This window comes from Myotis yumanensis, unplaced genomic scaffold, assembly GCF_028538775.1.
Source record: "Myotis yumanensis isolate MYYU_CA2020_CCGP unplaced genomic scaffold, mMyoYum1.0.hap1 SCAF_10, whole genome shotgun sequence".
Taxonomy (NCBI): Eukaryota; Metazoa; Chordata; class Mammalia; order Chiroptera; family Vespertilionidae; genus Myotis; species Myotis yumanensis.
Genome location: NW_027223761.1, coordinates 46,189,848 through 46,250,795, shown reverse-complemented (window position 1 = coordinate 46,250,795; position 60,948 = coordinate 46,189,848). Strand labels below are relative to the sequence as shown.

At 51.4% G+C, this 60,948-nt stretch overlaps 1 protein-coding gene and 1 pseudogene across 2 annotated transcripts; both read left to right on the top strand.

Moving 5' to 3' along the window:
• Positions 1-339: 339 nt before the first annotated feature.
• LRRC32 (leucine rich repeat containing 32) lies at positions 340-12,319 on the top strand. 2 transcript variants are annotated; one of them, XM_070425663.1, is made up of 3 exons: positions 340-485; positions 5,027-5,117; positions 9,972-12,319. In XM_070425663.1, exons 2-3 carry the CDS (start codon positions 5,031-5,033, stop codon positions 11,862-11,864), a joined length of 1,980 nt encoding a protein of 659 aa, XP_070281764.1. In that variant the 5' UTR covers positions 340-485; positions 5,027-5,030; the 3' UTR covers positions 11,865-12,319. The 2 variants fall into 2 exon arrangements, with proteins under 2 accessions (XP_070281764.1, XP_070281766.1); XM_070425665.1 differs by lacking the exon at positions 340-485 and adding an exon at positions 871-921.
• Positions 12,320-31,658: 19,339 nt separating this feature from the next.
• On the top strand, positions 31,659-32,917 carry LOC139018442 (RNA transcription, translation and transport factor protein pseudogene; annotated as a pseudogene).
• Positions 32,918-60,948: the final 28,031 nt, after the last annotated feature.

The window sequence follows — 60,948 nt, the reverse complement described above, 5'->3', positions numbered from 1 at the left end:
GCCGCGGGAACTCGGGACCAGGCAGGATTTCCTCTGCGGACCTGCGGCTCCTAGGGCCGCCCGCCCCTCCAGACCCCACGGGGCCACGAACTGCACGTGCGGCGGCCCAGGGCTGGCCTCGCGGGCACGGGGCTTCCTCGGCGACCCCGCTCCCTCCGGCCCTTCCATCCCGCCCCCTACAACCCGCCGCTTCCCAGCCGGGGGTTTCAGCAGCATCAAGAAGATGCTTCCCTCCCTCTTGGGAACACAGGCCGGCGCTAGGACCGCGCGGCTGGCCCGAAAGGAGGCGTGGTGGGGCGGGAGAGGTATTTAAATTGGAGCCCGAGCCGCCCCCTCGCGGGTTCGGCTCCCGCGGGGCAGTGGATCTGCCGGGCGCCTCCTCGGGCCGCGACCCCGGGGTCTGGCGCGGGGTGGGACCGGGGAGCTGGTTTGCGCAAAATGTGCCGGGGCTGCGCGGGAAAGGAGCGGCGGCCGCGCTGAGCCAGGTAGGAGCCTCCGCGCGAGCGGGGCGGGCCCGCCCCCTGGGGACCCGGCTGCCCCGCGCCCCTCGGGAGCGGAGGACCTGGAGCGGGGCGGGGTCCTCCGCCCGCCGCCGTCCTCCACCCACACGTGGAGCCAGGGCTGACCCGCCCGGAGGTCTCCCAGGCGGCTAACTCAACAGATCTTTCCCGAAGAGGGGTGAGACCTGTTCCCATTTGACAGATGGGAAAACCAGGGCAGAGAGGCCAGCTCTTGGCGGGAACATACAGTTAGTCGAGGGCAGACTAGGATTTGAATCCAGATCTCCTGCCATCCTCTGCTCTGCGCTGGGCGTGAGGCTCCCCATCCCACCGCACCAGACAGCCTGCCTCCCTGCGGTGAGGGGGAAGGCGGACGCTCACCTCTCTCCAGGGGTCTCTGAAGCAGCCTTCTTCGTGGGTGGTAAGATGTGAGGGACCCCTACCCCCACCCTGAGCCGCCTGAGATTCTGTCATCACAGCCACATTCCTTTGGGTTAAGGTCTAATTCCTCCGCGGGATGCACATGTCTGCCCCTAGTGATTCACTGCTGGCTAGGGGCTTCCATAGCAGCTCTCTCAGGACCCCACTCTGCCAGGGATCCCTGATGGGCAGAGAAGGGGAGTAGCCGGGTCCAGCACTGTGAGCCTGTCCACTGGTGGATGTTGGGGGGAAGCTGTCATTCGAGGGGGTTAGAGAGGGAGATCTTGGCCTGGTGCCGGGGAGCATGAGCTTTGGAAGCAGGCAGACTGGATTCGTATCCTGACTCTATTAACTGACTGTGTGACTTTGGGTCAGTCACCTCCCTGAGTCTAGTTTTCCTCATAGGCCAATTGAGGACAGTTATAAAGGGGCCAGGCAGTTCAGCACCTGCTGGGAAGCACAGCATTCGGGTCATGTAGACCTGGGCTAAATCCCAAAATACTTACGAGCTGGGTAACTATTGGGTAAATCATTTCATCTTTTTGAGCCTCAGTTTTCTCATCTGTAAAATGGAAATTATAGTAACTACTTTACTGGTTTGTTGTGAGAATTAAGTGAGATAATATAGGTCAGGTACTTAGAAGAATGTCGAACATCCTTAAATGGTAAGGATGGGCTTATTTATGATAGTAGGCATTGTCCCACCTCATCCCACCCCCTCCACCCTCTCTCTTTCTACACACACACACACACACACACACACACACACATTGTTTAACATTTCCCCTCCATGGTAGATGGAGTCAGAATCCTAAGATAGCTCTTGCCTCCTCTTGCCTAGGCCTCTAGTCTGCAAGCTTGAGGTCTCCATTCTCAGCATATCTCGCCTAGGCCGTTTAGTTCTGCCGGTCATTGTCCCAGCTAAAAAGACAGTCTGTCCAGGACATTATCACAGGCATTATCAGCTTGCTCATCGCAATAGTTGGAGTAGCCAGTGGTAGAACAGGAACCAGGCTATTTGCCCTACTGGTGGGGCACTGAGGTACTGAAGGGTTAAGGGACTTGCCCCAGAACAGGCTGGGGAGCAGTAGTCTAGATGTCAGCCTGGGTCTAAGTGACCCCAGTCTTCTTCCCTCTTGAGAGAGAGTTGCCCTCAAATTCTACACACTTTGTCTTGGGCACTGCTGATGGATGCCCACTGCTGAGGGGCCCCTTCTGTCAGATGCCAGGCCCGAGTTCCATTGGTGCAGGGACCGTCCCTGCTGAATGCTCTGATGCCCACCTTGGGGGCAGGGTGAGATTTGGCAGGCAGAGGAGGGGAAAATGAGGGCCCCTTTGGGCAGCAATGCCTTCCAGTTCTGTACTGAGCCAGGCCCTTCCTTGTCCTCACCTCACACTTACCCCTCAGCCCATTTCAGTAGAGCTTCTACCCCTCGCTCCGCCATTTGTTCAATAGATCATTGGTGAGCACCACCTGATAGACTCCTGTCCCCATAGAATAAAAAATTAATGATCAGGAAATCATCAATGTGATGAAAACAATAAACCATGTGAGGGTGTGGGGAAGAGCATTCCAGGTGGAGGGAGCAGCAGGCAAAGGCCCTGAGGTAGGAATGCACGTGTGGTGTTTGAGGACTGGTGAGAAGAATGGCAAACACTAGAATCTGGTGAGGGAAGGGCAAATGGTAGATGGAGTCAGAGAGGAGAGGTATAAAGCCTGGATTATACTGGAGGTTTTTAGGCAGTGAGATTCATGATCTGATCTATGATTTAACGACACCTCTCTGGCAGCTATGTGTAGGCCAGACTGAAAGGGGTCAGGGTGGAAGTTAGGTGTTGCTGTGGTGGAGGCCCAGGGTCATGGTGGTGACTCTGTTTGTGGCAATGATGGAGGAGGGAGGTGGGCAGCTCTGGGGGTTTCTTCAGAGAGAACAGGCAGAGCCCACTGACAGGGAGAAGGAGTGTGGCAGGGAGGTGAAGGGAGAGTCAAGGAGAGCAACTGCTCTGGCCAGTGTCACCATGTCACTGAGACTCCTCCTGTCAATTCTCAGTGCCTTCCCTGGCCTGTCCAGTGAGCCCCTCTGCCCTAGGGGCACTTCCCTTAGGACCTCTGCCCTAGGGGCACTTCCCTTAGGAATATGTGGGAGGGAGTAATCATAGAGTGCTTGGTGCTGTGCTCACTGGAAGCTCAGGGGCTGTGGGAACCTGGAGGAAGAGCCAAGCACATAGCCCAGACTTGGGAAACCAGAGCAGGCTCCTTGGAGGAGGTGACATCTTAGCTGAGACCCAAAGGATGAGCACAGAGAGGGGAGGGAGTGAAGGTTTGGAGCAGTGAAAGGGGCTCTGAGACCTGAAGGCAATAGGAGGCTTCCAGAACCCAGAGTGGGAGAGGGGCAGTGAGAAATGAAGTTGGAGAGAAGATCTGGCCACAAGGCATACTCCCCAAGGGCCTCAAAGGCCCCCTGAGGGGTTTCCACTCAATTCTGCGTATACCAGCTTTCGGATGGGTGGTGGTGTTCTGCTTTTTAAACAGCAGAACAAAATTTCCTGTAAAAGCCTGACCCATAATGCAGGTGAGAAGAGCGAGCCTTTGTGGGGGCAGAGGCCCATGGCCTAGGGGAACCCAGGGAACAGGTTTTGAAAGACCACATTTGAACAATAAAGGAACTCAGGGCAGCCACCTTCATTTAAAATTCGTTGTAAGGACGCTAATTGGGTCTAATAGTAAAGACCCAGCCCACAAAGGCCCTGCAAAGGCCCTATAAAAGCGTCTTCTCCTAAAGCACCCACAGAGTCACAACTCAGCACCCATTTATTGAGCCCTTTTGGAGACCATATAGTGTAGAGGTTAAGAGCACAGACTAGGAGCCAGACTTGTTATCTGTGAGACCTTGAATGTGTTACTTAATCTCTCTGGGCCTCAGTTTTCCTGTCTGTAAAATGGGAATGCTAATCATGGAGCCAAGTCATTGAATTATTGTGAGGATTAAATGAGTTAATACGTGTGAAGTGTGGAGAAGCGTGCCTGGTACATAATAAGGGCTCCCTAAGTAGAACATACGTCATTTGATCTTTAAGAAAACTTGGTGAAGTCAGCATTAACCCCAGAAAAGGAAACTGAGACTCAGAGAGGTGAAATGATTTGCACCCGGTCACACAGCAGGTTAGTGGGGGAATCAGAGGGAACAGTTGGATATGGGTGACTCTGAGTCCAGTGCTCTTGGAGGGTCCCTCCTTCTTAATGCTCTGTATGTATTATGGTCACTTCTGTGCGTTTATTTGTGTTCCCAGTTTCCAGCACAGAGGTAGATGTGAGGAGGCATTCAATAAAAGTGTGAATGAATGAATGAAATTGATAGATTGAGCTGTGTATTCCTAGCCCCTGACCCAGGTCTTCAGTGAGTGAGCTCCGAGTAGCACTGAGATTCCACCCTGCTGAGGGCACCCTGGCTGCTCATAAAGGGAAGGGCAGGTCCAACAGGCCCGTGTGTCCCCTGCCCTGGCACGGGTGGTGGCTTCAGTGAAAGTAAAGGGCCTGGCAGCCTGCTCCTGGGGAAGTTCACAGCCACAATGCCGGGCCAGGGCAAGCCTCCGGTGGGGCTTCCTGTCAGGGCTCCAGGCCCAGCCATCAAACAATGGCAGGGGCTCAAAAATCAGAAAATCAAAAGAAAAAGGGCAAAATAAAGGCGTGTGTGTGTGTGTGTGTAATTCCGTTTGGGGTCTGAGGAGCTACGAAGGGGTGAGCTGCTTGTGGCTTGGGTAGAAAGGGAGTCAGAGGCCCAGCTGCCCACCTCACCTCACCCCAGCCCTGAGGTTGGCCCAGGGCAGCCCTTAGGGTCCCTCTGCCTCCTGCTCACCTCCTCCAGACTGTCCTCCACCAGTTGGAGACTTTTGAAACCCAAATCTGACCATGTTGCTCAGTGTTTAAAAACTCTTTCTGGGGGCATGGCCTAGCTCCTTGGCGTAGCACTGGAGGCCCTCTGTGAGGGGCTACACCTTCATTTCAGATACGGCTGTGGTCTGAGGGCAGGGTGGGAGGGTGTGGGCTGGCCGTGGGAAGGAGCCTGAGATTTTACAATGTCCCCTTTCCTCCCTGCCCTACGCAGAGCCATGAGCCACCAGATCCTGCTGCTCCTGGCCGTGCTGACCCTGGGCCTGGCTACCTCCCAACAGGGAGACAAGGTGTCCTGTAAGATGGTAAGAAGCCCTGCCCAGGCAGGGTAAGCTCCCCCACCCCCACCCCCACCCAGCCCTAGGGTGTTCTGTCCTCCCAGCCCCAGAAGCCAAAGGAGTCAGAAAAGGAAAAGGAATGCATTTAAACCTTGCATTTGATTAGCACCTGCTAGAATGTTTAAATACCTTATTTACTATTAATCCTGCCAGGTAAGTACCATCATTCCCATTTTACAGAATTGGAAGCTGAGGCTTGGAGACGTTAAGTGACTTGTCCAAGGTCATTCAACTGGGACCACTGGGGCCAATATTAGACTCTATTCCCTCTGCCCCCACAAGGTGATACAGAATTTGGGGTTAGTCAGCTGGGAAGGGCTCTTCTGTTTTGGGTCCCTGGGCTCCTTGACTTGGGCCCATCTGCCACAGCCCTGCTGGGAAGCCTCACTCATCACTGCCCAGGTCAAATGCTGCCTCCTTCAGGAAGCCTCTTCTGATTCCTCCCAGGCTGACCTGGTTCTGTTGCTCCCTTTGCTGGTCTTCCCCAGCCCCAAGCTTCCCTCCTTCTCAATATTGAGCACGTGGTATAGTTCGCAAGTGGGCCCAAGCCTGCCTCACCACCAGACCAAAGTTCCCGAGGGCAGGGACCAGGCTTGATTCACTCTGTTCCTTTGTCCTGCCCTTTGCCAGGAGACTAGCCCTGACGTATTGCCGCCCTGTGGGGTGCAGGGAGAAGAGACCGGCCAGGTCCACTTGTGAAGCTGGGCAGTCACTGAGCTCAAGGCAGAAGCTTGCCCTGGGGGAAGGGACAGGCCCTGTGGCAGCCCCACTTGGACCTGGGACTGGAAGCTTATGACACAGAATGGCCACCGGCTTCTGGAGGCTGCAGGTGCTGGCAGCCAGGCCCGGGGCCCTCCCCTGGCGTTGCAGTGTCCTGCTGTGGTCACCTTACTTCTTGCTCTTTAGAGCCCTTCTGAGTTCCCAGAACCCAGAATCATAGGCAGAGAGGCCTCAGATGTCACCAAACGCAGCCCCACATTCTTCCCCGGGGAGACAGCTCAGAGAAGGGAAGGGCCTGGGCCACCCAGCAGGAAGGGGAACTGGGTGAGCTTTAGATTGGGGAAAGATGAGGTAATAGGCAGGAAGGTGCCTTCTGGACTGCCATAGAAGGAGTCGTGATGATTTTTAAGATAATAAAAAAATTAAAAAAAAAATTTTCACATGCTGAGGGCTCGCAAGGCGCCTGCTGCGTGCTGAGGACTTTCTCTCCCTTTCTCCTGCCCAGATTCCTTTTTCAGCAGGAAACTGAGGCCGAGAGAAGAGCTGTGGCCACCAGGGTTATGCAGATCGGAAGTAATAGAGCGGTTTTCAAACCCAGCTCCCAGGGCTTATGCTGCCCACTGTGAGCGACTTACTGCCCTGCTTCCCTGCTCTGTGCAGGTGGCAAAATGGAGTTGGGTGGCAAGTCCTCTTCCCTCCTAAAAAACAAAACAAAAAACAAACAAAAAAAAACTTGGGCAGTGGCAGCCTGGCATCCCAGAGAGAGTGGGCAGAGTGTTGCTAAGGGCTGACTCCTCCAAGACCCTTCCCCAAGTAAGGCAGTGGTGCTGGGGGCTCGGAGCTCGGGCCCTGGGAGGTGCGCTGGAAGTGAGTGTTGCGAGCTGTGCTGGCCTTCAAGCTCCTTCCGACTGAACTGCAGAGCCGGGTGGTGGTGCAGCACTGCCTGCAGCCGCCTCCTCTGGGTCCCTGGCAGGGGTCCTGGGCACCCGGGCAGAAAGCAAGTCTTAGGCTCTGGGCTTGGCCAGCCTGTGTCCTGACTCAGCTCTCAGGGGCTGGTGGCCCAGGGAGCCTTTGAGAATTCAGGGGTGAAATGGGGTATGGGCTTGCCTGCAGGAGAACATGTGATGCATAGCACAGTGCCCCCCACAGGGTAAATGCTCAGGAAGTAGTAACTAGTATTATTTACTCTGCTGAAGGACTCAACCTGGGTACTCAACCAGCTGAGGGCGCAGTGGTCAAACTTGGCTGGCAGTAGGAAAAGGAACTCCTAATGGTACTTTTGAGCCTCTGACTATATGATTTGGGGAAGCCACCTCCCTCCTCCGAGCCTTAGCTTCCTTAGAGGGTACAATGAGGTAAATACGCCTTTGAAGATTGAATGAGGCAAGGGATCTATGCATTCAGCACAAGCCTGGCACACAGCTGGTGCTCCATGGTTAGCGGCAGTCACTGTGTTAATGTTCTTTTTGCTGTGGCTTCTTAAATAAGGATGGTCCAGGAGCTGAGGACAGGATGAGGGACCATGCCTGGTGGCCCCAGCTGGCCGAGAGGTTGGGAGGGAGAAAGGGGCAAGGAGCCAGGCAAGACTGGCCAGGTGGCCAGGATAGGTTTCTGGTTCACATGATGCCCAACCTCAGGGGCATCCCTGGGCCGCTGTGCAGGCTGGTTACTGTGCCGCATAGAGTAGGAAGAGGCACACAGGTGCCTGTTGGAGGGCAGTCCATTCCTCTCCCTCCTCACCTTGAGGATCTTGAGAGGAAGCTGACAGCTGGGGCCAGGCAGAGAGCCCCCTTACCCGCACCCCACCTCCAGGCCCTGCTGGCTTAGCTACTGACTCACCACGACCTCGTGCAGGTCACTGCCATCTTCAAGCTCAGTCTCCCCATCTGGAATTGGGTGGGCTGGACCCTTTTTGCTCTAACAGTCTTTGACTTTAGTCTGAATATATGGATCATCCTTTTACTTTCTTTTTAGAAAGGTGTTGACTCAATCCCTCAGACCTTTACCAAACCAGTGATGTCTAGGACTCTTTCATTCATTAAAAAGATTTAGTGAGCACCTTCTGTGGGCCAGGTCCAAGGCCTCCACATCAATCAAAACGGTCCGCTTGCTCTGAGCTCACTGTCTAGCAGGTCCCCACACAGACAGCCACAATTCAGGGGCCAAAGCTATGACAGGAAGCACAGAGGCTGTAAGAAAACCCAAAGGAGGCCCCAACCTGGCCAGGAATCAGGGAAGGCTTCCTGGCAGAGGAGATCCTGGACTTAGCATGCAGAGTTCCCCGTGCAGATTTTGTTGGGAAGGACATAACCAGCACAGGGAACAGTAAGGAGGAGACCCAGAGCTGGGGCTGGGAGGGTTAATGGTCAGTGGTCAGATATGGTCCCTGTGGGCTGGGCTGGAGTTGGTTGGGAGGAGAGGGGACAGCTCCTCAGGGGCCACAAACAGGCTTGAACCTGCTGAGAGCCCTGGAGTTTGCCCTGGAGGGGTTTCAACAGAAGGCAGCACTCTCTGAGTGGAATTTGAGAGCAATTGCCAGGCATCTGGTTGGTGGGTGGATCAGAAGGGTCAGTGGAGACAGAAGCTAGGGCAGGAGTGGGCCTGAGCTGGTAGAAGTCAGACCAGTTGAGAAAGGCCGGGGCTCCTGGTATGGTAGAAAAGACGAGAGGAAGGCTGCACTTACATGGAAAGAATTCTGGCCTCAGAAAGCACATGAGGTAGAAGGACAAAAGTGGGGCCTTGAGTTGTTAAAATATCTGGGTTGAAAACCCAGCTCTGTGCCTCAGCAGCTGGGTGATCTGAACCCTTCCTTACCTCTCTGGGCTTGCTTTTCTTAAATGGGGGCGATCATATTGACGGGCCGGCTATTGTGAAGACCCAGGGAGACCATGGGTCTGAAAATGCCAAAAAATCTAAAATGCTGAGTGGGTGAGAGGGAAGGATGAGTTACTTTCTGGATAAGAAACCAGAGTGGGCCTGTGACTCGATGGGGCACGCGCCACAAAATCAGAGTGTTGTCATCAGAGAGCGTGGGCTGGGACCCTGGACAACCTTCCCCCTGCCCCTTACGCTCACCCCATCTCCAGGACCAGATCAGGACCGGGCCTTGGGAAGCACAGCCACTGACAGGGGCGGGGTGGCTGGCAGCAGCAGAAAGGGCCCTCCTGGGGAGTGTTACTGAGGAAGCAGGCTCTGGGACCCAGGATGAGGGCTTGAATGAGATCTGAGGACAGGAAGCTAAAAACTGATGACAAGAGGGAAAACTGCATTTTTTTCCTTTTGGAAACAACTCCCCCAACGTGGGTTCATCTAGTCTTACACCAACTGGGTCAACGTAACTACCCGGGCCCATAGAAGGAAGCCAGGGTGTGGAACCAGGAGGCCTGGGTCCCAGCTTGGCTCTGTTCCTCGTGGCCCCAGGCCACTCTAGATCAGTGGTTCTCAACCTTGGCTGCACATTAGAATCACCTGGGAATCTTTTTAAAATCCTGATTTCTGGGCCTCATCCTCCGGAAATTCTGTTTCTTTGTTATGGGGTTGGGGCCACAACATTAGTAACAAAGAAACAGAATTTCCGGAGGACGAGGCCCAGAAATCAGGATTTAAAAAAGATTCCCAGGTGATTCTAATGTGCAGCCAAGGTTGAGAACCGCTGCTCTAGATCAAGCATGTCAAACTCGTGGCTGCTGGGCCACATGCCTCATTTACTTAAACAAAGCTTGCAGCCTGCCGGCTGCGGAGAGTTTGGCATGCTTGCTCTGTGGCTCCGTTTCCTGTAAAATGGGTTAATGATTAGTACAGGGTTTTTGGTCATTTGTCCTTCTAACTTTCTATCATCTCTCTGTCTACCCATCAAAGCTTCCTTGAGTCCCTCCCTGATGCCAGTGCTGCACTGGGTGCCGGAGATAGGGGCAAGGAGCAGGATGGGGGTCATCCGGACATGGGGTGATTAGGCTGGGATGGAGGAACGTCGAGCATCCTGGGAGGCCAGGGGAGAAGCCCAGGGGAGCTCAAGGTCACCCTTCCTAGAGGCACGTGTCCAATTCCAGCTCCTACTGCACCCATTAATGCCTGCTGCTCTCTCTGCCTCCCCGTCCCCAGGTGAACAAGGAGGTCTTCTGCCAATTCCTTGGCCTGGTGCAGGTCCCCTCGGTGCTCCCGAGGGACATCGAAGCCCTTGACCTGTCTGGAAACCAGCTTCAGAGCATCCTGGCCTCGCCCCTGGGCCTCTACACAGCGCTTCGTCACCTGGACCTGAGCTCCAACGAGATCAGCTTCGTCCAGCCAGGTGTCTTCGAGGCCCTGTCCCACCTGGAGCACCTCAACCTGGCCCACAACCGCCTGGCGCTGAGCACTGGGGGTCTGGGCCCCCTGCTGCACGTGAAGTCTCTGGACCTGTCTGGGAACAGCCTGTACAGCGGCCTGGTGGAGCAGCTGCTGGGGGAGGCGCCAGCCCTGCGCACCCTCACACTGGCGGAGAACAGCCTGACTCGCCTGGCCCGCCAGACCTTCTGGGGCACACCTGCGCTCGAGCGGCTGGACCTACACAGCAACGTGCTGATGGACATTGAGGACGGGGCTTTCGAGGCCATGCCCCACCTGACCCACCTTAACCTGTCCAGAAACTCCCTCACCTGCATCTCCGACTTCAGCCTCCAGCAGCTGCGGGTGCTGGACCTGAGCTGCAACAGCATCGAGGCCTTTCAGATGGCTCCCGAGTCCCAGGCCGGGTACCAGCTCACCTGGCTCGACCTGCGGGAGAACAAACTGCTCCACTTCCCTGACTTGGCCGCACTCCCGAGACTCATCTACCTGAACGTGTCCAGCAACCTCATCAGTCTCCCTGCGGGACCACCCCAGGGTGGCGAGGCCATCTATGCACCCTCTGAGGGGTGGTCAGCCTCGCCCCTCTCGAACCCCAGCCGGAATGCCAGCACCCACCCCTTCTCCCAGCTCTTGAATCTGGATTTGAGCTATAATGAGATTGAGCTCGTCCCCGAGGGCTTTCTGGGGCACCTGACCTCCCTGCGCTTCCTGAACCTCAGCCGGAACTGCTTGAAGGCCTTTGAGGCCCGGAGTGCGGGCTCCCTGCCCTGCCTGGTGCTCCTGGACATCAGCCACAATGCGCTGAAGACACTGGAGCTGGGCACCAGCGCCCTGGGGTCTCTGCGAACGCTGCTCCTACAGCACAATGCCCTGCAGGACCTGCCCCCACACACCTTTGCTGGCCTGGCTAGCTTGCAGAGGCTCAACCTGCAGGGGAACCGGGTCATTCCCTGTGGTGGTCCAGGGGGGCCTGGACCCTCCGGCTGCGTGGACTTCTCTGGCATCTCCTCCCTCCGCAGCCTAAACTTGGTGGACAACGAATTGGAGACGCTCTGGGCAGGTGCCTTCCTCCACACACCACTAACGGAGCTGGACCTCTCTTCCAATCCGGGGCTGGATGTGGCCACGGGGGCCTTGGTGGGCCTGGAGGCCTCCTTGGAGGTCCTGGCCCTGCAGGGCAATGGGCTGGAGGTGCTGCAGGTAGACTTGCCCTACTTCAGCTGCCTCAAGCAGCTCAATCTCGCCGAGAACCGCCTGAGCCGCCTGCCGGCATGGACGCAGGCCGTGTCTCTGGAGGTGCTGGACCTGAGGAACAACAGCTTCAGCCTGCTGCCCAGCAGTGCCATGGGCGGCCTGGAGACCAGCCTGCGGCGCCTCTACCTGCAGGGGAATCCGCTCAGCTGCTGCGGCAATGGCTGGCTGGCGGCCCAGCTGCACCAGGGCCGTGTGGACATGGATGCCACCCAGGACCTGATCTGCCGCTTCGACTCCCAGGAGGAGGTGTTCCTGAGCCACGTACGTCCTGAGGACTGTGAGGAGGGGGGGCTCAAGAATGTCAACCTCATCATCATCCTCACCTTCACGCTCGTCTCTGCCATTGTTCTCACCACGCTGGCCACCTGTTGCTGTGTCCGCCAGCAGAGGTTCAACCAACAGTACAAAGCCTAGAGCAGCCAGGCTGCGGAAGAGCTCAGCCGGAGACCCTTCCAGGACCGCGAGGGAGCCCGAGGCACAGAGGAGGGTGAGGTCTAACCGAAGGCCACACAGTGAGCCAGGGTCCCAGAACCCTAATCTCTAAATCCCAGCCCAGGCTTCCTTTCCCTGCATCCTGCTGCATCGGTAGGTGACGCACTTCCCAGGCCTCACATGCGGTCCAGCTGTGGAAGCTGGACGTGGAGCAGTAGTGGGAGTGACAGAGAATGAGGATGAGCCATCAGATCAACAAATCTTCACCAGACATCTGTTTTGTGCCACACCCTGCGCTGGGCACTGAGGACACTGATGAAGGAGACACATCAAGCATCTCCCATTCGGGGTGGGGATGGCATCACAGAGCTGTGCAGCAACCACATAGAGTGTGGAGCCCAGGGCTCCAAAGCTCGGCAGCGCGAGCTGAGTGCTGGGGGGGCGAGGGGTGGGGGAAGGGGGGAGTCCTGCCCCGCCAGGCCAGGGCCAGGGAGGGGAAAGACCAGGAGGATTTCTCTGAGACCTTGCCAAGCAGACTATTGGTCACATCTTCTGATAATGACTTGCAGCTTCTCTGGAACATGACGAACTTGTAACTGGAAGAGACCTGGAGCCATGAGTGTGCCGTGGGTCCAGCACTATGGCAGGCTGTGGTGGCTGCAGCAGGTCCGGTTCACAGGCTGTTGCCCTGGGCTCCGGCCAGCACCGGACTGTCATTTCCTGCTCTGGACAGACTTTTTGCCCACCTGGCACTCTGGTGTGGCACACTGGCCCCAGTACTGCCGTGGCCTCCACTCCCCGCTCCATCCCAGGAGCGAAGGCCTTAGGTCTCTGGTTCTGTTTTGCCCCAGGCTTGGCAGCGGTAACAAACCCAAGTCTGTGTCTGCCTCTTTATGACAACCCTCTGAGGCTGGTATTTAATCCCAGTTTATAAAAGAGGCTCCAAGTCTCCCTGCAGGGTGTCCCAGCTACAAAATGCTGCACTGAGATTCAGAATCACATCATCCTGACTCCGGGGACTGAGCTTTGCCACTGCAGGGCTGCAGGCTGTCAGGGGGACAGGAAGTGGCCCCCGTTGCTGGCACAGGGCCTGGGAGCATCCTGCACTGTACATCCCACCAGCTCCCCTCCCTCCACTCTCCCAGGCCCTCTCCTCCTCTGCCTCAGTTTCCCTCATTCCCTCCTTTGCAGACTGGTCTTTTTCTCTTGTGGCCCTTGCATCCCCATTCTCCAATGAGCACAGTCTAGAATGTGAGACCATTGAGTCCCACCTCCCCCTTACACAGATGGGGAAACTGAGGCTTAGGAAGAGAAGAGGACTTGCTCCGAGATGTACAAGTCAGGGGCAGAGCCTGTGGAAAACAGGTGGAGTCAGACCTCATTACGGGTGTCAGGGGGTGGGGTGGGGGGTTGCACCTGAGTGGTTTTCTTCTCTCTCAGGTGTCACATCACAAGATAATGCTCCAAATGCTCTTTTGGGTCCTCCTCATACAGGGATCCTCCCCTCTTAGAAAAATGGGTTTAAAAAATCTAGATCTAACCCCTTGTCCCTCATACCCGTGGAACCATGGGCTGTTGTCTTCCCCTCCCACCTGTGCTTGGCCATGGTCTGGCTCAGGATGGTGCTGGGTAAAGTGGGAGACAATGAAAGCTCCACTCTCTCTGCCCCATTTTACAGATGAAAAAGCTGAGGCCCAGAGAGGATCAAGGACTCAGGGAGTCAGTGGCAAAGCCAGGGCTGGAACTTGATGTCCTGGCCCCATCTGGGGCCCAGGGGGCCTGAGGGGCAGCTCAGGGCCCAGCCCTGGTTGGAATTGTGACTACAGGTGCTCACTGCGCACACACTCTTTCTCAGGCTTGGGGCAGGCGTGGGCCCCTCCACGCCTGATCTTTGAAAACACTACACAATGCTGCTCTCACCGCCCAGGAGCCAGGCCACAGCCCAGGCCCTGGGACTAGCTCTTTGTATAACCCACATGAATGTATTAAAAAATAACGTTGGAGACACAGTGCGGCCTGCCAGCTCCTCCTTGCTTCAGGTCACCTGCACCATTGCATCCACTCCAACCCTGCCCTCCCCTACTCCCACTATGGTCTTTGAACCCTCATGGCAAACCCCCGGAAGGTAGGGCCTGCAGGTGGAAGATTGAAGCTCCGGTCATCACCACCCAGGACCTCGGGGCCTCAGCGCATCATGTCCCTTCACGGACAAACCCTGCTCCCACCACCACTGAGGAGATGGTGGCTTGCAGCAGTTACACTGTCTCAGGCCCTTTCTCTGAGCTCATCCCCTCTGCCCCCTTGGGGTCCTCATCCCTCCTCTCTCATTTGCCCCCTCGCTTTCCTCTCTCCTCAGCCCTTCCTCTCTAGTTACTTCTTCCTCTCAGACCAGCTAAGCTCAAGGGGTGCTCATTTTAAAAACAGTGAAAAGAGCCCAGGCCAGTTGCTCAGTGGTTAGTGTCGGGCTGTGGACCGCAGTGTCCCGGGTTCGATTTACTGTCGAGAGCACGTACCTTGGTTGCAAGTTCCCCAGCCCCAGTAGGGGCGCATGTGGGAGGCAACCTATTGATGTGTCTGTCTCATGTCGATATTTCCCTCTCTATCCCCCCCCCCCCCTCCCTCCTTTCCCTTCTCTCTAGAAATCAATGGGAAAAATATCCTTGGGTGAGGATTAAAAAAATAAAAATAGTGAAAAGATCCTAAAGCCACTTTCCCCTTCCTTCTACTTCATGGGTAAACTTCGTGGTTAAGTAGCTTCTCTTTCCTGCCCCCATATTCAGCCCACCCAGCTGCCTTCTGCTCCTCAGAGCCCCACACTGCCCTGGCTAAGGTCACCAAGAATTTGCCAAACTCAGTGCACTTTTCAGACCTAACCCTTGACCTCTCAGCTGCAGGGGCTCCCAGCCCTGTCCTCCCCATCACCCACGCCCCCCCTGGGCACACTCTCCCAGCATCTAGGATACGCACCCCGGTTTTCACCTTCCCCTCAGGCCCCTTGTTTTCAGGCTCATCTGCCTGGAGCCATCTGAACGACAACTACTAGCACTCCTGTCCCAGGCCTTCTTCCCTTGGGAATGTCATCCCCCTTGTTGCCAGAGCCACCCCAGAGCTCAGCCCAGCCCCTTCTGAGCTGCAGCCCTGATACCCTGACACCCAGAAGCCTCCCAGCTAGAGAACTGAAGGTCGCCCCGCGGCTGGAGAACGAGAGTGAGCAGCTGGGTTGCAATTCACGGTTGGCCTTGGAAGAAGAGCCAGGAGGGTCCAGAAGAGCTCTCCTGGGTTCTGGAAGGGAGTTGGAGGGTCAGGGTGTGTGCTGGGAGGGCTGGGAGAGGAGGCAAGAGCACCTTACATGGGTAGGGGCTGGCAAAGGGCTCTGAGGCAGAATCTAGAAAGTATGGAGTGGCTCCCACACACACTTTTCAGCCCCGGTGCTTGTCCTCATGTGGCCCCTACTTCCCCTGACACCCAGATGCTGCCTCTTTGGAGGTGCCAGCCTCCCCTCCCGCAAGTTCCAGCTTAATGATGCTCTAACCTCCACTCCCCGCGCACCACCCCGCCCCCCTCCACACACACACAAACATCCTGGAGATCTCTCTAACCAGCTTCTTCTCTGGTCTGTGAGCTCTTACCTCCCAACGCTGCTCCCAGTACCTACTCTCCAAAGGATAAGTTTACAGGCCTATTTCATGGATGGGGCTGGGCAGTGCGAGAGCATGAGAATCAACACCCTGGCACACAGTAAGTGATCGATGAAGGCCTAAGGGGAGGCAGTAGCAGGGGCTGAGCTCAGCCCAGGGCGTTACGGGCCTCCCATCCAGCCAGGAGCCCATCAGGCCCCTGACCCCTTTTCCTGGCAAACAGGGGTGTTTGCTCACCTGGTCAAGACCCCCCAGTGAGGCAGAAATTCCTGTTTTCAGCCAAACGTGGACATAGCTGCCAACTAGGTCATCAGAGCATCCGGCAAGGGCCAGGGAGAGGGGAGTTCCCCGCCCGCCCAGTCACAGACAGGCTGTGGAGCAGGTCACCAGGCTCATTCAGCTCCGTGAGCTGTGATGGGGAGGTGGGCAGCACCCGGGGCCGAAAGGTGTCCTACCAACTCAGTCCTCTGTCCTGGCACACCCCCAGGACCAGGGATCCACTGTCTGGGTTCTGTGCCCCTGCCCTTTAGGCAGCTCCCAGGCCGGGTCCCTGAGGCCCTCCAGCCCCACCTCTCTCCGGCCACCTCCTGCCTGTGTTCAGAGCTGACACTGAGCACTTGATGTACATTGTCGTATGTTTTTCTAACAATATGTGAAGAAATTGCTATTATTATTATCCTCATTTTAGAGAAACAGAGACTCAAGTTCCCACAGCTAAGAAGTGCCCAAATTCCAGAGCCAGCAACCTCAACATGAGGCAGGTCTTCCCCAACACCACCCTCTCCCCCACTTCCTCCACCCGAATGTCTCGGCCATCCTGACCCCACCTGCCAGACTCCTCCTTTTTCAACCACGGCCCCAGTCACCTCCTCTGGGGAGACTACCCTGATTGCCCTCCTCCCAGTGCTCAAAGCCACAGCACTGGGACGTCTGCCTACTAGGCGCTCCTGGAGGGAGGTCCTACCGGAGTCCTTTCCCCGTCCCGGGGGGCTCAGGAGCCAATGCAGAAGGTGAATTCAGAAAAGGTTTCCTGAATGGATGGACTTAAAAACGTGTGGAGATTAAGATCAGCCCTCAGATGGAGACGGGGGTGACAGGCTTCTCAGACAGACCCAGGGGACACAGAGGCCTCAGAGGGGATGCAGAGCGTGGGCTGCCCAGAAGCAGCAGTGGCCAGTGGTGTGGCAAAGAAACAGTCGTCTCTCCTCCCTCCACTTCCCTCCACTTTCTTCTCGCCTCTAGGACCTTGTCTGACCTTCTCCTTCCCCTCCCCCCACTGGCCTCTTTTTTTCCTCCCTTGGTCATCTCTCTCCCCTCCCCCATCTTACTGGAAGCAGTTGGGGCTGTGGTGGCAGAGAACACGGTCGGTGGAGGGGAGGGAGGCCCGAGCTGTTTATAGGAACTGGAGCAGCTCCATCCATCAGCTCTGTTTGGAGCTGGAGACCAAGCATAATAAATACCTTGGCTCCTCCCCAGCTGTGCTTTCCCTGAACTTGGCCATTTGAACTCCAAAGCTCTCTGGCCCGCTGGTTCTCAGGACCCAGCTCCCCGTCCACCCTCCCTGCTCCCACCTCCCACCAAGCTGCCCTGGAAAGAGCTCTGCCTCTGGGATCAGAAATGCAGGCCTGAATCTAGGCACTGCTGCAGCGTTGCTTTGGGAACAACGGCAGGTCAAGCCACCTGACTGTGCCTCCAGTCCCCTATCCATGAAATGGGATCATAACCACTGCCCCTCACACCCACAGCAGGCCAGAATGGCTTGAGCATCCACTCTGTGCTGGGTTCTGGTGGATCCCTGGGAACAGTCAGACAGGGCCTCTGCCTAGGATGGAGAGGGGGGAGGGAGGGGCCATACCACAGCACAGGCAGGAAGTGGTCAACGCCACGAGGGAGGTCCAGATTTTGTGTTGGGGGGGGGGCGGGTTGTTTGCAGCAGGGAGTGGCCCTTCCAGCTGGAGGAGTGAGATGGACTTCGAGGACATCTGGGCTGGCCTGGCTGGGAAGGGTAGGATTTCAGCTTATGCAGATGGGAGAGGCTGCTCCAGGCAGAGCAAACGCATGAGGACATTGGCCAGTGGGACGATTCCATCCAGAATGAGACAGAGAAGAGTCTGCCTGTGCCCAGCCTTCCTCCCGTCACTCTCAGCTTTGTCTTCTTTGATCCTATAGCACCTTCTGCTTTGACCTTCCAGCTTTCATGGATCTTCCCTTCTTTTCTGGAGAACTTCCTACTCACCCAGCGCTCCCAACTTGTGGGTGCATTCCTGGAATTCTGGAGTCATGTCCCTACTCCCACCTTCCCCCAAAAAGCCACCCTAGGAAACTGAAGACTCATATCCGGAGAAAAGTCATTAGCCAATTGCACATGCTTCTGGAATGAATAAGGGAATAGATGAATAAAGGAATGAATATAACAGTGAGTCAATGAAAAAGAGAATAAGTGAATTACTGAATTCAACGGAAATTTCTTAAGCCCCTGATACCAACCATGCTAGATGCTGTACTCACAAGATCCCTTTGCTCCTGGCTCACTGCTTATGGGGGGAAATAGACATTAAACACACACACACACACACACACACACACACACACACACTCAAATAAAGACAAAATGGCAAATTACGATGAGAACCATGAGAGGAAATAGTAAGGAGACATAATTGAGACAGGTGGACTCAGAGAAATCCTCTCCAAGAATGTAATCTGCAAGCTAAGACTGCTGGAGGACTTAAGTTGAGTGAGTGTGTGAGTTAATATTCCTTCTAACCTCTTCCCCTCACTCCCATGAATTTGCCAAAATGCCTGGGGAGAGAAAGAGCAACACCATAGACCCTGAGGTTCATTTTCATGCAAGGAAAACAGCCCCTACACTGGGACCTTCCTGGCCTTCCCCTTCCTCAGTGCCTTGCCTACCCATTCTAGAATCATGGAGGAAAATATGGAAGGCCACATACCTGGTGGTGAGAGGAATGGCCAAAGAAGGGCTCTCGGGAGTCAATTGTTGTAAGGGTCCAGTTCCAAAGGCTGCTGCTTCAAAAATTTTAGGGTAGGTGGGTAGGATGGGCTTGGCTCCCTCCTCTAGTCCTGCACCACCCATGTCAGCTTGCACCAACCCTCCCCTTTTACCCTAAGTAACTTATTAACATTCTCATATCTAATCTTCTGTGTTTTCTCTATAATCAAGTAATCATTGACAGGCATTTAAATTATATGCAAATACACATATGCATGTCTCAGTGTTTTATAGAAATGGGATTATATTATATTACTAGAGGCCCGGTGCACAAAAATTTGTGCACTCGGGGGGGGGGGGGTGGTTCCCCAGCCCGGCCTGTGCCCTCTCGCAGTCTGGGACCCCTTGGGAGATAACGACCTGCTGGCTTAGGCCTGCTCCCGGGTGGCAGAGGGCAGGCCCAATCCCTAGGTGCAGCCTCTGGTCAGGCTCAGAGCAGGGCGGTTGGGGAGTTGGGGCGCCGCCCCATCATGCACAGAGCAGGGGGGATCGGGAGGTTGCAATGCCACCCTCAGTCACGCTCAGGGTAGGGCCGATTAGGGGGTTGGGGCACCGCCCCCTGTCACACTCAAGGCAGGGTCGATGGGGAGGTTGCGGCGCCACCCCCTGTCACGCACAGAGCAGGGCCGATCAGGGGGTTGGGGCGCTGCCCCCTGTCACTCACAGAGCAGGGCCAATCAGAGGGTTGGGGCGCTGCCCCCTGTCACTCACAGAGCAGGGCCCATCAGGGGGGTTGGGGCTCCGTACCCTGTCACACACAGAGCCGCAGGGCAATTAGGGGATTGGGGAGCTCCCCTGTATCAGACACAGAGCAGGGCTGATCAGGGGGTTGGGGCACCTTCCCCTGTCATGAACAGAGCAGGGCGGATAGGGAGGTTGTGGCCCTGCCCCCTGTCACACACAGAGCCGCAGGGCGATCAGGGGGTTGGGGAGCTCCCCCCTATCAGGCATAGAGCAGGGCTGATCAGGGGGTTGGGGCGCCTTCCCCTGTCATGAACAGAGCAGGGCGGATAGGGAGGTTGTGGCCCCACCCCCTGTCACTCACAGAGCTGCAGGGCGATCAGGGGCTTTGGGCACTGCCCCCTGTCACGCTGATCCCGGTGCCGGAAGCCTCGCTGCTCCGCTGATCCTGGTGCCGGGAGGCATATTACCCTTTTACTATATAGAATAGAGGCCTGGTGCACGGGTGGGGGCTGGCTGGTTTGCCCTGAAGGGTGTCCTGGATCAGGGTGGGAGTCCCCACTGGGGTGCCTGGCCAGTCTGGGTGAGGGGCTGAGGGCTGTTTTCCGGAAGCGGGTGACTGAAGCTCCCAACCACTCCTTGTTTTCTTTCTTTTTTTTTTATTCTGGGCCAGCTTTAGCTCTGAGGCCTCGCTGCTGAAAACATCGATACAATGTTGTGGTCAGGCTGGCTGAAGCCCGGCTGAATGAAAGCTGGTTTCTGGGGTTTTGTTTAGCTTCTTATTTGCAACATAGTACATAGTTGCTTAGAGTTGCAGCTGAGAGGCCGGCAGCGGCAGGCGGGGAACATTGGAGTCTGCAGTCACTGGAGCAAGCAAGCCTCCCTGCTCGCTTCAGTGCATGGCTGCCGGCCGCCATCTTGGCTGACAGTTAATTTGCATAAGGATATGCTGATTAGCCAATGGGAAGGGTAGCGGTCGTACACTAATTACCATGTTTCTCTTTTATTAGTGTAGATATACATTTTCCTGCCTCTTGCTTTTTTTATTCAGCAATACTTAAAAAAAAAACCCCTCGCCCCGCCCCGCAAACAAACTGACATAGCTCCGATTCATTTATGATAGTACATAATATTCCACAGTGTGGATATTCCATAATTTATTTAGCCACTCGTCAATTGATGAACTTTCACTTTGTTATATTTTCTTGAAACTATAAACATGCTGCAAAAATACCCTCGCCCATATGCCTATAGTCTCTGGGACTCGTGTTTCTGTCGGATGAGCACTGATAAGTGGGATTCTAGGTCAATGGATAGATATTATGTGTAATATGTGTACTTTAATAAAGATTACCTTTCCAAAAGACACTAATGTTTTACATTTCCACAAGCAGCTTATGAGTGTCTTTTTTTGTTTTTACGTTTTTCTTGTCAAACTAGAGAAAAGTGATTGGCTTCTGTACATTTATCTTGTATCCAATAACCTTATAAATTTTTCTTAATTCAAATGGTTGGTTTTTTTTTAATTTGTTTCTTTGTTGTTGCGCTTATTTTTGACTCTTGTTTCTCTGCTAGGGGCTCTCGGGTTTTCTAGGTATACAATCTTCTAATGGCCTCATTGTTGCCACAGCTCCTTTGATGCCCTCACCACAGTAGCCTCTGCTTCCATTCAGGCCTGTCGGTGCCCAGCCTGCAGCTAAGTTGCAGGGATCCTCACTGCTCCCCGCTCCCCCACCCCCCCAAAAAAGCTCCTTCTCCCATGTCCTCTCTTCCCAAGACCAGGGCTCCAATCCCGTCTCCCTGGTTTTCAGGAACGGAGCGGAGGTGGGGGTGGGGAGCTCAGAATCCCTGTTGCTCTGTTCCACAGAGTGAACTTGTTCCACCCTAACTGGAATTCTGTTCTCCTCCTAGAGCAAAGGTTGAAAACTGGTGGCCTATGGGCCAGATTTAGCCTTCAGGCATGCTTTGTTTGGCCCGCACAGGAGTTTATATAAATCTGGATTAGTTGCCAACATTTAAAAATTGGTAGAACTGTTTTATATGGGAACATATAAAATCTGGATTTCTGATTTTTCTTAAAATTCTGGAAAATCTAAAATGAGTGGCAGGAGATATGAAATTGCATCTCCCACCGAGGCTGTGAGCTTCTCAAGGACAGAGGGGCATTCTGTCTTCTGTACCCCAGCACCTGATACCAAGCCTGGCTTCAGTTTAATTCCTTTCCTTCTATATAATGCACAAGTTTCAAAAACATGTGAATGAAGAGCCCCACACATTAAGGGTTCTGACCTTTATTGTGCTGTGGACCCTTTGGCAGTTCGAAGAAGCCTATGGGTCCCTTTTCAGAATGAGGTTTTCAAATACATAAAACAAATAATACACATGATTACAAAGGAAAACAATTACATTGACAGCAGTTATCAATATATTTAAAAATAATTGTGACTCGGTAATACATGTTTTTTATTAACACACTAGAGGCCCAGTGCATGAAATTCATGCATGGGGGGGGGCGGTGGGAGGGGGGGTCCCTCAGCCCGACCTGTACCCTCTCCAATTGGGAGCCCTCAAGGGATGTCCTACTGATGGCTTAGGCACGCTCCCTGTGGTTCTCTGCTGTCTGTGGGGCCCGCTTGGCTGCTCCCAGGTTGCCACTGATGATGACCAAGTGGGCCCCTGTGCACATAGGCCCGGAGCAGCCAGGGAGCAGGACACCCACCCCACCCCCAGCCGCTTGGCGCTTGTGCGCGTGCATGCTGCCCACAGGCCCGCCATCTTTGTTGGGTTAATTTGCATACGCAATCCTGATGGGCTGTGGGTGTTGCAGAGGGATGGTCAATTTACATATTTGTCTATTATTAGTATAAATTAAATAATGAGATCTAGTGGCAGGTCTAATAATTATTGTAATTTTGAAGCACTGATGATCATGAACAATATTTTGAGAGATCTGTCAGCAATGGGGCTGCTAATGTCACAGGGACTGGTAATACCACAGGAATTTGTGGCCTACATTCATGACAGGAAGAGCTATTACATTTTAATTGCAGGCTAATGATGGAGATAAAGATGTAATTTTTTTCTCATCCAAGTTCACAGACCCCAAGAATTCTACCCAGGGGTCCCATGGATTTCAGGCCAAGACCCCTGTTATTAGGAGAAGGTGCTAATGGCAGCTACAGCAGAACCACAATAACAGAGAAACAATCCCATAGAAACTGGGTGTTCTCAGTTAGGGCAGGATTGATGTGCAAATTAGATCAGTGTTTCTGGAGGGCTTTTTGGCCATGTGTTCCAAGAATCTTAAAAATATGCATTTGCTTTAACCCAGCAATTCTGCTTCTAGGAAATAAAGATGTAGCCGTCGGAAAATTGAGTGTGAGGCTGTTTATCACAGCCAGGGGCACAGCCAGCTTTGTAGGTCCTGAAGCTTATACCATTTAGTGGGCCCCAATTACAAAAAGAAGACAAAATTGTGAATATAAAATTGCTAGACCCTTTTTGGGCATTTGTCCTGAAGACGTGAAGGACTCTGCAGCCAAAGCTTCACCAGCTTCACTTGAATTAGCCCAATTACAGCATTATTAAGAATAATCTAAAATTAGAAACAACTGGAAATTGCATCAGGGTTTGATAATAAATCATAGTATATCCACACAAAGGAATATGACCAGTCATTTAAAATAATATGAATGTAGAGATGTACTTATTGACAAGATGCCCAAAACATAATATGAAGTGAAAAAAGGTAGGCCATAAAATACTAGAGGCCCAGTGCACGAATTCATGCACAGGTGGGGTCCCTCTGGGAGGCCTGCAGGGATCGGGCTGGAACCCACAGTCCAATGCTGCTTGCAGCTCTTACCTGCCGCTCCCACTCATCTCAGCCCCACTGTGCCTGCCACGACCTCGCACCCAATCAGTCCCGATTGGAAGAGGCTCACGCTTCTGCAGCAGCACTCATGAGCCCTGCATCTGGCACCCTCCCAAGGGGAGTGGCCTGCAGGATTAGGCTGAAACCAGCTCTCTGACATCCCCTGAGGGGTCCTGAATTGCGAGAGGGTGCAGGCCAGGCTGAGGGACCCCACAGGTGCACAATCGGGCCAGGGAAAGACCAGGTGAGGGTTCCAGGGCATGTCCAGCCCATCTTGTTCAGTCCCGATCGGCTGGACCCCAGCAGCAAGCTAACCTACCTTTTGGAGCATCTCCCCTCTGGAGGTCAGTGCATGGCATAGCGACTGGTCGACCAGTTGACTGTCTGCCCCTGGTGGTCAGTGCACATCATAGTGAGCAGTTGAGCAGCCTTAGCATATCATTAGCATATTACGCTTTGATTGGTTGTTCGGTCGTTCTGCCATTTGGTCTATTTGCATATTACCTTTTTGTTATATAGGATGTGAAAGATCCCAGTTGTGTGACAATTACATTAGTTATGTGTAATGGGATGTTAAATGGGACTTTTCCTGTCTCAAAATGGCTACTCTCCCCCAGAACCTCAAAGGCAGCACCAGATGCAACACAGCAGGACTCCGGCAGCGGTTGTGACATCCTCACCCCATCACCTGCCTCAGCCTCAAGCAGGCACTGACCTGGCAAAGGAGGGTGGTTGCCGAGGCTTTCCATGGGGAGAGGTGTCCAAGCTGCACGTCACCCTGCACGGCTCAACCCAAGGGACGTGGAGCTTAGAGGACACAGAGCCGGAGCCCACCTCTCCCAGGGGGGGGACCTGAAAAGGAGAGGATGGCGGGAGCTGCCCCGGTGATAGCCGAGGTGGGGATGGCATGGCTGTGAGAGCGCCCCGTGCTTTCAGAGCTTGGCAGCAAAAGGAAAGAATGTTTCCAAAAGAGGACCAGTTGGACACAGTGCCAGGTCGCTGGGCAGGAGCCATCCCAAAAGATCCCTGGCCAAGAACTTCTCAGTTGGAGCGGAGGGGGCAGGCACAGGTGGTCAGCCAGGGGTGTGTCCCCTGAGCCTAGGAACCAGCAGGATGAGACCGCAAAGAAGGCTCCACAACCCCCAAAAGGTCTGCCTCCTGAGAGCAAGGGCCAGAGTTTAGGCATCTGCCACCCAGAGGTGTCCAATGCCAGTTGACAATGATCCCGCTCCAAGCAGACCTGTCACTTTCCTTTACCTTCCCCGAGCCCCACTGAACCCTGAGCCCGAATCAAAGATGTGGACGCAGACCAAAGGAGAGACAGGCAATCCTTGCTCTCCCCGCCACCGGCTGCTGGACTGCGTCTGGCTGAGAGCCGTGGGGGAGGAGAGAAGCTCTGAGAAACTCGGCTTGTTTGTGTAATTGAGATGTAATTTCCATCTGGTAAAATCCCCCCACCTCATGTACAGTTCTGTGTTTTGATAAACACATACAGTTGTGTACCCACCGCCACAGTCAAGATGTAAAACGTTTCCATCACCTGAAAAGTTCTCTTGTGCCCCTCTGTTGTCAACTCCATTGTCTGTCCCCAGTCCTTAGCAACCTGTTTTTCTGCTATACTTCTTCCTTTTGCAGAATGCCGTGTAAATGAAATCCCACAGTACATAGCCTTTTCCGTCTGGGCTCTTTCCCTGAGTATAATGCACTTGACAGCATTGATTCCTTCCTATTACCGAGTGGTAGTCCATTGAGTGGATGTACCACAGTTTGTTAAACATTCACCTACTGAAAAACATCTGAGTTGTTTTTTGGCTGGAATGATAAATAAAACTGCTAAAACATTCACATATAAGTTTTGGTGTTGACCTAAGTCTTGGGCCAATACCTGGGAATGGGAGTGTTGGGTCTTGTGGCAGGTGTTCATTTAACTTTCAAAGACACTGCCAAACTGTTGTCCATTTTTAAATTCCCATCAGCAAAGTACAAGAGTTCCCGTCGCTCCTCATCCTCACCAACGCTTGGTATTGATATTGTTGTTTTTAATCCATTTCATAGGAGTATGGTAGGAGACTAAAGATTTTGTTGTTGTTGTTAATCCTCACCCGAGGATACTTTTTCTATGGATTTATTTTTTTTAATTTTTTTTAGCGAGAGTAGGAAGAAGGGAGGAGGGTGGGAGAGAAGAAGTGAGGGAGGTAGAGAGAGAGAGAGAGAGAGAGAGAGAGAGAGGTGAGAGCAGTTCTTTATCAGATATGTCCTTTGCAAATATTTTTTTCCAGAGACTGAAGTTTTCTTTGAATTCAACTGGATTTTTTTTAAAACTTCTAGTTTTGAAATAATTTCAAACTGTCAGAAGAATTGTGAAAATAGTACAAATAACTCCCATATATCCTTCACCCAGACTCACCAACTGTTAGCAATTATTAACATTTTGTGTTGTCACCTTCTGTCTCTAGATACACACACTTTCCCCCCAAAACATTTGGGAATATGTTGCATCATTATCCAAATATTTCAACATGTATTTCCTAAGGGGGAAAAAAGATATTCTCTTACACACCATAGTAGAGTTATCAGTTCAGGAAATAACATTGTTATTATCTAGTCCTCAGGCCAGATCCAAATTTCATGAAATGCTTCAACAATGTCCTTTCTAGCACTTTCCCCCTGATCCACGGTCCACTCCAGGATCATGTCTCGAGTCTTCTTTAGTTGGGGACGGTGCCTGGTCTCTCGTTGTCTTGTATGACATTGATACTTTAGATGAGTCTGGTTTTCAATCTGAGTTTGTCTGGTATTTCCTCTGCCAGGTTCTGCCCTTTTTGACAGAAATACCACAGAAGTAGTGTCTTTCTCAGATCACCACATCAGGAGCGCTTCATACTCCGCTGAGAATGGCTTTTAACATGCATTGGGGGGTGGGGTGGGGGGAGATACACTGGAAGGAGGATACTCACCTAAAAATAGAGTTGGGAGGATGTCAGGGGATTTTACTTTCTCCTTTGACTTATGCATAGAGTGGCCTTTACCCAGCAAGCATTTAATCCAGTCACCCACCACCTCCAAACTCTGCCCTCTTACCCACTTCAAACTAGACCCTGGCCTTCGATGCTCCCGGGAAAGGAGGTCACAGTCAAAAGGTAAAGAATATTACACAATGGAATCTTTGTCTTCTGAATTTGTAATACCCCAGGTCCTCCCACCGAAGGGATTATCTAGGGTCATTTTTTTTTTTACCGAATGCAATTTTCACTTCCTACGCATGAGATCCAATGACACTGTATTTTCAGAGTTTTTATACAGTCAACTTAAAGGATTTGTGAGGGATAAGAAAAAAAATGATATTAAAAAAGGTGAAAAGTCATCTGCTCCCATGAATTGACATTTTGAACTGCCTAGGGGTAGGGGGTGGGGAAGGTGGATCTTTTGTTTTGTTTTTTGTTGTTGATTTTTTGCTCTCTCACCAAGACTGACAGCTGTCAGCGAGGGGCTGGGGGTGGGGGGACTTTTATGTCACTGTAGACATCATGGAAATTCTCAGTGTGGCATCTTCAGAAGGAGGAGGAGCTTGGAGGCCGGCACCTCAAAGGGGAAAATACCTCCAAAGCAGTCACCAGGCTGGTGTTTCTTCCTCCTAAATGCCTCTCATCTCTCCATCCTCATGCCCCTGAGGGTTCAGCTCTCACCTGGATTGTGGCCTCAGCCACAGACTTCTTGGTCTCCCTGTCTTCAGGCTGTTCTGTGGCTGAATAATCTTCCGGGGACCTGTTCTGTTTCCTTCTCATGGCTCCCCGCTGCCCCACTGCCTCCCAGGTAAATAGGTTCCCTGAAACACTGACAACATTCATGTGTCCGCACCCTCGGGTCCCACTCTGCCGCTGCCACTACCAGGATCCCACACCCTAGCCAACCGTGGGTGCTCACCCACCCCCGCATTGCCCTTTGTGGCCTAGGTGCCTTTGTCCATGCCGCTCTCCTCCCTGGAAGGCCTTCCCCTGATAGCTCTGCCTGTCCAAACCTGGACCGCCCTTCAAAGGCAAGCATCCAGGTTACCTCTTTTAAGAAGTCTTCCGCAAGCCTTTGCGGAGTGGCTCCTATGGGCTAGGTGCTGTGCCGGGCCCCGAAGAGACAGCAATGAGAGTGACACGGGCCTTGTCTCCAAGGGGTTCACAGTCCATCAGGGAGTGAAGAAATATACACACATAAGCAAGGACACAAAGGTTGAATTAGAAGGGAAGGTTAGAAAAATGATATTGGCAGCAACAATTTTAAAAAGTTGCTTCTGTAGGTGGTGTATTAGTTTGCTAGGACTGCCAGAACAAAATGCCACAAACTGAGGCAGAGGTGGGGAGCTTAAAAACACAGAGATATATTGTCTTAGTTCTGGAGGCTGGACGGTCAAGGTCAAGGTGTCGGGATGGCTGTCCTCCCTCCGAAGGTATAAGGCAGTGGTCGGCAAACTGCGGCTCGTGAGCCACATGCGGCTCTTTGGCCCCTTGAGTGTGGCTCTTCCACAAAATACCAGGTGCGGGCGCGCACGTACAGTGCGACTGAAACTTCGTGGCCCATGCGCAGAAGTCAGTTTTTGGCCTGGGCGAGTCTATTTTGAAGAAGTGGCATTAGAAGAAGTGGGGGGTGTTGGTCGGTTGGGCGACCGGAGACGCAGTGAGTGGGAGGTATGTTGTTTTGAGGTACGTTCGCTGAGGGCTCCCATCCACACTCGTCTATCTGAAGCAAGTATACAAGACGAGTATGGATGGGAGAGTTGGAAGGGGTCGACCTCAGCGAACGTACCTCAATCAGATTGAGGACGTTTTTAGCAAAGGCCAGCTGAGGAGTACCCTAATTAAGTTAATAACAATGTACCTACCTATATAGTTTAAGTTTAAAAAATCTGGCTCTCAAAAGAAATTTCAATCGTTGTACTGTTGATATTTGGCTCTGTTGACTAATGAGTTTGCCGACCACTGGTGTAAGGGAAGGGTCTGCTCTTGGCCTCTCTCCTAGCTCTAGGGGTTCCCTGGCTTGTGCAGCACAATTCCAGTCTTCACAGGGAGTTGTTCCCGTGCATATGTCTTTGTGCCCAAATTGCCCCTTTTTATCAGGGCACCAGTCATGTTGGCTTCGGGGTCCCACCCTACTTCAGTGTGATCTCCTCTTAACTAATTAACATCTGCCACCAAATAAGGTCATACTCTGAGGTGCTGGTGGTTTGGACTTCAACATATGAAATTTTTTTTATTTTATTTTTTGGCGGGGGCAGGGGAGGTACAAAATTCAACCAATAGCAGGTGAATAGAGGCCAGAACCAAAGGACAGGGATGAGCATGGAAGGCTAGAACTGGAGGCGCAGGCTCAAGCTACATTCACCCATGGGAGGAAGGCAGCTGGGTCAGAAGAGGGATCTGGGGGAAAGGTAGAAGCGGCTCACGGGATTTAAAAAGATAAGCTATCTCAGTGTGGTATGCACTGTCAAATCTTCTGTGTTCCCACGAAAGCTACCTCTGCTCTATACAGTGGAGTGGGGGAGGGGGTTGCAGCTGTGCTGGCTCAAAGCCAGGATGAGGTCAAACCAGCACTGCCCCCAGGAGGCCAGGGCTCCTGGGTCACATGGGCTAACCCACAGCGTGGAGGAGATGGGGCAATCCTGCCCGAGGGAGCAGAGCTAGGAGGAGACCGGGGGCAGCAGCTTTGTGAGGGAAGAAAGAAGCAGACATAACGTTGCATTTGGCCTCAGACTTCCATATGTATTCATTTCTGAGGGCAAAGTTGATTCTCAGAAACATCTTGTATGGTAGCAATTAGTGTCCCTCTTTTATTGCTGAGTGTCACACGCTGCACCAAGGCCTGTGTCATGCTGTTTTTGGAGGAACCCAAGCTCAGAGAGCGATGCAGGCCCTGCGGGAATGAAGAGGAACCCTTCCCAAGGAGGCCATTCTGAATGGACTCAGAGCCAAACATGAAGAAGCCAGCAAAGCCGAATGGGTTATGGACCATTGACTAGGGTCTTGCTTTAGAGGTGAAGTTGGAGAGGGAGGCCTGGGCATATCTCAGAGGTTGGTGGGTTTGGGCTCTACTTAAGTACAGAAGAGACATGCGTGGATTTGTATTTCTGAAGGGCCACTTTGGCTGCTGAATGGAGGATGGATTGGCCGGAGCAACACAAGGGCCAGGGAGATCAACCAGGAGACCATTGTCGTAACTGAGTGTAGATTCGAGGCCCAGACGAGGGCAGTGGTGATGGCCTGGAGAGAAGATGACAGAGTCCAGGGCAGTTCACAAAGTGGAACTGCAGAACGTGGTCAGAACCTGGATAAGTCAGGGTTGGGGGGTAGAGAGAGGTGGGGGAGAGACCGTCAGGGCTGACTCCAGGCTTCTGGTGTCTCCGTGATGGAGGGGACATGGGGAAGAGTAAGGAGGAAGGGGACATGTTGGGCATCAGCTCTCGTGGCTTACAAAGGTCTCTGGAGCATGTGGAGGTCTGTGTGTGGTGCTCAGGAGGGTGGTTGGGCTTGAAGCAGAGGCATCTACTTAGTGACCTCAGTCATGTCCCTCATTTCAGGTCCTGTTCCTGCTGCTGAACCAAGGGGGTTGCTCTGGGTGACCTCAGGGTCCTGCAGCTCAGCAGGAAGAGCCCCTGCTGCTTCTCCCCTCCCACCCCCCCAAACTCCAGTACCTTCTTCACCCCCAGCTTGGAGGTGGAAGCAGACAAGCCGAGTCCAGACCCCTACTCTGCCAAGGCCTATCACCTCCCTTTCCAAGCAGGACACTGTGCTTCCACTAGGCCAGGGGTGGGCAAACTTTTTGACTCAAGGGCCACAATGGGTTCTTAAACTGGACCGGAGGGCCGGAACAAAAGCATGGATGGAGTGTTTGTGTGAACTAATATAAATTCAAAGTAAACATCATTACATAAAAGGGTACAGTCTTTTTTTTTTTTTTTTTTAGTTTTATTCATTTCAAACGGGCCGGATCCGGCCCGTGGGCTGTAGTTTGCTCACGGCTGCTCTAGGCCCTGGGCCCAGCAGGTCCAGCCTGTTCCAGGAGGTGGGAGATTTGGAGGGACCCATTCCCAAACTTTGGAAACCACCCTCTCATTGTCTTCACAGCAGTACCAGCACCAAAATAATTTAGGGGGCTCAGGGGAAAGCCGACTTTACCAAGTCACTGCCCTCCCTCTGGCAGGAGTGGATGAGGTGGGGGGACATCCCAGTGGATATGGAGAGCAAGGCAGCAAGATGGAGAAGGGTCCAGCTCAGTCCTGGCCAGGATTCCAGCAGGAAACAGAACCACTCAAGGTGATGGGCTGAATGAAAAGATGGGCATGGTGAAGGGAACCAACAGAAGGGGAGGAGCACGCCATTGGCAACAGCAGGACACAGTTACCTTCCTAGGTCTGCAGGGTCCCGAGGCAGCAATGGTGTGTTCCTTCCGGTGCCAGGCTGGCCCTTGGAGCCATAACATCATAATGTAGCGCCTGCCAGCGCTGTGGCCCCACAGGGAGGAGCAGGGGGAACAAATGCTTTGACCTCTCCCCTCTTGCTGGTCTCCCGCCACAGCCTCTTGTTGGCCAAACCTAACAGAAAGGTGATGCATCCACAGAAGGTAGCCTTCCAGGACACAGAGGGGACAGAGGACAGATCTGGGGCAGGCAGAACAGCAGCTCCCTGTGGGATCTGGGTGCAAGTGCCACTGCTTTCCAGATGTTCAGGGAGTTTTGTCACATCTTCATTCTCCTCATCTGTAGAGTGAAATAACAGGCTAGACGTCTAGCTACTCAATTTCCCTCCCATGGTCACTCCCATGTATTTTATTCAGCGGCAGGCAGCCCCGCCCCATGTACACATAGGCTTGCCCACAGCACCCCAATGTTCACATGGGATTCGGTGCCTTTTACAGCATCTTGGTGTGCAGTGCTTGGAGTTTGAGGACCTGGGTCAGCTCCATATCCTCCCTTTACGTATCTGAATCTTGATTTACTCACCTATTTTAAAAGTCACCATAAAAAAATGTTCATCTTTACCCTTTTTACCCACATCCTTCAGTACCCTTCCCCCATGGGCCCCGAGATGTCCCTTCAGGAAAGAGCTGGATGCACTAACGAGCATGTATAAGCAACTCCAAATTCTTGCAAGGCGCTGGGAGGACAAACCATGAATGAGGCAGCGAGTTTACAGGGTGTATCTTACTCATATCTGCATCACTGGTACCTCCTCCTCGTGGACAGAGGATAAACGTAGAATGGCTAACCTCTCGCCCTGTGTGTCTGTGTTTTGGGTACTGAGACCAAGCCTGGCTAACAGAAGGGGCTCCCGTGTGTGTAATCAGCCCATAAAAGGATTACTGAATTCAGTGGGGCCCAAAGGCCATATCTGAGTGTGAGGTTCATGACCCAGGGAAGCCAGCAACAGATCCCCGGGGCCAGGATCTCCCTCTTTGCATGTAAAAAGTCAAGGCCTTGGCAGCAGCTGCAGCCAGCTGGCACCAGGTCCCGACGAGAGTTATTGTTTGGCCAAAACAGGAAGCCGCCCGAGGGGAAGTGTGGCCTCGCCTCAGTGAACCCCTGAAGAATGGCCCCCGAGAAGCGTGGGGACGTGCAGGCGGGCACGGGTGGCGTTGCAGCTGCACCCAGCCTCAGGCCCGGCAGTGGACCTCAGTTGACCCCTGTGGCCTGGTGCAGCGAGGACAGAGCTGGGAGCCAGGAGACTGGGTTCTAGTCTTGTGTGACCTTGGGCATGTCACTGCCCTTCTCAGGACATATCTCCTCATCTGTCAACTGACGGATGTGAGCTATGCATTTGCAGCTGAATGGATCCCCATCTGGCTGTTTCATTGATCCCTCTGGCTGCCTGTTCCTGATGTCATCCAGTGCCAATGAGGCTCATGGAATGACCGTTTCCCACCAGGAGAAGGGAGACCTGATGGCTCCATAGCTCCTCACAATCAGTAAAGCTCCACCTCCTCATTTCATTTGAACCCCAACAGTCACATCAAGAGATAAAGGTAGGGCCCTCTCGCCGCATCACCAGGAGCCAGCCGCCCCGGCCTCTCCTCTCCCTGCCGAAGCCCAGGGGACAGAGTGGGAATCGGGACCGTGTTCCGACGCAAGCGAACAGCCCTCGATTACCACAATCCAGCCGGCTTCAACTGCAAAGATGAAACAGGATTTAGAAACTTTATTGTTTGGCTTGAAGACCAGAAAATCAGACCCTGAAAGATTGAAGACAGAGGTCATTTAAGAAACACCTACAGCAGTGACTGGCCCAAGTTCTTGAAAAGCATGTCACAGATGTTAGCTGTCCTTTCAAAGTCCGAGATCGACAAGAAGCAATTGACTGGCTTCTAGGTTTAGCCGTTGGACTTGAACATGGAGTTGCCGCTGAAAAATACAAGGACTCGGTAATCTGATAATACAAAAAATGCTGACAATGCAGCTAAAAATGCAGAGCCATTGATCAATTTGGATGTTAATACTCCTGATTGTAAGGCTGGTGCAATGGCTTTGGCTAACCTTCTTCAGATCCAACGTCACGATGATTCCCTGGTGATGCTTAAGGCAATTTGCATTTTGGTCCAGGAGCGCCTGACACAGGATGCAGTTGCTAAAGCGAATCAAGCAAAAGAGGGATTGTCTGTTGCTTTAGACAAGCATATTCTTGGTTTTGACACAGGAGATGCAGTTCTTAATGAAGCTGCTCAGATTCTGTGACTGCTGCAGATAGAAGAGCTCAGAGAGCTACAGACCAAAGTTAATGAAGCCATAGTAGCTGTTCAGGCAATTATTGCAGACCCAAAGACAGACCACAGACTGGGGGAAGTTGGAAGATGAACATTTTAGGATCTCAGCCTCTCACCTATTTAGTACAGTTGGGAACCATGCATACCCTGGTATGTGTTTCAAAATCAAACATCACATTTTCAAGGGAAGAATCCCAGAAAATGGACTATGTTTTAGTGATTTACCATCATTGCTTTTTCTTTAATAAAGTTTGAGAAAACGGGGGAAAAGATGTAAAGGTGGGATTCATGGTTCCATCTCACAGAGGAGGACACAGAAGCTCTAAGTCAGGATTCAAACCCACACCCCTGGCCTTTAGCCTGAAGCTCTTGGACAGCCTCATTTGTTGAGTGACCGAGTGAATGTTCAGGCTGCAGAGGAAGATGGCCATCCACCACTGCGAGGTGACTCTAGACCAGTGATGGCGAACCTATGACACGCGTGTCAGAGGTGACACGCGAACTCATTTTTTTGGTTGATTTTTCTTTGTTAAGTGGCATTTAAATATATAAAATAAATATCAAAAATATAAGTCTTTGTTTTACTATGGTTGCAAAGATAAAAATATTTCTATATGTGATACGGCACCAGAGTTAAGTTAGGGTTTTTCAAAATGCTGACACGCTGAGCTCAAAAGATTCGCCATCACTGCTCTAGACAGAGGGCCGCCAGCAGGGCAGGCACTGTGGAAACCCAGAGGAAACAGCAGGCCCCCTGTCTGAGGGAGGAGCTTGACTGGAGGGCTGGCAGCCTGAGGCCTGCTCAGTTTGTCTGCTGTGTTTTTATTTTTCTCAATTGAGGCTCTGCCACTTACCTACTGTGTGACCCAAGCAGGCCACTCCACTCTATGCCTCAATGACCTCAGTGGTCATTGAGAGATGACAGCTGTCCCGCTGACCCTGGGCTGGGTGGGGATCCAAAGAGCTGATGGGAGATGGAGGCTTATGGTCATGTGGATGTGCTGGTTGTTCACCTCTTCCCTCCTCAGAGGACCCCCATTCTGCTCATCCTCCCTATCTATCCCCAGGTTTCACACGGGATCTTAGTGAGTCAGCACATGGCATCCCCTCAGAGGCTGTTACTGGTTGGAAACACTCAAGTCATCCTAAGTGAACCAAAGAGAAAGGCTTACGGTCCGGGGCTGGGAGAGAAGTCCTCTCTTGCACTCTCCCGCCAGTTGCTCACATGGAAGCCGGTAGGTCCCATTGCCACTGACTGGCAGCCGACTTTCATCCCTGAGGGGAGAGACAGCCATCATGGGGCCACAAGGGAACCAGCTGAAGACAGGAGAGAAATAGAAAAGTCTATGATCCTGATGACAGCAGGACCTGCTGGAGGTGCTGGAGACACACACTCTGGACAGGCGGTTCCTTGTTTTATTTAGACTTTGGAGCCAGGGTGTTCTCTTACTTGCAGCCAAAGGTATCTTCAGGGCCCCTTCTCATCTTGCAGTGTCTGATGCGCAGAGGGGGGATGGGGTGCCCTCCCCACGTTGGCCCACTCTTGATATTCAAGCTGGGAGGACAGTTGCGAAACCTCTGGGCACCAGGCCAGAGCTGATGACTTGTTCACAGCTTTTTGGAAGCTCTGCATTCTTTCCTGTGTTTCTCGAACCAGACAATTCCTCCCTTTCCACAACTGGTCTCTGGCCTGGGCTCAGGCCACCTCACTGACATTAATGCTGCAAGATGGATGGGGCAGGGAGGCAGGGAGTCTGGACTTTTGAGGCCCCAGCCCCAGATGCATTCTTTGCTCAGCCTGTTTTTTACCCCTTCCCTTCCCACACAGACCTTAGCCACTTTGCAGTCTTAAGATTACAGGTTTCAGAACATAAGGGTCCTTGAAGATGATCTAGTACAACCTCCTTGGTGTACAAAATGGAAACTGAGGCCCAGTGTAGGCCAAAGGCTTGCCCTGTGTCACCTGGAGCTGAACTGGAATCCAGGTACCTTGACTCCCAGTCCAGGACTCTTTCCCATATACGACAAGAAGGTCATAACTTGACATGACTTTTTCTGGGCGGATTAGGGACTGATACTTGGTGTCTCTTGTCTTGATCCTCCTATTCCATCCCTATGGCCGCTGCTCTGATTCGGGCTTCATGGTCTCTTGCCTGGGTGTTGGCCTCATTCTAAAAGTCTGTCCAATTCCTATCTGCAATCCTGCTCCCAACACAGCAGCCAGAAGGCTTGTCCTTAATACCAACCTGATTCTGTCTCACCTGCTTCACCACCTATAGGACAAGATCCAGGATCCGTAACCTCGCTTAAGGGCCCCTCATGATTGGCCACTGCCCAACATCCGCTGTCACATAAGACCTATATTCCTTACTACTGACTCAATTGATGCCTCCTCCCGTCAGCTTTCCCGGGTCCCTCCTTCTGTGAATGGCACGGCGTCTGAGTTTATCATGGAACCTTTCTTAGGATGGGAGGGTCTGATCCCAGCTGTCTGCTTCACTGGATGATGAGAGCTTCCAACGCAGAGGTAATATCCACTGAGCATTACTGCCTGCCAGCACCCTTCACCAGGTGTGACCTTGCTCCTGTGCCGTTTCCTCTGGTTGGTTCCAAGTTGTCTGTCCATAGCCCTGTGAAGGCACAGACCACAGGGGCAAATGATACGAGAGTCTGATTCTTCATGGGTTCCATCCCACCCAACGGAGTCCACCTGCCGATCTGACTTGGGTGTGAATGTATCTCTACTCAAGATAACAGACACTGAGAACCAGGCCAGGCCTGGGGCTTTGGGAAGAAGAAGAAATATGAACAATAAAATGGCAATAAGTACATAGCTATCAACAATTGAATCTAAAAATCAAAATAAATGAACAAGGAATCTAATGAGCAAATAAACTGATGGATAAAATAGACCCAGAGGCATGGATACATGGAACAGACTGACAAATCTCAGAGGGAAGGGGAGTTGGTGAGGAGATATTAACTAAAGAACTTGTGCATGTATGCATTACCCATGGACACAAACAATAGGGTGGTGACGATCTGTGGGTGGGGTGGGAACTGGGTGAAGGGGCACAATGGGGGGGTAGGGGGGAAGAGAGGACATCTGTAATACTCTCAACAATAAAGACTTAAAAAAAAAAGAAACCCAAACCATAAAATCTATACTAAGCATTAAAAAAAGAAAAAGTCTACTATGAACTTGTTTATTTTATAGTTGGAGAAAATTAGACAACAGTGAGAAAGGAGAACAATTCTAGTTCTAGCTCTGTTGACAGCTGGACATGTGGCCTTGAACAAGTCAGCCATCCTGTTCAAGACTCACTTTGCTTGTTCATCTGTTCCTTCCTTCATTCTAGAATCTTTCCTAAGGACCTCATCTGTGCCAGCTGAGGACTATGGATCCAAAAGTTAATCAGAATCTAAAGAAATAAAAAGATGTTTAAACTTGTTTGTAACCAGAGAAATACCAATGAAAACGGAGCCACAATACCATATCTCATCCATCAGTTTGGCAGAAACCCCAAAATTTTACAATGCACTCTGTTGGCAAGACTGTGGGAAAACAGGCCCTCTTGTTCATTGTTTGATGGGAATACAACATTGTGGAGGGGAATTTGGTAAATTCTAGAAAATTACCAAATATGTGTTTACCCTTTGGTTCAGCAATCCCACTTCTAGGAATCTGAGCTGCAAAATAAGACAAGATGTATGCATAAAGCTATTCATAGAAGCACCATCTGTAATAGTAAAAAAAAACTAGAAACCACGCAAATGTCCGTCAATGGGGAGTAGTTGCCCACACAAGGGATGACTTTGCAGATAAAAAAGAGAAGGAAAAGTATATCTAGATGCTATGATGACATCATTTCCAGGGTACAATGTTATAGAAAAAAAGCAAAGTGGAATAAAAAATATATATAGTGCACTCTCATTTATTAAAGAAAGGGAATACATCTTTTCTTTAATTTTAAGAAGTCAGTTAAAATATAAAAAATAAAACTTTAAAATTGTTACCTATTGGAGAAGGGAGGAAATAGGGTAAAGGGAATGGGGGTAGAAGCTAGACTTCTCTGAATATACCTCATTTTGTAGATTAACTTTAGAACCAGGAAAATGCTTTACATAAAAATAAAACAAAGCTAAACCCAAATAAAAGTCAGAAGCAATCCCCAAAAAAATCAAAAGCAAAATTAAATAATTCAATCTGTTTATTGACTTCATGGCTTCACCATGCCAAGTGGAGTTATTTGGAGTGACTTAGAGACCTGGTGACCGGACTGCAGAGCACTTACAGGATATAAATTCTAAAGACAAAAAAACTGCAAATAAATTGTAAAGTGTTTTCAGTCATCATATATGTGCAGTAATACTACTAGTATTGTTATTCTGAGATTTAAAGAAAATAGGAGGAAACAAAGCGGTCATCATGTTAACATTGTTCGGAAGCAAGATTTTCAGTATTAGAGAAAAGAGATACAAATATAAAATCAAAGAACTTAAGTAAAATCCCTATATCTTAGCTTTTACTCAAAATATCAGTATGAATTCCTGATATATATGTACATATGTATTTTTTTAAAAGAAAGCATTTCCTAGCTCTGTACATTGAAAAGCCTAAATGCTTTTCAAATAGCACTGAGCACCCCTAGCATTCAGTTTTGTGGTATCTAAGTACCTCCTTGGAGAAATAGCTGATTCCAGCTATAAATGAAGAAGGAGTGATAAAATTAAAATATTATTGTGTTGAAAATCTCCAACAAAATAGTGGATCTAGGTAATGGTTTTCAAAGGCTTCTAAAAGTGCAAAAATCAGACAACTAAGCCGTAGGGGCCTTTTGAGCAAGCACACACACCTCTTATAAAGTATTCTTGCCAAAACTTTGAATCTGAGTTTAATCAGATCTAACTACTAATTTCTAGGAAAAGCCAGGGACCAAAGACTATGTCAAACAACACCTTGGGGGACACAGTAGGAGAAGCCCATTATGTGGAATAGTACAGGGACAAATAACCTGGTTTATTCGATGACTAAGTGGGATAAAAAGAGGAGAAACTTATAGGATGAAAGAGACATAAAAGAGCTAACGACCAAGTGAAATGTATGGATCTTGTTTGGATCTTCATTTTGAACAAACCAACTTTAAAAAGACCATCTGTGAGGTAATTATGGAGAAATTTCAACATTACTGGATATTTGATGATAAAAAATATTATTAAAATGTAAGTATGATAATGGTATTCCAGTCATGCCTTTATCTTTTAGAAATACATGTAACAATATTTATGGATAAAATGATTTGATGTTTTGGAGTTTCTCCAAATAACCCAGCGAGGGAGAAGTTGGGGGATGTAAATGAAACAAGAGTGGCTTCAGTCGGTGAAGGCTGAAGCTGGGGGAGGAATATGCAGGGTTCTTTGCACTGTCCTGTTTTGTTGTTTTTGTATGCTTGAAAATTTCCACAATAGAATGTTGTTGTTGCTCTCAAGGAGGTGGGAAGGAGGACTTAGACATAGCAACCAAAGAGACCTGTTCCCCCTGAGGTAGTGAGGGGGGCCTTGGATGGGAGTGAATTCAGATAGGAATGTACACGTAGGTAGGAGTTTCCAGCAGAGGGAAGAGCAAGTGCAAGGAAGTCCCACATCTGGGGATGGCAACATCTCTGCCTTGAGTGAACGGAGGGGCATATCAAGGTGGTGGCTGAGAATAAGATGGGGAGTATCTTTGAGGGCCTCGAATGCCCAGCCAGGAGCCCCTAAAGGCTCTGTGTTTTAGCAATGCCACCCAGTCAGCAGGGCAGATTGGAGGAAGAGATCTGGATGGGTGTGAGGAGACCTCAGCAGAACTTGGGCAGGGGGACGAGGAGGCCAGAGCTGGGGCGTGCCTTGAGGGAGACTGAAGGAGATGGGCAGCTGTAGTGTGGAAGTGCTGGTGAGACGGGCAACCGTGCTGGGGTCAGTTTCTGGGCAGTTTGGTGGATGTTGGTGCCATTATTAAGACAGGGTTGGAGGAGCAAGTTACAGCCCTTCATGCAGAGCCCTGGCTGGGAGGCAGGGGCCTGGGTTCTGCCCCTGCTCTGCTGTCTGGCTGTGGACCCCAAGGCATGTCTTTGCCTCTTTCTGACTGATGGGTCCGACCTCGGAAGCAAAGGGTAGGAGCCCCAGATCAGAAGTCCCCCAAATCTATCACCGGATGGATTTGCACCCAGCCCATGCACGCATCCTTTTTGCCTTCAAAATCACGAGTTCTCATCTGGCCTCGCTGACAATCCAGTTGTGTGATGTCAATGGCATTTCCCTTCAGAAAAAGGAAATGAGGTTAGCAAGCATGTTACCAGGAAAGGAAAGTTAGCTGGGCCCCACCCTCTGCAGCCCCATGCTCCCCCCTCAGAGCATGCAGGGCCCCTCTGCCTGAGCCTGGGAACAGGACCCAGAAATGTCACAGTTCAGAGAGAGACACCAACACAATATGGGTGAGTGTTCGCTGCTACAACTTTGATTTCTGAGCAGGGCTGCCCCCAACAGAGGTAGCGCCCTCTCCAATGCCCATGGCCCGGCCCCTGGCCACACTTGGAGACTGAGCTCACGGGAAGTTCCAGGGGGGCTCATTAAATGTCAGCAAGGCCCTGAACACGAGCTCTTTGTCCGTGAGGAATCTGAGGCCCAGAGAAGAGAAGGGACAAGGCCAAGATCACAAGTCAGGTACAGGTCACATGGCACCTGGGGTCAACAGTCCAGAAAGCCTGTCATGCTGCAGGACTCCCAGAATGCCCTGCTCCTGATGGATGTCCCCAGAAAGTCTTTCTCCAGTTAAAAATATGAAGTGCCTTTATTAAACTAAACCACCCCAACCCTTAGCTTTTCACAATCTGATATTCCTGAAAATGCTGTTATGAAGACAAAATGAAAACAAATTCCAATCCATTCAATAAAATTGCGGGATATTTTTGAACTGAAAGAAAAAATTAACAGCAAATTGATACACTTGGTATGTTTGGCACATCGGTCATTTGAAGATTGATCACTTGGCAAATTGGCCATCAAGTGAATATATTTCTAGAAACTTGAGTAAGAGCCTCTCACTGGTCCATCCTTCATCCCTCCTCCTGACTGTGAGTCCCGTGGGCAGGCCCAGGTCCAGCTGCCCTCTTTGCCCCCAACCATGGCCCAGTGCACGGCACACAGTGGGAGCGGGCGCTGGTAGTCAACTGTGTAGTAAACTGGTGTTAGACCTGAATGTCCTCAAGGGCTGGAGGTGACGGTGGAAAAACCCCTCACCTTTGCTCTTATTGCAAAAGTCAACTTGGGTCATACTTTCCACTGTCCCCCCTGCAGGGAGGGCTTCGTCTGGCTCACCCTCCCACACACCCAGGGGCTGGGGGTTTTCAGGTGAAGCGGAACTAGGTGTCTGTGCCTCTGTACCTTTGCAGGATTGTTCAGCAACAATGGAGCCGGAAAAGGCAGTGTGTACTGGCAGTGTGCAGCATTGCCGAGCTTGTGTGTATGCACGCAACGGTGCATGTGTGTGTGTGTGTGTGTGTGTGTGCATGCACAGGTGTGTGCACATGTTCCCACATGCAAGTGTGGACAGCTGTGATATGCAGTTCTGTTATGAATATGCAGATACCTATGGATCGTGTTTATGTATGGAAATATGTAATGAAGTATATGTGCATATCCATGTTTGTATAGGCATATGTGTATACGTCCATTTGTGTACAAGCTTTCACAATGCAAGCACATTGAGTATATGTCCCTGTTTATCTGTGGAAGTGTATATATTTGGGTAAGTGTAAATATGCGTTTATTTATGTTTTTTGCATCAATTCATGTTGTGCATTTATGCTAATCCGCGAGTGTATAGAATATGTGTGCATGTTGGTGTAAGGTGTGTGTGTGCTCTGTAGATGCATCTTAATGTAAGAATATGGTATGAGATGTATGTAAGGGGCCTGTGGACACATGTGCATGGAGATCTACAAATGTGTGCATATGAGTCTGAGTGTGAAGCGTGTACGTGCACATACGAGGTATGTGTGGTGTAGATGATGCACATGGTTGCAGGTATGTACACATGCGAGCACATCCTTCTTGCCCTTTATTTTTCTCTTGGGGAATGACAGGGCTTCTGAGTCCTACAGTGGCTGGTGCTTCTTCCAGGAACATGGTTTCCTGGACCTGAGAGGTAAGAACATTGGAAGCCCCGTGTGAGCGAGGAAGTGGGGTGGCCTGAGGCTTGGGCTCCTCTGAGAATTGTGTGGACACCCCAAGTCCACTGCTGTGGACCAGGCTGGCGGAGGGGTTGGGACATCAGGGGCCTCTGACCTCACTGCGTGCCCTGCGGAATGTCACTGCCACCTCCAGTCTTCCGTCCACGCCTCAGTGGTTTCCAAACTTTTTTTTTTTTGGTAGTAGAGCCAAAATAAAATCTTAAGGACCCTTCCCTGGAAAGCAGATGAATAAGTGGGAAATGCTGCGGCTGAAGGCGGGGTTGGGGAGGGACAGGAGGGGTCTCCATGGAATATAGCTCTAAGCTCTGAGCCTACACTGCTCCTGGGCCTTTTCAGTTTACATTCTAGTTTGTAGTTTGAAAAACATAGCCACATCCATAATCTCAGCGAATTCCCATGAACTTCTTCCAGTCTGTTTGGAAACGCTGGAAGCAGAACAGAGAAAAGGACTGGCCCTGGCTCCACTCCGGCCCCCTCTTCTATGTGAGCGACTTCTGCCCCATCAGCTACTCTCACAGCCTCCTCATGTGAGGTCACTGAGTCAACACCTGGAGGTGTTCCATTCGAAGCTGGCTCACTGGAAGCAGCCCCAAAGGCGGGCTATTGTGCTTACGATGTTCCCCGTTATGCAGGTGCGGAAATTGAGACCGGGAGAGGCTTTCTGGATTTGTGTGAAGTCAATCTGGAGATGCTGGGAAGGACTGGGCCCATCCTGACCTCAGATGCCCACCCTCTGTCATTGGAAGCACTTCTTTATTCTTCCAGGCTTGGCCATCCCGTGGTAAACCCCACATGTGGTTCTGTGGTTGCCCACACAAGCCTAAAAATAGCCAATAGGAGGCCGGGGCTCCCCCTTGGTGAGTGGCAAAAGGCCCAGGGACTTGCTCTGCCTCACAGATGAGCAAATCCTGTCTAGCGAAGACTGGTGGTCTGGGTACCAAGTGTGACGTGCTAGAGGCCGTGCCAACCTGGTAACGGAGATTATTTTATTTCATTGGCTTGCTTTTTAAAGTCTGTGACGTCCCATTAGACAGACATGAAAATCAAGGTTTAGATGAACGAAGCGGCCTGCCTACGGTCAAGGAGCTTCAGTCAGAACCCAGATTGTTCTGACCCAAGGTCCATGTTTTCATCCCTCACCCCTTCCTTATCGTGACCCTGGGGACAGCTGGTGCAGAGGTAAGAGCAGGACCTTCAGAACCACATCGGCTTCCGATCCTGCCTCTCTGGTGACTCCTTGTGGCCTTGGTAAGCCCTTACGTCTCTCGGTCTCAGTTTCCTCACCCACATCATAGGGGCCTCATGGCCCATTATGTAGGATCATGGTGGGGATTGACTGACACAAGGCATGGAGGTGTCCAGGGTAGGGCCTGGCATGTCAGAGGGGCTCAGTAAATGGCCATTCACTGCCTCTCCCCCTCCCACCCCTTAGTACCACGCTTCCAAAGTTGGGGTGAGAGGGGCAGTGTTGGTCGAGCCTCTAGAAGTGTCTTGCCAGGTCATGGTAGTGGAACTACTGATGAGAGGTCAGGAGAGAGGGTCCCTGTGATGGGGCATATTTTCAAAAAATGGCTTCAGGGGTATTTTCAGGTCCACATACTGAAACCTTGTCATTCTTCACCAAGAGATGAGTCTACCGATCCTATCTGTGAAATTGCGCAGAACTTTGTGACTGCTTCAATGAACAGAATGTGGTCGATGTGACATTACGTAACTTCCCAGGCTAGATCTATAAAAGTGATAGAGCTTCCGCCTGTCTACCTGTCTACCTGTCTCTCTGTCTCTGTCTCTCTCTGGAATCCAGCAGCCATATTGTGAGGAAGCCCAAACCATAAGAAGAGACCACAGTAGGTGCTTTGGCCAACAACCCTAGTGAAAGTCTCAGCCAATAGTCAAGCTTTGACCTCTGGACATATGCATGAACAACTCTTTAAATAATTTTAGTTCCCAAACTGCAAACCACCCCAGGTAATGGCAAGTGGAAGAGAATGAACTATCCCAAATGCAGATTTGAGAACAAATGTCTTTAAGCTCTGAGTTTGTGGTACATAATTCTAGGAAGCAGGAACAGCCCTCCTTCCCCCGCAGCCCTCTGAGTCACCCAGCCAGGTACGGAGAAGCTCCGCCCTGTGTCCCACTCCCACTCCCACGGGCATAGCCTGGAGTCAGCCCTCTGTCCCTGCTGAGCCTTCCACGCCAAGCTGCACAGCCCTGGTTCGAAGCCCAGCTCTGTCGCTTCTCAGTTTCCTCTGGGCCAAACGGGAGTTCTGATAGTGCCTCTCAGGAGTCTGGGGATTCATGAAATAAAGCGCCTGGCACATAGTGAGTGCCTCCGAGGTAGATGCAGGCAGGTGAAACTGGAGAGAAAGGAAGAGGTCAAAGATGTGGCCCAGCCTCTGACTTAGTCAAGGGAGAGAGGAGGACTGGGTTTCAGGGAGCCTGGGGAGCGATGGGTCTGGTGGACACTGAGTGTGAGAAGCCCAGCTCTGTGCAGGCCAGGAGGGTCCCCAGATTGCTCTCTAAATGACCTGAGACATGGGAGTAAGAGGAGTGGGACTGGACAGGCCCTGGCAGGATCCAGCGAAAAGTGAATGTGGAGGGGGCAGAGGGGAGGAAGGCAGAGCACTGCAGGCAGGAGCTAGAGGTGAGGGGGAGAGGGACCCACACCAGAGCCAGGTGGGCTCGGCCACACCTGAGCATGGATTCTCAGAAACCCAGGCCGCCCTCCCTGTTCAGACAGGGCCAGCCCAGCTCTATCTAGGGAGATAAAGCCCCTGCAGAGGCTCCCAGACCAGAGCCGTCCTTATCAGCTGCTGCTGTCTGGAGTACTTGGGAATGTAAACGCGCCTGATGCGCCAGACACAGGGTGACATAAAGCAGACGTGCAGGGGTCAGCTTCTCCCCTTCCCCCATTCTCTCCCTGCAGCACGAAAGTGGGTAACACGGGACACCAGCTTCACACGGCCAGACACCACTGGCCTCGGTGTCCTCTACTCTAACGCCTGGATGGGTTTTTTTCCCTTCAAGTCACACCTGGATTTGGAGGGGCCTCAAGGAGCCCTTTCTATTAAGGTCACGTTGGCCAACATGGCGCAGGTGAGCCCAGCACGGAGAAGCAGGGCCCTCAGCCTGATGTGCCTGTGTGGCCTTGAACAAGTCCCTCCACATGACCAACAGGCTCTCCTCACTCCAGGGATGTGCACTGAAACCCCTGCTGGGCCAGGCACAGGGCTGGGCGTTGGGGTAAAGAGGGACCCTGAAAACACAGCCCTCTAGCCTGGCCGGATTGGCTCAGTAGTTGAGCATTGACCTATATGAACCAGGAGGTCACAGTTCGATTCCCAGTCAGGGCACATGCCTGGATTGCAGCAGGCTCAATCCCCAGTGTGGAGCATGCAGGAGGCAGTTGATCAATGATTCTCTCTCATCATTGATGTTTCTGTCTCTCTCTCCGTCTCCTTTCCTCTCTGAAATCAATAAAAAATATATATATTGGGGGAAAAAACAGCCCTCTGGAGTTCTCTTTCTGGTGGGCAAGATGGACAAACAGGTAACCATCATAATAATAAAAGCTTAATATACTAATTAGACTGGACAACCTTCCAGACGAAGCCAGGGCTGCAAGGGAAGCCCAGGTGACAGAGGGAAGCTGGTCTGGCAGCTGGGGGAAGGAAGGCCTACTCTTGCACGAATTTTGTGCATCGGGCCTCTAGTCTAATAATAACCACAAGCACTTATTATACACCAGGCACGGTTCTGAGTGATGTACACATGTAAACTCATTCAAGTCCCACACAGCCCGTGGTATAACGTTGGTAATATTTCTCCTTCACAGAGGAGGAAGCAGAGGCACAGGGAGGGGACGCGCAAGTCCCAGAGCTGGGATTCAAGACCGAGAGGCCTGACTCCCTGGAGACGTGAGGAGAGCTGTGATGAGGGCTCCAGTCATGACCAGACAGTCTGTCCTGGCTGAGCTAGAGTGAGCTGGGACGGGACAAGGGAGAGAAAGGGGTTAGAGCCCAAGGCTGTCCCTGCTGCCTTCTTCCTCACACCCTCCCCCCATCCTTCTCACCCCCTGCCTGCCCAGCTGTGCCAGGGCCTGTGGCTTGGAGCTCCCAGTCCTGCTGTGCCCCCTTCACAATGACATGCACCTGGGATCCAGAGGTGTCAACATCAGGCAGTGGGAGCAGGGAAAGAGCATGGGTTTTGGGGTCAGATGGATGGAGTTTAAATCCTGGCTCTGCTCCAATCTGGTGGAGCGATGCTCAGCAGTGCCTCATGTCCCCATCTGTAAAACAAGGTGTGTCCTACATGACAAGCCATGAGTTCGGCTGACATTCCAGACTGTGTGAACACCAGTAACTGTGACTGCACCAGCAGAGAGGCAAGCAAGGGGCATGGGTAGCCATGATAGGGAGATGCAGCCATCTGTGGGTCTTCCCGGAGAAGGAGGCATTGAACTGACACCTGAAATAAATTCCTTCTTTTCCCCATCATCTCTGACTTCCTTTCACACTTTTCTCTGAGCCCAAGATCTGGTCCCTGGGCTAAGGGGCTCCCAAGCTGGGCAGGAGGCTGTATGTTCAGTGTCACAGGGGTTCAGATCAAGGTTTGACAGGGTACGGGGGGGATAGGGGGGGAGTGGAGGAGGAGGCACCTTGTAGGAAAATCTTTAAGGGATGTGATCCTTGAAGAATGGGTAGGTATTTGCCAGGCAGACCAGAGGGAGAAGGAGAAGAGAGCCCTGAGCAGAGGGGGCTGGGCATTGAAGCTCGGAGGCGGAAGCCCAGAAATCTGCCTCCTGTGGGGGGTGGCTGGAACACAGGGCTCACAGCAGAAGCATGAAGAAGGGTCTTGAGCAGCTTGGGCTTTCCCCTTTGAGGGTACTATGGAGCCTGGAAGGGTGTGAGGACAGGAAGGGTGTGATCAGAACTCTGTGCTCAAAATGTGTCTCTGGCTGCTGTGGGGAGATTGGACTGCAGTGGGGAGATGGGTGAGAGGCTGAGAGGCCGCTGGGGTCACAAGTCTGGAGATGCAGGTAAAAGAAAAGGAGGCCTGAAACCAGTCAGGGGCAGTGGGTGGGGAGGGTCTGTTTCAGAGCTGAAGGGATGGCCTTGGGACACGGTGATTGTCAGGGGGAAGAGGGAGGCAGGTGGCCTCAGGGGTCTGGCTCTCTTGGGCACAATGTCCATGATGGTGTCCATCACTGACAGAAACTAGAACGTGAGGAGTAGTACTCGGGCCCAGTGACGGGTTCTGTTTGGGACACACAAAGCATGGTTCTATGGTGCCACATCCTGGGCTCAGCTCTGACCGTGGGAACACAGCCTCCAGGCATCCAAATGGGAGGCAGCGGTGGGGAGAGGGTAGGGAAGGCGTCGTGAAGACACCAAGGAGTCCTCCTCTAAGGTGTCAGGAGAAGAGGCCATAGAGGTGGGGGTAACAGAAGCCTGGTGAGCAGGAGGGGTCCCTGGGCCCATCCCGGTCTGTAGGCCGGCCTGTCCCTACACCTGTGGGTGATTTGGTCGGGAGCGGCAGGAACAGCACCAGGTGCTGGAACAGAGGGGTCAGACCGAATCTGGGTTCAGCAACCTCACTATTTGAGTTCTGGGTGGGGAAGAACTCAGAGCCAACACTCAAACTATCAGAGAACATTTGTTTGGGAAATCATGGAGGTAGGAGTAATTTGTAGAAGAAATGGGCTTAGGAAACAAGTGACAGACATAAAGCAAGGGCCCTCAGAGAGGGAGGTGATGGTAATGCACCTGGGGGAGGGGCAGCAGAAGAGGAAGGCACAGGTGTGCTCCTGGGAGGGCGAGCGCCCTGGGTCCTCCCTCCTCGGGGCTTAAGGGCGCAGAGTTTAGGGGAGCTCCCCGGGGAAGATCTCGATAGAACATCAGCAGCTTTCCAGGTGTGTCCTTTCAGGGTCAGGTCTCCACTGATTGATTGGTCAGCACCAAGGCAGGGGGTCATTATTCAGTGCCCCTGGTTCTGAGGTCAGCTGTGGCCTCACTTGTCTGGTTTTGCTGCTTTTCTGGGCCTGAAGCTGAGACCTTTAGGGAGGAAAGGTTAGGGGGTCCAAACCGCAAGACCAGTGATATGCTAGGGGAGGCGAGACATCCTTTGCTCCTCCCTGAGGATGAGGTCCCACCCTACAATTGTCCTTTGCCTGCACCCAGGGATTTCCACGCTGCTGACCTGCTGTACCTGGCCCATTGTCCTTACTCTGCTCATGTCTGCCTAACTGCCTACCACACCTTGAGCTCCATGGGCTTCTGTCCTGTGTGTGCCATGTGGGGGGTTGGACCAGAAGACCTCCAAGCCTCTTCCTCCTCTTTCTGACTTTTCCTGGATTTTTCATTTTCCTCTTCCCCTTATTGTCCATATGGCCTTCTGTCAGGCTTCCTCCCCTCTCGGCCTTAGCCACCCCCACAGATCCAGAGCCTGTGTCAGACAAGAATGATCTCTAAGGTTGCACAGAAGGCCTCAATGTTTGTCCAAAGAGAAGCAAACAGATCCAGCTACCAAGGCCCCAGACTTTGCTCCTCTCTAAGGAATCTACTCTCAGCCCTGCCTCACCGGCCCCTCTGCCCTCGATTAGTCAGCTCCGAAGCTAAGGACACAGCCGTCTGCCCCAGCTCTCCCACTCCCTGACCCCCCGAGAACCCTGGAGCCGGGAGGAGCCCCCTGCAGGCCCGAGGATTTCCTTCCAATCTCAGGATTAGAGAGCCAGCTCCTCAGTAAAACCTCATCATCCCCAGAGCGGGGGTGTGGCGGCTCTCAACAGACCCTGGAATTCAGAAAGAAAGCAGCTGGTGGCAGAGAGATAATGACCTTCGTCTGGGTTTTTTAGTTTTCTTTACAAATCGCTGGATGCTATCACATGGACCCCCCCTAACCACCTCCCCCCCCCCCCCCCCCCCCGACACACACACACACCCTGGCCCTGTGAGGACGGTAGAACAGGGAGAGCCATTGCTGTACAGACAAAGAAATCCGGGCTCTGAGAGGGAGGAAATGACTGGCCCAGAGTCACACAGCGATGGACAAAGCTGGGACTTTGACCTTGACTCTGCCACAGAGACTTCTGACTCTTGACGATTGCCCCCGTTTCTCCAGGAGTCACATGCTATCTGCGGGTCTCCCCAGGCAGATGGGAGAGACCGAGAAGAGGGTCAGGACAGGACGGCGTGAGCCTGGTGAGCCTCATGCCATCACCTGCACCAGGCGAGAGCTTCACCCTGCTCTGCCTTCACGTGGATTTGAGGCCCTGCTATGGCCCTTAAGTCGCTGGGTGGCCTGGCCTCACTGACCCTCCAGCTTCTTCTCTGCCCTCTTCCTTTTTTTTGTTCTATAGGTTCCTGCTACAAGGTCTTCTTTACTTCCTTAAACACACCAGGGTCCCAGCCACAGGGCCTTTGCATGGCAGTTCCCTTAGCTTAGGAGGCATGCTCCAATCCCCAGCCCCTTCCATGTTCACAGGTAATGCCTCTCCATCCTTCCGTCTTTTAAACATAACAGACTTATTCAGGTATAATTCATATGTCATACAATACACCTGTTTAAAGTATATAATTCAATGGTTTCGGTGCATCTGCAGATTGGGGTAACTATCACACAATCATTAGAACATTTGCAAAAGCTGTACTCATCAGCAGTCACTGCCCGGCCCCCAGTTTGGCAATCACTGATCGAATTTCTGTTTCTATGGATTTGCCTACTCTGGACATTTCATGTAAATAGAATCATACAATATGTGGTCTTTTGTGACTGGCTTCTTTCACTTAGCATGATGCTTTCAAAGTTCATCCATGTGGCAGCCTGTATGTATGTACTTCCTTCCTTTTCGTTGCCAAGCAATATGCCATCGCATGGACGATACCACATTTTATTTATCCATCCATCAATTGATGGACATTTGGATTGTGTTCACTTTTTAGCTAGTATGAATAATGCTCCTGTGAACATTCGTGTACAAATTTTTGTGTGCGCACATGTTTTCATTTCTCTTGAATATATTTATCACTAGGAGTGAGATTGCTGGGTGATATAGTATCTCTATGTTAAGCCTTTTCAGGGACTGCCAGACTGTTTTCCGCAGAGGCTGCCTCATGTTCATAGCAACTAGCAGTGTTTCAGGGTTCTGATCTCTCCACATCCTCACCAATGCTTTTTGCTATCTTTTTTTCTTAATAGCCATTGCAGTGAGTATAAAGTGGTATCTCACTGTAGCTTTGAGTTGCATTTCTCTGATGGTTAAAATGTCAGAATATCTTTTTGTGGACTTATTGGCCATTTGTAGACCTTCTTTGGAGAAATGCCTGTTTTAAAATTGGGTTATTTATCTTTATATTATTGATTTAGAAGAATTGTTTTTATATCCTAGATACAAGTCCCTCATCAGATATGATTTGAAATTTTTTTCCCCATTCTTCATCGTGTTACTTGAAGCATAAAAGTTTTTAATCTTGATGATATCCGATATTTCTAATTTTCTTTTTGTTGCTTATGCTTTTGGTGTCATTTCCAAGACATCATTGCTTAATCCAAGGTCAAAAAACATATACAGCTATGTTTTCCTCTAAGAGTTGTATAACTTCATTTTTTATATTGAGGTCTTTGATCAATTTCAAGTTAGTTTTTTGTTTATAGTGTGAGATAAGTGGTCAACTTCATTCTTTTTAAAAATATATATATTTCTTTATTGATTTCAGAGAGGAAGGGAGAGGGAGAAAGAGAGAAACATCACTGATCGGCTGCCTCCAGCATGTCCCCCACTAGGGATCGAGCCCGCAACCCAGGCACGTGCCCTTGACCAGAATCAAACCTGGGACCCTTCAGTCCACAGGCCAACGCTCTATCTACTGAGCCAAACCAGCCAGGGCCACTTCATTCTTCTGCATGTGGATATCTGTACCACACCGGCACAGCCAAGGGTGATCCCGAGTCGGGGGTGAAAGGATTAAGGAAAGACAGACAAGAGAATAATAGCTGGGTCTCGGTGGGACGGTGGGACGCTGCTCCCTGATGAGGAGACAATGACAGCGCCCACAAGCCGTGTCTTTATTTTATAGCAGATGCCACGAGGCAAAGTAGGGGCGTGATCATGTTGTTTACAGCATTCTCGTGAGTTTCAACCCTACTCATCTACATGCACCTGAACTCCAGCACAAGGCACGTGGGGCCACGTGTTCGGACCATAGGTTCAAGCTTACAACCACAGCCGTTGGCTATGATTGTGCTGGGAAGGGCCCTGCCCTCCAGCTGGGACTTGCACGTGGCAATGAGAGGATCCTGTCCTTTCATTAGTCCTAGGCTTGATCCTAGCCAAAACACCGTACCCGCGCCCCACAGATATCCAATTTTCCTAGCACCATTGGTTGAGAAGACTATCCTTTCTCTAATGGAGTGTCCGTGGCACCATTGTCAAAACTGATCGCCTGTAAACGCCATTCATCCATCTCAACTCACGCATCACTTCCTCGGGGAAGCCTTTGCAGACCCCCTCCTTACTGTATGTATGTAAAAAAAAAACTGTTTATCTGTATGATGTAGTAGTCATGAGCTCACACTCTGAAGCCAGACAGCTGAGGTACAAATCTCAGCTCTGCCACATCCTAGCTGCCTGGTTTATTGTTTCACTTCTCTGTACCTCAATCTCCTCATCTACACGTGGGGGATTTACTTACCTCACAGGTTTGTCACCAGAGTTGATAATGTGTAAAGGACATGGCAGGTGGTAATAGGTCGAATGTAGGAGATCTTATAAATCAGTGTCACCTCCTTACACTTTAAGCTCCATGAAGACAGGAAGCCTGTCTATTTTGTTTTTCACGGAATCCTCAGGCCTGGCACAGGGAGGGCATTCGACACCTGCTTGTTGAAATAATTAGTAGTGAAGGCGCACGTGCATGAATGAATGAGCCTGGTAAACAGGGTGCTAGTCCCACCCTCACACTGTCTGACTGTACGACTTTTCCAGACTCTAAAGCCCGACCATCGGATATATGAGTGCTTTACTTCCTTTCTCTATTGGGATGCACAACTCTCTCTTCACTTGAAATCAGAGGAACCTAAGAGATAAGGCAGATGAAGGGGGCTGCTGTGAGAGAAGCCAGGACAGGGCCAAGAGCCCCCCTCTCCTGAGCACCCCAAAGGCCCTCCAGAGCCTCCGGGACACAATGTGAAAATCACCATCTGGGATGGGTCCTACGTGCTCCCCCCGGCTGGGCTCTGAGGAGCCTGTGATTCAGAGGCAGCTGACGTCTGAGGCTCTTAATTCAGCCCAAATGCTGAAGGTCTGGGTCTTGCGGCCTGGGAGAAGGGGAGGCCGCATTCCAAAGGGGAAAGCTCTTTCTTCCTTCTACCCCGGGAGGGACAAGATGAACCCCGAAGTTGCCCAAGCAAATAAGTGGCAGAGTAAAAGTTCAAACCCCAGGCTCCTGACTTGAGTCAGGACTAGCTCTTCAATAGCTGCTTCCAAGCCACTATGATGGGGCAGGCCCCGACCAGCAGGCGCTGGGGGTCAGCCCACCTCTGTGGCCTTTGGGAGGAGGGAAAGCCCAGGGAGGGGCCCTCCAGGGCAGGCCCCCTGGCGAGAGTCCTAATTCATCCCCCAGGCAGAGGTTCGGACCACAGCTGAAAGGGCTACCCTGGGAAAGGAGGGGAGAGGGGGTCCCCAGCTGGCAGGTTAGGAACATGAACTTCGGGCCAGACAAATCTGTCGGAGGTACCAGGAACCTCTCTGGGCCTCAGGGTCCCCCCAACTCATGACATAGGACAATAACACCCGCATAGCTGGGTGGTTGTGAGGGTGAAATGAGGCGGACGCGGCCCTCTTAGCCTGGTGAGAATGTGGTTAGTATTACTGTCCTCAGTGCTGGGAACTGTCAGCTGGGCCCCACAGGGGTTGCTGAGCGTCTCTGGGATTAGATAGATCAGGCTCATAAAGACCCAGACCCCAGCATTTGGGCTGAATGAAGACACTGGCTTCACCGCCCTCCCCCCCCCCCCCCCCCCCCCCCGCCCCCCGTCTTTGAGTTCGCTGGGAGTGTTTTGTTCTAGGAACTATATTAGAGGGAAAAGGACTGGGGAGAGTCATTGGTTAACTGGAGAGTCACCTTGGGTTAATTCCTTTGTCTAGTAAAGACCAAGCGAGTAGACGTGGGGAGGGGAGGAGAGGACGGGGCTGCCGTGTCACCTTGCTTTGACTCCTAAATGCAAATTATCCAGGGCAAGTCACTCAACCCTGACGAGCCTCAGTTTCCTCATCTGCAAAATAGAGGAAGGGGAGCAGCTGGGTGTGAAGGCCCAGCCACTGCTCCAGCTGCTGTGGTGGAGCTCCCGTGTGGGGCCTTTAAAGGGAGGTCTACAAGGTGCTGACAAAAGACCCCTTCCAGGCGGAGGAACCTGGGAGCACTTCCTGGAGGCAGTGGCTGGGCCCAGAAGAATGAAGACAGTCCAGGTAGAGAGAACATCTTGAGCAAGACTATGGCAATGGGAAACCATCAGGCCCACAAATAATGATGGTGAGATTCACGGCGGGAAGACCAGGGAGGTGAGGAGGGGGATGAGGGTGTGGCGGGGAGCTCAGGTGACCGGCTCTCGGCGACACCTGCAGAGAGACAGGATTCCAGCTGGGCCCGGCCAGCCCTTCTGGCATCCTGGCTGCTTCTGGGAAGAGCTCTGGATCTATTCTCAGAGCTCCCGAGGGACGGGAGGGCCGAGTGACTCAGGTCTGCTCTGCTGTTGACACAGCTTCCTGACCCGCACGTTGAGGGGCAGGTTCCCAGAGCACGTGGCCTCCCACACGCCACCCTCGCAGTCCCGAGCGACCCACAGAAGGGTCAAGGGAAGTGGGTCTGACCCACGCCTGAATTATTCATCCAACGGCCCGAAAAAAGCCAACAGGAGACACCCACATCAACAATAAAAATAACAATTCCTTAAATGTGACCAGAAGCATGGGCGCTGACGGCCAAGGCACGCCTCCCTGTGAGGTCACGCTCACCGCCCTCCTTCCACCGATGAGGAAACTGAGACTCAGGAGGGAAGTGGCTCCACGGAGGCCAGTCATTAGGATCCTAGGCTCCGACATGGGGGCGGGGGCGTTTGTGTGTGTGCTGTGAGGGGTGGGGCGTGAGCACAGCAGGAAAGCAACCACTGCCTGGGCACTTTACCCTAGGTCCTGGGAGGGAGGAAGGGGTGGGTGGTGACTGGACCGGGGCCTCTCTGTGCCTTCAACACAGACCCCACAGCCGGAGCGGCAAACTGCAACAGGGTGCACAGTGGTGTGGCAGGGAGACCTGGGTGACACGGGCAAAGCTCAGTGGGATGAAGTGGGGGCTTGCAGGGGCCGGTGAGGGAGGTAGGCTCTGAGGAGGGAGAGTGGGCAGGTCTCCTGGGCAACCTGCTGACGTACCACAGGGAGACTGAGGCCTAGGGAACAGCTATGCTGGAACATTGATATTGCACGCCAGTCTGAAGTGAGTTGCCTTTTCCCTGTGGCTCTGAAGTGGTCCCCATGGGGAATCCTGAAATGCGGGGTCCCCGGGCACATGGCTAGCATAAGTGCAGTAACCTCCCAAGGGGGCTGCTGCAAGGGGTTATGGGGCGCGGCTATAGTGTTTTGGACAGGTTCAAGCCTTGAACTGAGTAGAGGGCACAGTCCTCTCATCGCCACGTGCAAGTCCCAGCGTGGATGGCAGAGCCCTCCCAGCACAATCATAGCCAACAGCTGTAGTTGTAAGCTTGAGCCTGTGGTCCGAACATGTGGCCCCACGTGCCTGAGTGATAGACTTCAGGTGCATGTAATTGAGTGGGACCGAAACCCACGAGAATGCTGTAAACATCTTGATCACGCCCCTACTTTGCCTTGTGGCATCTGCTATAAAATAAAGACACAGCTTGTGGGCGCTGGCCATCAGAGGGGCAGCGTCCCACCGAGACCCAGCTTTCATTCTCATGTCTGTCTTTTCTAAGCCTTTCACCACCCCCACTCAGGGTCACTGAACCAGGCTGAGCTGGCATGGCACATAAGGCGCCTGGGGCTGAGTATGCCATGGCCGTGCCGGCTTCCCACATAAGGCGCCCGACCAGGGACTGAGTTCTAGGACCAGGGACTGAGTTATGAGGAACAGGGCCTGAGTTCAGGGGGAAATTAAAAGTGGTCAGGTGAAAGGAGGCTCCAAGGTGCGTGCGCAGAAAGTAAGGCTAAAAGCAAAAGTAAGGTAGGGAGCCGAAGTGTGGTAATATTAGCTCGGTGTAAAACTTGGGAAATTCAGGATCCCAGGAAGGGGATCAAGCAGTAAGAAATAAGCTGTAGAAGCAGTAGACGTTAGAAAGTCAGCGGCAGGAAATAAGCAGTAGAAAATAAGAAGTAATTAGGAGGTACAAAATGAGTAGAAATCTGCTAGGTTTTGTTTAAGCCACTGTAAAGTAAAAAATGGCTGCGGTTACGTTGTTTGAGGAAGTAACTTTTATTTCTGACCTAGATTGTAAGTTCCTGCGGCAGTTGCATTGTTTCTGGGCTTTGGTTATCTTTGCTTGTGCGACCTGATAGCTCTCTGGGACTTTGGGTCTGTGTGAGACGCCAGACTCAGAGTTGGAGGCCCTCAGCTCTGCAGGACTGAGGGCTGCTTGCTTCCATGCAGCAGCGGCTCAAGCAGGGGTGGGCAACCTTTTTGTGAGTGCGTGCCAAAACCAACAAAATCTCTGACTCAAAATTCTTCTGCGTGCCAACCCTAATTTTTTGAGAACATGTTACGCCTACTTGATATCTCTTAAGGTGTACATATGTGAAGAAACTTGAAGAAATAATAAAATTCATTCAAGCGACAAAAACACAGTATATGATGATGAAAAATACATTTATTTTTTAATGTATACATGTTATGTAAAATTATTTATCTAAGATGCACCTACACTGAATTTATCTGAGAAATAAAAAAGTCGATATTAAGAAAAAAATTGTAAATGGAAGATTATAAGAGGGTTTCACGTGACAGCAAAAGTAACTGGCGTGCCATGTTTGGCACACGTGCCAGGGGTTGCCCACCCCTGGGCTAAAGAAAGAAGCTGAGCCAAAACTGATTTGGCTCAGTGGATAGAGCGTCGGCCTGCGGACTGAAAGGCCCCAGGTTCGATTCCGGTTAAGGGCATATACCTGGGATGCGGGCACATCCCCAGTAGGAGATGTGCAGGAGGCAGCTGATCGATGTTTCTCTCTCATCGATGTTTCTAACTCTCTCTCTCCCTTCCTCTCTGTAAAAAATCAATAAAATATTAAAAAAAAAAAAAAAAAAAGCTGAGAAGGGACCAGACTTCCAACGGCGTGGACGGGGCTGATTTGACTGGGACTGATGCCGACTCAGTGCCAAGGCCAACTGTCCAAACAGCCTGATCCAGGGGACTAGTTTTGCATCGGCGACATCTTTGCATCGGCAGCATTTTACTACGCAAGTGACCGAGGTATCAACATGGAGTCAGCTGAAGAAGATGGCGACTGAGGCCAAGCAGATGTTAGAAAAACAAGTGGAAGCTATGCTAGTGTTGGTGAACTGCCAGTTTTCTGTAAAATTTTGCGGGGCTAAATCTAAGGACTCTGAGTAAGATATCCTGAAAATGTTAACATGTTTGTAGTTTGGTTTTGCATTGGTATTGCTTTATTAGCCAAAGTTTTGTTCTTTCTGTGCTTATGGTTTTGTTAATAGGCAGAAGTTTGTTTTGATATTTTGATTATGCTGTTTAGTTTTTGATAATGTAAATAGGCATGTTTAAAAACAAAAGAAAAGGGGGACATATGGGGCGCGGCTACAGTGTTTTGGACAGGTTCAAGCCTTGGACTGAGTAGAAGGCACAGTCCTCTCATCGCCACATGCAAGTCCCAGCTTGGATGGCAGAGCCCTCCCAGCACAATCATAGCCAACAGCTGTAGTTGTAAGCTTGAGCCTGTGGTCCGAACACGTGGCCCCACGTGCCTGAGTGATAGACTTCAGGTGCATGTAATTGAGTGGGACTGAAACCCACGAGAATGCTGTAAACATCTTGATCACGCCCCTACTTTGCCTTGTGGCATCTGCTATAAAATAAAGACACGGCTTGTGGGCTCTAGTGCTGTCCATCAGAGGGGCAACGTCCCACCGAGACCCAGCTTTCATTCTCTTGTCTGTCTTTTCTAAGCCTTTCACCACCCCCACTCAGGGTCACTGAACCAGGCTGAGCTGGCATGAGTATGCCATGGCCGTGCCAGCTCCCCACAAGGGGTGAGGTCTCTTCAGTAAACAGTGTCCTAGCTGTTCTGGTGGCATCTCTGATATCCCATCTCACGTGATATACAGGGACCCTCCACCCCGATCAAGGTAGGGCCTGCTTGGCCTGCTAGCTGAGTACAGTTTGTTAATGGACAGTAGATTGATTTTTGAGCCCTGATCCCTACTGGACCAGCTACTCTTACCCTGGCCTGACAGCCGGGGCCAAGCCAGACAATGGTCAGTCCTTGGGCCACATCTAGGCGTGTCCAGATTTGACCTGCCAGGCCTCCCAGGGCTAGAGACCTTCCTGCATGGCTCTGACTAACAGGCTACTGACTCTGTAGCATCACAACAGAGCTTGTTGCCAGGGCAACCTCCAGACCTGGTGGTCTGGGATCTAGTGCTCTGGCCTCTCCCCACTTGCTTCTGGCACAGACACTTATGGAGCAGCCCTCCCTGGCTCAGGGAGGCTATGACGGAGAGTAAGGCAGGAGGAGGCCCTGTCTGGGCCTTTGAGCTGCTCAGCCTGGGGCGGGGGAGAGCAGAGGAAGTAGATTCCTTGGCGTTGCTCTCTCCCTGGGTCCTGGTCTCCTGATTTCTCCAGCAGGGACCCTACATGGCCACCTCATCACATGGACCAGGGTCTCAGGCACCAGCATGGGTACCTCCCGAGCTTTTCTCACCTCCTCTCCCATCCATCACCACAGCCTGAACCTCTGTCTTCTCCCAAGCCTCTGGCTTTCTCCCCTCCCCAGTCCCCCCTGCCCTCAGCCCCAGGCCAGCTCGGGCTCCCTCCTGAGCCCAGTCTGGATCACAGCCCAGGCTCCCCTCTACAAACCTCCGGTCTCCAATTTCCAAAGTGGCCTCACATGGATCCAGCCCCTCCCTTGGAAATCCCTCCCTAGCCTCCTCATCACTGTCAGTCATGAATGAATCTCGCCTTCCCTCCAGTAAAAGCAAAGTTCATGCCATCGAACCAATATCTGAATTTATTTATAAATTATATACATCTGCCATCATACAAGTATTTTGGATAAATTATAAAATATATACCAAAAATAGAACCTGGAAAAAGAATAAAAGAGTAAATATTATATTTAAAGGTTTGTTTTCATTTTATTAAATGTCCTAAAAAAAAGTTTCTTTCTCTAACTAAATACATTATTACTAAAAATTGTGATTATGTCTTATTTTTAAATAAAATTTTGTTTTAGTGATGCAGTACACTTATTTGAGAATCTGGTACTAATTTCTATTTACCTTTTCACCTGATTTAATGTCTGTTGTAGTTGGAAAATATACCTCACAAGCCCTGGCCAGGTAGCTCAAGCTACCAATGAAGGCACAAATAAGTGAAACAACAAATCTCTCTCTCTCTCTCTCTCTCTCTCCCTCTCTCTCTCTCTCCCCCCTCCCTCTCCCTTTCTCCCTCCCTCAAATCAAAGATTTTTTTTTAAAGAACAATAAATCTCACAAAGAGCCAAAGCACCCCATGGAAGAAGCGTGTTCCTGGCTGCACTCACTCAATCACACAGGGCGATTTCCAGGCCTGTGCAGAGGTTTTTGTTGAAATTTGGTTTAACTGACCTCAATCTGTTGTTATTGGAAACTAATCAGAAAGTGTTATTTTAAAAATAATTTTGACAGACGAGTTCAAAACCCACTTAAACAAACTCTTTACAGACATGCGCCTCATAACGATGTTCCAGTTAACAACACACCACCTGTGCGAAGGTGGTCCCGTAGATCGTATTGGAGCTGAAAAATCCCTATTGCCCACTGATGTCGGAGTCACATGTCATAGTGCACATACTACTCACATGTTTGGGGGGGGAGCTGGTGTGAACAAACTTACTGTGCTGCCCGTCGTATGAAAGTACAGCACATGCAACTCTGTACAGCACATAAGACTTGATGATGATGATAAACAACTATGCCACTGGTTTATGTATTTACTATACTTTTATCATTTTAGAGTCTACTCTTTCTACTTATAAAAAAAAAAAGTTTGCTATAAAACAGTATGCCCTTGCCCTAGCCAGTTTGGCTCAGTGGATAGAGCATCAGCCTGCAGACTGAAGGGTCCTGGGTTTGATTCTGGTCAAGGGCACATACTTTGGTTGCAGGCTCCTCCCCGGCCCGGGCCCTGGTCAGGGCACGTGCAGGAGGCAACCAATCAATGTGTTTTTCTCACATCAATATTTCTCCCTGTCTTTACCTCTCTCTTCCACTCTCTCTAAAAATCAATGAAAAAATATCCTCTGGTGAGGATTAAAAAAAAAAAAAAGAAAGACACAGTATGCCCTGTTATGCCAGCAGCAGTCTCACCCATGTCATGTTTACCACGTTTCTTGATTGCACCATTTTCTCTTGTACTTGATTTAATCTCATGTTGTTTTGTAGAGCAACATGCTGTACAGACCGGTAGCCTAGGAGCAATGGGCTATGCCATCAGCCTAGGTGTGTAGCAGTCTATACCATCCCGGTTTGTGTAAGCGCACTCTATGCTGTTCACTCAACAATGAAATCACCTAATGATGCATTTTTCAGAACTTATCCTGGACGTTAAGGAGAGCATGTCTGTACATAGATTTTTTAAAAGGTTATAAAATTTTATTAAATGTGTAGATGTAACAGGTTGTTCTAACATTCACTTCAGTGATAAAATAATTCCAAAACATCCATCTGCAAAGTACTGTCTCTATCACATGAGTTCCTTTCCAAGGTGGTTACTTTTTTTTAATATACATTTTTTTTGAATTCCAAGAGGAAGGGACAGGGCAAGATAGAAACATCAACGATGAGAAGAATCATCGATTGGCTGCCTCCTGCACACCCCTTACTGGGCATTGAGCCCAAAACCCAGGCATGTGCCCTGACCGGGAATTAAACTGTGACCTCCTGGTCGATGCTTAACCACTGAACCACAACAGCCAGGCCAAAGTGGTTACTTTCTTACTCAAGTTTAAAACAACACCTTTACCCATGTGACCTTTTTTAGCATCTGCTAGATAGTTATCCTTGTCACAGAAAGAGCCAGCATGTTTGGGTCACTTGTTTTTTCATAAAAGAAAAAGGTAAAACTCATCTTTAAGGTGGTAACTCTTTTAAGTATTGAGCTATAACCAGCAAATTTCTACATGGTACAAAAAAAAAATTATGTGCCCCTACCTCTATCCATAGTAAGTTTTGTAAAGATGCTCCATTTGAAGACTTTGTTTTTATAGAATGAAGTGCCTGGATGAACCCTGTGGCAGGCTAACTGAAGGCCTCACGGAGGGTGGGGGGGACAGCATTTGGGGGGGGGGGGACTGTTGTCAACCAAGCCCACAGGGAGGAGCCCACGCTGCTTCCTCAGGAGCCCTGGGATGTGGGACACAGGACCTACCAAGGTGTGGACAAGGTGAGGGCACTGATGTCAGTCTATTTATTAAATACTAGTAGAGCTTAAATTTTTCTTCCTTACTTAAAAAAGATAAATCTAAATAAAAGTTCTAGAATGTTCTTTCTACATGAATGGATCCCTTGTGCACCCCATTTTGGACACTTCTGGACTGTTCGACAGGGTCGTTGGCCATGCTCACAGCCCCTCAGGCTCTGTTCCTCCCACCTGCTTGGCTCCCACATAAAACCAGGTCCAATGTTCCTGAGTCCATCACACATTTTTGTGTCTTTCCAATGCAAGTCTTTTTGCCTGATATACCCATCTCTAGTGGACTGACTTAAAAACTTATTATTTCTTCAAAAGCCAACCCCCAGGCCACCCCTCCACAAAGTCTGTTCTTATTCTCTGGGCAGAGTCATTCATTCAGCTACTCATCACCTATTTAGTGAGCATCTACTATGTGCCAGGCACTGAGGTAGGAATTGCTGGGAATACAGCAGTGAACCAAACAGATAAGAATCCCTCCTCCCGGACGCTCACATTCTAGTGGGAAAGAGGTTGATGTTCCAGGGTCAGTCCTTATTTCATTTAACCACAAAGCGGTTGGCCATTTACAAGAGTGTCTGCCCACGAAAGCATTTGCTCCTAAGAGCAGGGTTTCTGAGCCTGAGCTCCAAGCACAAGTCCTAGCCCAGAATAGGGGCCCAGTGGATAGTGGTTGGAATGAAAGGGTAATTATATAGGGGGGTAACCCTTGTCACTACCCCAGCCGTGGGCGAAGATCTGACACCAAATCCAGACTGAGGTCCTTCACGCGCCTGAGTTCGCCACAGGCTGGCCGGTCACTCCGAGCTCATTCTCACAAACACCACTCCTGCCAGCCTCCTCCCTGCTCCTGTGAGAAGGAGCTGCATGGCCCCCTGCGGCTGGCAGGAACCACTTCCACCTCCTAGTGTCCCTATATTTAGCCGTGCGCTGTGACCCCGCAGCCCTCTCTTCTCCATGGCCAGAGGGAATTGCCCAGGCTTCTTTGATGGCCTGTTTTCCCAGGCCCTGCGCCTGCTTCCCAGACCCTTGGCCTCTCGGCAGGAGGTGGGGCCCCAAGCCCAGGCCCATCTCAACTGGCAGGTTCTGAGAATCTTAAAATAGCACCAGCACTTGGCAAGGAGAGATAGCCACCTGTAGGGACAGTGCTGGGGGCGGGGGGGGGGGGGGGGGGGGGGCGGGGGGGGCGGGGGGGGTGCGGTGCTGGGGG

What these genes read in the sequence shown, in the direction of transcription:
- LRRC32 (XM_070425663.1), top strand. Translation starts at nt 5,031, where the DNA reads ATGAGCCACCAGATCCTGCTGCTCCTGGCCGTGCTGACCCTGGGCCTG. An exon ending in ACAAGGTGTCCTGTAAGATG is followed by an intron (nt 5,118 to 9,971) that starts GTAAGAAGCCCT and finishes CCCCGTCCCCAG; the next exon opens with GTGAACAAGGAGGTCTTCTG.